Raw genomic sequence first — 72,089 nt, 5'->3', positions numbered from 1 at the left:
ACACTGGAATTTCTGGCTCAAGTGATCCTACAGCCTCCACCTCCCAAATAGCTGGGACGACAGTCATGCACCACCCTGCTGGCTCTCAGTGGTGTCTTTTGAAGACAACACATTTCAAATTTTGGTTAAGTCTGGAAAAAAATTTATTCCTCTATTTGTGTATCCCAAATATATCTCAGACGTGTCCATTTCTTTGTATTTTTTGTTATTACCAGTTTTGTCCTACCATCTCTCATTTCTTCTCTCTGCTGCTTCGATAACCCAAGTCTGTGCTTCCAACTCTCACCCCTTTCCATGAACACAATTCTTTATCTAGCAACTTAAAAATGTAACACATACATTGAAATTTTCTGCTTAAATTTTCGATGGTTTCCCATTGGATTTGTAAAAACACCAACTCATTTTATGTACCCTATAATGAATGTTTGTCATGGTCTGGCACCTGCCTTTCACATATAATTTTGTACCACTTTCTCTCTTGATTGTTATATTTCACCTATGTCATCCTGCTTTCTATCTTTGTTACCAGTTGAATTTCTACTTTAGGACTATTGTTCTTATGTTATTATTTGCCTGGGTTGTTTGTTTGACTATTTGATTTATCTGTTATCCCTGACTGCAGAATGAAAGCTTCCTGGTAGCCTGCTTCTTTATTTCTGAACTTCCTAAACTCAGAAGTAGAATAAAGTGAGTATTCTTAAACAGTACCTGAAAAACTGTACAGTGAGCAAATAAATTTTGACAATTCTATAGGTCATTAAGCCAGAGTTTAGTTTAACCTAATAATTTAATTTTCTATTATTTATTATCAATATTCGCTTTATGGGATGAAGGCATCATTCTCAGCAACAACAAATACATATTGAATAAATGAGATTGGGAGCAATATCATAGTTTAAACTAGCAAATTGATGAAAAACATAAATATCAAGACATAAAGATGAGCAATGATACAGCTAAAATATGAATCAGATACTGAGCCAAATCATGTCTTCACTCTAGGTTACTGAAAGACATTCTAAGAGTAAACACTGACCTTATCAAAAGATAAGCAGTCTGGTTAGTGTTCATGGAGTGAGTAGAAACACGAATGGGTTAAATTAGAACTCAGAAATAGTTGCTGAACAAATGTCCTAACATCTAGTTTAGTCCTAACATCTAGTTTATTCCAGAATGCTATATGAAAGGAAAATGGGTGTGAAGTTTGTAACCTTGTGCTTAAACTTTCTTATAGCTTTGTGTCATTTTCTGCCTTTGATTATCCAGTGACTCACACCCATAGGCTGAGGTGGGAAGATCCCTTGACCCCAGGAGTTCAAGACCAGCCTGGGCAATATAGTGAAACCTTGTCTCAGAAAATAAACACACAAACAAACCAAAACAACAACAACAACAACAAACTAGAATTCCTATTATAAGCTACAGAAAAAAAGTTTTGAGATATGAAAGACCTCCTCCATACCCCTTCAATGTGCCTTCATTATATTCTTGATATTTAAATAGGTCTATCACTAGCTGAAAACAACTAAAGAAACATCCTATTGCTATGTGGTAGAGATTCTCAGGATGGTTTTTTGTTGGTTTGTTTGTTGGTTTGTTTTTTGCTAAAAAAATTTTTTTTAGAAAGTTTACTAAAAGTAAATTTTCTTCAAACACATGTCCTTGCTAAGTTTGTGTCACACATCCTTAATTTTGTTAGGCAGGCTTTCTAACATCCTTAGTTGTCTAGATACTGCTATTGCAGAACAAAGTAAGGAGCTGATCAAGCCCCATGTGACCTTTGCTCTATTCTTGTAAAATGTCTCCATAATAGTGACAATTTACTTCCAGTTATTTTGGAGCCCTGCTTTGAATTCCTATTCTGACAAAATTATTTAAAGTAACAGTACATATTCTAGTAGTATTAAATTTTTTCATTAAAATGATGTAGGAGATTTTAGGAAATTCAGAAGCTGCTTGTATTCTATAAGGCAAAGAATATTTCCTTGGTTAATATGAGAACCTCTAGATACTTCTGATTGTAGCAATGTCATATTCTATGTTGATATGGAAGTTTATCAGTAAAGAAAGGAGAGAAGAAAGTATTAGTATTGCTTATTTTATTATCATTTTCTTGGTCACAGTGATAATGAGAAATTAATAACTATTTATGAATATCACTCCTTATTCTGTATTTCTGGGTCTAAATAATAGTTGTTTTTCTTGATTTAAATATACATATGCTAATGTGCAAAGCATACATATAATTTCTCAGTGTAAATACAAAACTAATAATTACATGTTTTGGATTTTTTTTTTTTTTTTTTTTTTTGGTACAGGTTGAGTATCTCTCACCTGAAATACTTGGGACCAGGGACAAGAACTATTTCAGGTTTCAGAATTTTTGGATTTTTTAATTTTGGATGTAGATATATTTGCATATATACATAATATAATATCTTGGGGAGAGGACCAAGGTATAAATATGAATTCATTAATATTTTATATACAGCTTATATACACAGCCTGAAGGTAATTTTATACAATTTTTAAGTAATTTTGTGCATGAAACAAAGTTGTTTATGTGATGTCAGGTGTAGAATTTTCCACTTGTGCCATGATGTGATGCTCAAAATGTTTTAGATTTTTAAGCATTTTGGATTACAGATTTTCAAATTAGGGATGTTTAACCTGTAATTAAATTGTTTTTAGTGTACAGTTGCTCCCTATAGTATTGTCCTCTTTCTATTTGTAATTTAACAAATACACTAGTCAGATATTGCAAAATGATCCAGGTGCTTTTCTGGAATTACCATTATGTTATTTTTAATTTATAAGTTAATTTTGTATATTCAAAAATTATGTTATAATATGTGCTATTTGCAACAATTCTAAACAATGCAGATGTGAATGAAGAAAAATATTTTTAGCCAAACATAAAAATTGAACGGTGCTATAAAGAATATGATTTTGCTCTTCATTCTTTAATATTTGTATAAACATGCAAACAATTCAGTTTATTTTCTTTCTTTTATATATTTTTAAATTGAGTTGCATGAGTTGAGTTTTATATATTTTAAAATTGAGTTGCATGATGCATATTACTCTCCTACTTTTTTTTCACTGCTTCCTCATGGATAACTTTTCAAGTCAGCACACACAAATCTCACTTTTCTTTATTTAACATAGTTTAGAAATTATTATTTATTCAACCATTCCTCTATTTATGAACTTTCAGGATGTTTTAGTATTTTACTTTTGCAATTAACATTACAGTAAACTGATTCGTAAAGATGTTAAAGAAAAACTTCAATGGCACTTGTTAAAACTTATTAAGGAAGATTTATTCAAGACTATTTTTATAGGTTTAAGGATCACTGCAATGGGGCTTGCAGTCAGGGAGAGAAATTGAGCTCAACCCTGAATATAGTGTGAGCAAGTGGGAATTTAGTGCCAAGCAACAGGATGGAGGTCATTGGATGGAAAAGTACTAAAAGGAAACATTAGGAGTAAGGGAGAATCTGTCTAACCCACCTACAGAATTATTTCCAAGGAGAAGCCAGGGTGATCAGACATCACCTTCAGGATGATGGAGGCCTGGGAACCTGATCAAATGTTGAGGATAATCAGATATTGAGTGTGGAAGGCTCTTGCTAACTTGACTTAGCAAGATTCTGTGTTAAAACTAACTTTAATGAAGAAGTGTGCATATGGGCCTAGAAAATTCAGCATCCTGACTAAAGTTTGGCCAGGAAAATAATCTTTTTCAAAGAAAATTGTTTAATTAAAATATCACAAAAATGTATTATGTTCTTTTGAATTACACTTTTGATATCGTCCTCAGGCAAACAGATTTGCAGAATTTAATAAACAAATAAAAGCAACTCTAACACTGAGTAGTTTTTTGAAATAAATTATAATTGCAAAGAACTAAAATAACTTCATCAAGAACACACACTACAATTTGAAAAGATTTTTCTCTTTTTCATGGCTCCTACAGAGAAAACAAAAGTGAAAGTGTGGGAAAGAGACAGGTTTTAGTCACAAATATTAGAAATATAAAATAGCTTAAAACTTATATGATAGTTCCTCTTCTACTATAGAAATTTATCCTCCAGGATAAATAAATTTGCTTCATGCAGGACAGTTTTAAACATCACTAGTAAATGAAATTATACCCCCTTAGAATGTAATTTTACAGTTGAATTGTTTGTCTTGTTAGAGACTGTTACCTTATGTATCCGTCATCTGAGCTTATTTTGGATTACTTTTGGTATAAGACTTTAGTTAATATTGTAATAATTCTATAAAGAAACAATCTTTATTATGTAGGTAGTAGAGGCGGTAAATTATCTTGTTAGTAGATGAGAGAAATTTGTTCTTAATGAGATGAAATGAGTGTACATGTATTAAGATAAACTTCAAACCAGGGTTTTGGGTTCTTAGTTCTTCTTTCTGTGAGGTCATATTGCTTACCATACACTTGACTATGCAGTAAAGGTTTGCTTAAATGTATTTTCTTTAATATGTGACATGCACATGTAGGTTAAATCACCTAACAGCCTAAGAAATTTTCTAGTCACTTAGATGCAGAAACTGTGCAAATGAGAGAGGTAAATATGCTGTTTGAAACCAAAAGTTCATAGAAGTCTACACCTACTGAAAAATGTACGCTAAGATTATGTAGGTGACCACCAACCATACTCGTTTCAAGTTTTGGAGTATTCTTATTTCATCCTAACATTGACTCACTGAATTAGGCAGTTTAGAAAATGGATTGGGTAATATATATTCCAATTGTTTCTTCAAATCTCCAACCTACATTTGTGACAATGCTCTTTGCTCCAAGAAGCTATAGCATGCGTTGGTTAGGTTTCTTTGCCTTCTGACTGTCAAATAAGTTTTGCAGGAAAATGGAGACTTGGAAGAAAGAGTTGTCTGGGTCCTTTTTGTACCTTTAGCTCTATTTCTCCCTGTATGCAGCTTACTGCTCTAACTTCAAACCCCTCAGGCCTAGAATTGGTAAAGGCCTGCCATTTCTGGCTCCACAACGTGTTGGTTTCTCTTAATCCTGCCTACAAGTATAAATGGTTCATCCATTGAACCCTCTTGGATGCTCTTTTTGAATGCGTCATCTATTTTCTCCATACCTCGTCTGTCATGAAGTTTTTCATTTGTTACAGATACAGCGACTCTTCATTTTAGTTCCAGGTATGTGAAAAGCTAATTTTATGCTATTCAATCAACAGAGAGTAGGGATTGTTAAAAGGTATGTTAAGTATTTCTACAATTGTTTAAATCATACTTATCACATTTCTTATACTATTGGGCTTTTATTTTGTATACTATTCTAAATGAACGATAGACTTGTGGACTGCAGGAAAGTAGAGAGATGCATTTCACGAGGCACTTATGTTAAAAAGTGGGTCTCTTGTACACATTCTATTTAAAACTGATGTGTCAAGTGTTCTTGTTGATATAAGAGAGTGACATAAGAGAGTGGGTAAGGATGGTATGTAAGTGTGTGTCTAATTACCTATCTAGGACATCTCATTATCTGAAATCAGGAAAGCTAAAATCTGAAGCAAGCTGATAAAAGGGCAACTGAATCTGTGAGGAAGTGTTCTAAAATAGCATAGCTAAGCAGTCACATCCAACACTTAATAGGTTTATAGGTCATCTTTTCGTAATAACTCCTACAAATCAAAAACAACAGATCAAAATGGAATGATGTGCACTAAAAAATGACTGATAAGCAACAATGACCCAAACAGTCTGCATAGGTGGTATCCATCCTCCCCAACACCTAAACATAACCACAAAATAAAAGGAAGAGACAGTTGAAGAATATACATCAGAAGATATACCCCCACAACAAATACATTTCAATATATGTGTATATTCTCAAATGAATAACATCTACTATGGATTCTAAAAGAAAACTACAGCTGAAGATGATCATAGGAAATCAAGAGATGAAGTGAAAGAGTTTAGGAGTTAAACTGAACACTCTAAGTGACCCTGTATGTAAATAGGAATTCTACTGTAAATAAAGGAATATAAAATAGATACTGTTGAAAATGAAATTAGTGGAAAAGAAGATCAGCTTGAGGAACAGAATTCAGCAAATCAGGTATAAAGGAGCAAATATAAAAAGGTAATTATCTTTTTGGATTTTATGTATCTATTAATTTTTAATTTTTGGGTACATAGTAAGTATATGTATTTATGGGGTACATGAGATACTTTGATACAGGCATGCAATAAGTAATAATCACATCATGTAAATGGGGTATCCATGACCTCAAGCATTTATCCTTTGTGCTACAAACAATCCACTTTTACTCTTTTAGTTATATTAAAATGTATAAATTATTATTGAATACCGTCAGTCCGTTGTGCTATCAAATACTGTCTTATTTATTCTTTCTAACTTCTTTTGGTACCCATTAACTATCTCCACTTCTCTCCCAGCCTCCACCACCCTCCCCAACCTCTGGTAACTGTCCTTCTAATCTCTATCTCCATGAGTTCAACTGTTTAAATTTTTAGATCCCACAAATAAGTGAAAACAGGTGAAGTTTGTCTACTGTGACTGACAAATTTTACTTAACATAATGACCTCCAGTTCCATCCATGTTGTTGCAAATGCAGGATCTCATTCTTTTTTATTGCTGAGAAGTATTCCCTTGTATATATGAACCCTGTTTTCTTTATTCATTCACGTGTTAATAGACACTTGACTGCTTCCAAATCTTGGCTATTGTGAACAGTGCTGCAAGAAACAGGGAAGCGCAGATATCTCTTTAATATATTGATTTCCCTTCTTTTGGGAATACATCCAGAAGTGGAATTGCTGGAATATAGGGTAGCTCTAGTTTTAGTTTTTGAGGAACCTCCAAGCTGTTCTCGATAGCAGTTGTACTAATTTACATTCCCACCAACAGTGTACAAGGGTTTCCTTTTCTACATATCCTCACCAGCATTTGTTCCTGCATGTCTTTTGGGTAAAAGCCATTTAAACTAGGGTGAGATGATATCACCTTGTAGTTTTGATTTGAATTTCTCTGGTGATGATCAAGGATGTTGAGCACTATTTTATATGCTTTTTTTTGCCATTTGTATATCTTCTTTTGGGAAATGTCTTTTAAAATATTTTGCCTATTCATTAATTGGGTTATTAGATCATTTCCTATAGAGTTGTTTGAGCTCCTTATATATTCTGGTTATTAATCCCTTATCAGATGGTTAGTTTGCAAATGTTTTCTCCCATTCTGTGGGGTGTCTCTTCACTTTTTTGATTGCTTCTTTCTCTGTGCAGAAGCTTTTTAATTTGATGTGATTTAATTTGTCCATTTTTGCTTAGGTTGCCTGTGTTAGTGAGGTATTACTCAAGAAATTTTTCCCAGATCAATTTCCTGTAGAGTTTTCCCAAAGTTTTCTTCATTTCATAGTTTAATGTCTTAGATTTAAGTCTTTAAACCATTTTGATTTGATTTTTGTGTGTGGTGAGAGATTGGGGTCTAGTTTCATTCTGCATATGAATATCCGGTTTGCTCAGCACCATTTATTTAGGAGACTATCCTTTACCCCAATGTATGTTTTTGGTATGATTTGAAAAATGACTTCACTGTATTTTGTTCCTGCGTTTTCTATTCTGTTCCATTGATCTATGTGTCTGTTTTTATGCCAGTTACCAGGCTGTTTGTGTTACTATAGCTCTTTACTATAATTTGAAGTCTGTTAATGTGATTTTTCCAGTTTTATTCTTTTTCCTCAGAATAACTTTGTGTTATTCTAGGTCTTTTGTGGTTCCATAGAAATTTTAGGATTTATTTTTTCTGTTTCTGTGAAGGATGTCATTGATATTTTGATAGAGATTGCATTGTATCTATACATTGCATTGGGTAGTATGGACATTTTAACGATACTGATTCTTCCAACCTATGAACATGGATTTCTATTTTTTGTGTCCTCTTCAATATTTTTCATCAGCGTTTTATGTTTTTTATTATAGAGATCCTTCACTTCTTTGATTACTAGATATTTAATTTCATTTATGGCCTCTGCTAATGGGATTACATTTTTATTTCTTTTTCAAATTGCTCACTGTTGGCATACAGAAATGCTATGGATTTTTGTACGTTAATTTTGTATCATGCAATTTTACTGAATTTATCAATTCTACTAGTTTTTTGGTAGAGTCTTTAGGTTTTCCACAAAAAGGTAATTTTTAAGAATATAATCATTAATATAAAATATAAGAAAATAATCAGTGTTCTATGGGAAGAAAATAAAATATAGAAAGCAAATGTAAAATTGTCTGAGATGCAATAGAAGAGATTTTCTAAACTACTTACAGATAGCAAAAATGAAAACATTTCCTGATAAAGACTTAAATCTATAGAATGTGAGAGCTTTTATGGCATTAATCTACATTTATAATTAATCTAGTTCCATATATAGATAGAAATAAATTTTAGATAGAAAGATGTTGCGGGAAGTCAGGGACCAGTTGGAGCCGTGATAGAGGAACATAAATTGTGAAGATTTCATATTAACATGGACATTTATCATTTTCCAAATAATACTTTTATAATTTCTTATGCCTCTCTTTACTTTAATCTCTTAATCCTGTTACCTTTGTAAGCTGAGGATATACGTCACCTCAGGACCACTGTGATTATTGTGTTAACTGTACAAATTGATTGTAAAATGTGTGTTGGAACAATATGAAATCAGTGCACCTTGAAAAAGAACAGAATAACGCGATTTTAGGGAACAAGGGAAGACAACCATAAGGTCTGACTGCCCGTGGGGTCAGGCAAAAAGAGCCGTATTTGTCTTCTTGCAGAGAGCCTATAAACAATGTGCAAGTAGGGAAGATATCACTGAATTCTTTTCCTAGCAAGGAATATTAATATTAATACCCTGGGAAAGGAATGCATTCCAGAGGGGAGGACTATAAACGGCCACTGTGGGAATGTCTGTCTTGTGCAGTTGAGATAAGGACTGAGATATGCCCTTGTCTCCTGCAGTACCCTCAGGCTTACTAGGGTGGGAAAAAACTCTGCCCTGGTAAATTTGTGGTCAGACCAGTTCTCTGCTCTTGAACCCTGTTTTCTGTTGTTTAAGATGTTTATCAAGACAATATGTTTTATCAAGACAAAACATGGACCCTTATCAGTGGTTCTGCTTTTTCCCTTTGTCCTGTTTCCTCAGAAGCATGTGATCTTTGTTAGACTCTTATTAGTAGTTCTGCTTTTTGCCCTTTGAAGCATGAGATCTTTGTACCTACTCCCTGTTCTTACACCCCCTCCCCTTTTGAAACCCTTAATAAAAACTTCCTGGTCTGAGACTCAGGTGGGCATCAGGGTCTTACTGATACATGATGTCACCCCCAGCGGCCCAGCTATAAAATTCCTCTCTTTGTACTGTCTGTCTTTATTTTTCAGCCGGCCAACACTTATGGAAAATAGAACCTACATTCAAATATTGGGGATGGGTTCCCCCAATAGATAGATATTGCTAAATGTATTCAGTAAGAGAAGAAAAATAGCAAATAAAAATTAAACATAAGAAACAATGCTAGACAATAAATATATATTGAAATTTAAAAAACTTAAGTTTTAAGAACAAAAGCTAGACTCTTCCTAAATTCTTTACTGCAGCAGTCATCATCAGAGTATGTGATAGTAATAGTACAATCATTAGAAGAAAAATAAAAGTCTAGGTCCAAGAACATTTAAAACAAATAAAGTTGTTATTAATGAGTAATGGCTTTTAAATTAATAAAATAACAGTTGTGAAAGCCATACAGACAAAAACATTTCAAGCTTTTTGTACCTAAAGTAGATTCATGTACTAAACCATTTATTTCTCTTCCTTGAAAATGTATTTGATAATAAAAATCCAGCTGTGGCAGGCTGATAAAGATTAGTAAAGATTTGTCTATTTCCTAATCCCTGGAGACTGCAAATGTTACCTTTTTGGGAAGAAAACGAAAAAAAGCACCTGTGAAGATGTGATTAAATTAAGGATCTTGAATTGAGATCATTATGGATTATCTGGGTAGGGCCTAAATGTAATCACAAGTATACTTATAAGAAAGAGGCAGAGAGGCCGGGTGCAGTGGCTCATGCCTGTAATCCCAGCACTTTGGGAGGCTGAGGCGGTGGGTCACGAGATCAGGAGATCGAGACCATCCTGGCTAACATGGTAAAACACTGTCTCTACTAAAAATACAAAAAATTAGGTGGGCGTTGTGGCGGGCGCCTGTAATCCCAGCTACTCAGAAGGCTGAGGCAGGAGAATGGCATGAACCTGGGAGGTGGAGCTGGCAGTGAGCTGAGATTGCGCCACTGCACTCCAGCCTGGGTGACAGAGCGAGACTCCGTCTCAAAAAAAAAAGAAAGAAAGAAGGAGGCAGAGAAAGATCATACCCCTCCCAACACACACACACATGCTTGTACACACATATGCATGCAAGAAAACAATGTAAAGATGGAGCAGAGAGAAATGCAGACATAAACCAAGGAGTGGCAATAGCCACTAGAAGATGGAGAGGCAAGGGTATGATTCTCTCCTAGAGCTCAGGAGGAAGCACAGCTATGCCTACGTTTTGATCATGAGCTTCTGTTAAAATAAATTTCAGTGTTGTAAGTCATTACAGTGATTAATTTAGTGTGTCAACTTAGCTGGGCCATGGTACCCAGCTTCTTGGTTAAACATGTCTGATAATTCTGTGACAGTATTTCTTAAAGACAGTCTTAACATTTAAATCAGTAGACTTTGAGTAAAGCAGATTGCTATCCACAGTGTAGCTGGGCTACTTTCAATCAGCTCAAGGCCTTAAGATAAAACAGACTAAGGTCTCCCAGGGAAGAGGGAATTCTTTCTCCAGACTGTCTTTGGACTTGAACTGCAACATTAACTCTTCCCTGGTTCTACAGTTTGCCTTTCTACCCTGAAGATTTAGATTCAACAGCCTGCACAATCACTTGAGCCATTCTTTAAAATAAACTTCTAAGACACACACACACACACACACACACACACACATTTTCCACATTCTATCAGTTCTGTTCCTCTAGAGGAGTCTGATTAATATAACTACCAAGTGTGTAGTAATTTGCTGCAGCAGCCACAGGAAACTAATATACCCGCCAACACAATTATTTTAACATACCAATTTAACACAAATTAAAGATTCAGAAATTAAGGAATGTTGATATGGAATAATTTTTAATATATGTCAAATATGTTTAAATATAGATTATAATGCTATAGAATTCTGGACATGTTATTCATGATATGCAACATAAGCATTACAAGTATACTTTCTCAAAAGCTTTTGTCATAATAAAATTTTATCCAATGCCATGAATGAGCAAAACATATTATCCAAAGCCTTAAGAATGAGATAACTAAAAATATACTGTAACACTATTAAATTATATACATTAATTGCATACAGAAATAAATTATATACAAGGAAGCATGTAAACTAACACACACATGTTCATATTCAAGGGAACATAAAGAACAAAACACATACATAAAAAACAAACAGTCACATATGTAATACACATAAAAAGAAGAATAGACAAAAGATAGCAGAAAAAGAGAATTGTAGAAAACTCCTAACATGAAAGTCAAAAATTACCTCAAAACCAATATTTCTGTCTTAGTAATATAGTTACTTTATAACTGTGTTGCTAATTAAAGCTTTAAAGAATTTTGATATACATTTCACATATAACATTCTGTGGTTTAAATATTTTATAATAAGCATATGTGACTTTATTACGTTAAAAAATTGACTTTCCACTTATGGCCATGACAAAGAAAATGATACTGGATTTGCCCTTCCATTGTATATAGCTAAAAAAATGAACAAATTATATGAGGCAATTTTTCCTTTGGCATCAGACGACAGCAAAGGACTATGACACTTGACATAAGGGAAATTATTAAGAAGGACTCTAGATTTACTACAATTTTGGCTTTGTGGTACATTCAGAAATGTCCAAGAAATGGACCACTAATAGAGCAAGTTGGTTTTATAGAGCTCAGGAGTTAGAGATGAGTTACAGACTGCTGAAATAGCTGGTAGGGTAGAAAAGAACAGAAAACTACTCAAATGAAGAGGCTAGGTATTTATGTGAAGACTGTCCACAGTTCCTACATATGCACATGGTGAAAATATTCAAGACTTTGCAGAAACCACTACTGAGGGGCTGAGATCTGAAAATAGGGAATAGAGGTTGTGCAGTCCGGAGTGATATCAGAGTTTTGGCCAAATCAGAATTGAGAGACCTCCCTCAGTGCATTGAAACATCAAAGATCCTGGGTATTAGCCTCTAGTCTAAGAATTTTGCCCTAGTACCAATGAAAAAACTAAACACACAGACACGCAAATGCACCAACAATACTCACAAGAACAAAAAAATTCCCTTCTGTAATTTGAACTTATACAAAGGCATAATTCAATTGTTTTTAAAGAAAAGCAACATAATCTAGACTTCCTTATTGTATCATCTACAATGTCCAGCTTTTATGTAAAGGTTATAAGGAAGCGAAAAAAACAAGGAGTTGCATTCATAATAATAATAATAAAACACTGAATCAAGAGAAGACCACTTAAAATGGAGAAAAAATTGTGACATTTTGATTTACCCTCGTGCTAGCTCTATTCTCCACATGGTACTATTGAAAACAGCAGCCCACATACCCAGTACAGGAACCTTCGTTCCAGAGGAAACAGAGCAGTTCTCTGCCTTTTCTTACCAGTCTAGGTGCTCCCTGAAGGACTGATGCAAAGTGCTTTTCTATATTTTGCCTGACTTGGAAGTCAGTCAGAACAGAAAAGTGTTGAGCATTTCTCAAAAACAGCGTAAGGCAAACAAACAGTCTGAGCCACTTGGGGCACAAGCTTACAATGGAAGCAAACCACAGTGTACAAAAACCTGGGAAGAAGATCTTGTGAGAGTGGTTCTTTGGGAAATTAGGGCATTCAATTGTGCCTGAGTATACAAGGGAATTTAGAAAGCCACATGCATGCTCGAGGGAGGATACATACTCAGAAAGGAACTGAGACAGTATTAAGGTTTTGCCTTTTGCTAACCTCTGGGCTCAATGAAAGCTGAAAGTGAACGCTAAGGCAGAGGTAAGTTGCCTAAGCATTCAGGAAGTGCCCCAGCAGACAGACATTCTGTAAAAACTGGTAGAAGAGAGGTTCTTTTTTCTTTACTTGTTTATTTCTTTTCCTTCCTTCCTTCCTCCCTTCCTTGCTTCTTTCCACCAATGGTGTTCAAGGAAATAACTTTCAAAACACTAGTCTAACACAAGTTAAAAAAAGTAGAGACTTCAGACAACAAGGAATTCAGAATTTTTAAAAAATTAGAAGAATCGCTAAGCAAACAGCTATAGCAAAAAAAAAAAAAGTCTTGAGAAAGAGAAAGTATCTGATTTCCCAACTTAGGTCATTATTGTAATTTTTAAAATGCCAAGTATTCAATAAAAATTGCAAAACATCTAAGGAAAACAGAATTATGTGCAAAAAAGAAAATATTAATAAAGAGAAAAATTATATAACAAAATCAAATAGAAACTCTGGTTAAAAAGAACTGTACATTGCTTAACAAAATAAAAAAAGTCTTAAATAATTGGAAATACATTACCTATTCATGAATTGAAAAACTTTATATTGATACAGTGGTAATATCCATAGTGATCTCCAGATTCGATTGAATTCCTATCAAAATTCCAATGCCCTTTTTTTTCAGAAAAGGAAAATTCAATCATCAAATTAATATGGCATTGCAAAGGGCTCCAAATATCCAAAACAATATTAAAAGAGAAAATTGAGTTTAATAACTCACACTTCTAGATTTCACAATTTACTGCAAATCACAATAGTCAAATCAGTGTAGACTGGCATAAGCTTAGACAAACATAGGTCAATGGAATAAAATTGAGAGTTCAAAAATAAACTCATACATCTATGGCAAATTGATTTTCAGCAAGTTTGCCATATCTGTTCATGGGAAAATAATAGTTTCTTCCAAAAAAATGGTGCTTTAACAACTGGATAACCACATGCAAAAGAATAAAATTTACCACCACTTCCACTATGCAAAAATTAACCACACAACATATGCAAAAATTAACTCAAAATGGATCAATGCCTAAATTTAAGAGCTAAAATCATAAAACCCAGCAGAAAACATGGGTTTTATGGGTAAGTCTTCATTACCTTGGATTTGATACGAAATTTTTTGATATGACATGACACTAAAACATAAGCGATAAGATTTCTTTTCTTTCTGAGACCTCATGGGATTTACTTTTCAATGCATTATTTCTATTATTCGTCTTTTCAAAGAAATCTAGGCTTCTTCTATCATGTGCTTCAAAACCCTTCCAGCTACCAGCCATTACCCAATTCCAAAGCTACTTCTATATTTTTATGTACTTGTTATAACAACATTCTACTTCCCAGTACCAAAATTTTTATTAGTTTCCTAGGGCTGCTGTAACAAAGTACTATAAGTTAGGTGGTCTAATACAATAGAAATTTATTCTCTAACCATCCTAGAAGCTAGAAGTTTAATATTAGGTGTTGTCAGGGTCATGCTTTCTTGAGATCTCTAGAGGAAGCCTCTGTTCCACGCCTTTCTCTTAGTTTCTGGTGTTGCTAACAATCCTTGCTCCTCCTTAGCTTGCAATTGTATAACTTCAATTTCTGCCTCTGTTGTCACATGGCATTCTCTCCTTACAGTTCCACATTGTCTTCTTAAAAAGACAGTAGTCATATTGGATTAAGAATCTACCCCACCCCAGTATAATGCCATCTTAACAAACAGTTACATCTACTATAACTGTATTTTCAAATAATGCCACATTTAAGTGTACTGGAATCAAAGACTTCAACATATCTTTTTGAGTCACACAATTTAATTCATACAAATTACTGATACTTGCTGCAGCATAGACAAACTTTAAAAATGTGGTAAGTGAAAGAAGTCAGGCATAAAATATCACATACGATACTTTATATTTTATGAAATATTCAGAATAGGAAAATCTGTAGAGAAAGTGGATTGGTGGTTGCCAGGGACTTGGTGGGGGGAAGAGGGAGTAGGGAGTAACGGTTGAATATGTTAAGGGACTAATTATGAAAGTAACCCATTTTGGGGTGATGAAAACGTTTGGAATTTGTATTAGTCTTATAGGGTTGTAATACAAAATACCACAGACTGGGTTGCTTAAACAGCAGAAATTTATTTTATCACAGCTCGGGAGGCTGGATGTTCAAGATCAAGATTCCAGCAGGGTTGATGTCTTCTGATGCCACTCTCTTTGGCAGGCAAACAGCTGTCTTCTCACTATTTCCTCCCATGGGCATTTCTCTATGCACACAGGCTTGTGGTGTCTTTCCTTTTCTTATAAGCACATCCATCCTTTTGAATGAGGTCCCTACACTTATGACTTTATTTAAACTTAATTACCTACTTAAAGACACTATTTCCAAACACAGTGACATTGGGGGTTAGGTCTTCAAAATATGAATTTGAGGAGAACACAATTGAGTCTATAACAGAAGCAGATAGAAGTGGTGGTTGCATAATTGTAAATGTAATAATTGCCACTGAATTATTCACTTTAAAATGGTAAATTTTATGTTACATGATTTTCAAGTCAATAAAAACAAATTAAAAAGGACGTTTAAGTAATATCCTCTTCTATATGCTATACATAACTGTATTTGCAATTGGATGAAGTTTAAGTACAACAAAGACTCATTTGTATGCTTTCAACTTTGTTAAAATAAATATAATGAATTTATTTATTAAAATAATTTAACAATGGCATGTAGATCGAATTTTAAAATACCATCTGTGATTCCATTTTGGAGACTATGAAGAAAACTCAACCTCAAACTGAAATACTGATCTATGATTGCTGAATGTTAATATATTCTTTTGTTTTAAAAACAGCTATTTGAAAATAATTATTTAAAAGTAATTATATCCTAATTATTTATGTGGCAAGCCACAATTATTGCCTTTCATTAAATATACGCATTTATGTTAAATGGGATCAATTATAAAATTTCACACAAAGTTGATAAGCCTTTCTTAATATTTGGCAAATTTCAGAGACAGTATTGGAAAATGAGTCCTATCTTAAATAGCAATGATTATGTACGCAGCTTTTAGCTATTATTAAATAAAAGTGAAAAATTTAAGTGATAGCATAATAGGTAAGTAACAATCTCTATTATTCCATAATTTTCCTCCTAACTTCTCCCATTTCCCACAACCTTGTATCACGTATAGGTGTGGCCGATCATTATCCTGCTATTTTGTACTACTTATCTGTATAACTCAGAGAAGGTTTGTATTCTCTCTGTTGTACAATTTTTTAAAACAATGTACAGTATACTTTTGTGGTAATAAACTATTTCCAAAAGTGATAATTCAAACTTAAGTATTGAATTGACCAGTAGCACTAATTAAATTAGCTATCATTTTCTCATTCTTAGAAATATATGACGTGCAGATTTTTGTCTCTTTACTCGCAACAGTAACTCAAAGTTATGAGAAGGTGAATAGTTAACAGAGATCAACATTTATAGAAAACCTAAGGTTTCTGGGTCATTCCTGGACACTGGACATCCTCACAGGATAGTAAAATCTGTAAAGACAATTCTAATTCATCCAAAAAGTCAAGGATAAAATGAGGAGACACAGTCCACACATCCACACCAGAGGCCTCTCTGTATATGCCAAATCCCAGATGAGTTGTGTAGCAGGTGGCCTGCCTTGCATGTGCCATATCTAATACTTTCTTAAATACCTGCAAGACACAATCTCACAGCCAATTCTCAAAATCAATCTGGCATACAGGAAATATCTAGTCCTAACTAATGTATAAAAGAAAATGATAGACAAGGAGAAGGGAAAGAAGGAAGAAAGAATGGAGAGAACAAGCAAGGATGAAGGAAGGAAAGAAGTGAAAGGGAGAAAAGAAGGAATGATGAAAAAGGAAACCAATTAACTAGATTATCCTCCAGCATACATGACAGGTTTTTTATCACCTTTCAATCTGTCTGCTCTTATATCTCAGCTGCTGAACTATGAAAAATATTTCCATAATTAGGGTAACACTTTCTGTGACAGTGAACGAATTAATTCCGGAACATTTATGTGATTTTTAAGGAAGTTTAGTTGGAGGTGAGAAAAGTGGATAATAATAAAATCAAATCCATTAACCTAACTACACATTTTGACTTAATAAGTGATTTTTACCTATTTAGTTTCTCTGCTGTCTATAATATTATTATTTTATATTTCATTATGCTGTCAGACATGACATATATTTCAGTCAGCATTCCCAAGATTCTCAGTCTCTCGTGTGAGTCATAAACAAGAATTAAAGCATAAAGCCAAGCATTCAGCTTCCATACTGAAGACCTCTAGTCACAAAAACCATACATAACAGAGGAGACTCTGGCTACCCATGTCCATCTTTTTAATTTACCAATCCCCTCTCAAGCCCAGAGGAAATTGCCTATTGAGATGAGCAGAATGTCTTCGACAAAAGAAGGCTGAGCAGTTGTCTGAGCTGCTTCTTTGGGATACTTAAACTGTACAGTACAGTATGTTTTAGGTTAACCTCCCTACTGATTTCCTTCATTTTTTATTTTATACTAAAAAATTCTGTCACTGTGTTTGTGAACAGAAGATAAGCCTGGGTTTGTAGTTTAGGAAAAATAAGTACATATTGAACTTACAGAGTATGCCATAATTTCCAGTTCAAGGAACCTCAAGCTTTATGGACTTTAGTGTTTTAAGGGATCTTAGGAATTATCTACTATATTGTTTCATGAACTGTGAACTGTGAAAAACTTTCTTATCTGAGATTGTTAAATTGCAGGGGTAGCAAACACAATTGCCAGGCAGGTAACATAAATGAGTGTGTCTGGGTAGATACTATATAATTAGGAGTGCTGGGAACTGTGGTGGCCATGAAAGTTTATTCTCCTTATTCTCTTTCTGAAATAAGTGGCTAATATGCAGCCCAATAGAATTGTTATCATGCTGGATTCAGATCCAATATTGCTAATCAATCATTTTCTAGGAAAGAAAAAGAATATTCTAAATACATGTGAAATCTCCCAATTTTCAAATATTAGCAAGTATATTACAAAAATGCACATATCCAAGGAAGATCTAAACAACTGGCTATCACTTTGTGAGTTCTATTAATTAAGCCTTTCCCCCATTTGCCCCAAGAAACTCACCAGTGGTGCTTGTGGCTGCAATGTTTACCCAGAGAAAACTTTGCCATGAAATATCTTGCTTTTACTATTATTTTCCCATCACTCTAGTATATCAACTTCGAAAACAAAAGACATCATTCTATTTATAGCATTCTGTTTTTAGTAGTGATTATTTCTATTTACAAAATATAGTAATTCTCAATCGCTGAAAATGTAAAATCCTGGAAAACATGGCATTTTTACACGTGATGTTAACATCGTTCTGGAAGTTTTTGGCCGAAAATTCATTTGATGAATCCGATTTTTTTCAAAATAGACAGTTCTGATGACTCAGATGATTCTGAGATTAGTCCTGTTTAGAAATAACTCCAAGAACAGTTTTTATATTTTATTTTCACATTAAAAATCAGTCATATTTGCTTCAGCCTCAAAGAGTGTGTTTATGTGAAATGAAATGAGCTCTGGTAGAGAGCTGCACTTTTTTTTTTCATAAACGGGAAAAGGGTTAAATGTGTGACCGAAAAGTACTTCCGTGATTAAATTTGCTTTGGAAATTGGGGCATAAAAAATGTAAAAATCTCTTTGCTTTGGGATTTCAGAGTCTATAATGTTAAATAAAATGGTGAATCACAAAAGACAATATGATGGGCAAAAGAATTCAGGGGGCTAACATTTGTGATCCCATGTTAGAACCATCAAGCATAGTTCAATATTTATTGATTAGCAACTACAATAAAATTACCGATATTTTTCAGTTTTGTAAAGACGAGTTTCAAAAGGTGTCTAAGGAACTTACAGGCAAATGGCAGGACACGTATCTAATGAGAAACTCAGTGTAATCTAATAAAGGTTAAAAAGAGTTAGATACTCACCTAAGAAAGCAGCACATTTCTCCTTGGAGGCTGGATTACCTCCCTGAAATTATTCATCCGAGAGTACAATGGGCTAGTGTTGTTGAACATTTAACTCATACAAAGAATTCTCCATATTCTGTTTTCAAGAACACCAAGTTTTATTTTCATAAAGTCCCTTTGTCAAGAGAGATAAACAACTACATTAACCAGTTTACTTAGCACTTCTGATTCTCAATGTCAATTAATAAGTGAAAATACCATTTTTAAAGGTCAGTTTTGTGACTCCATTACCATATGTTAACATACTCAATTCTGATCAGAACTTTAATGATCACAAGATTAAATTTATGAGGTAATGCTGGGAACCAAAGCCTAAATAATGATGACTTGACCAAATTAAAACCCCTTCATGGGAACTACCTGCTTGTCTAGATAGCCAGATATACCTAGGTTTTTATGGACTCTGTGTTAGCTGCTTTTGAAATACATATTAAAGCAATGTACTAGGAAAAGTATAAGTAGACATTTAGGATGTTCTGAACATATAATCGTTGTTTATTGCATCAGGGTGTGTGATACTTTATAAATTGTTGAAAGATCAGTAATATTAACATAAGTTGGAATTTCCAAATAATAAATTTAACATGATTGTGAAGTGAAAAAAAATAAATTTTATTTTATTGAACATGTATGCAATTGATGTTACATGAGAGTAAGACATTCTCAATGTTAATAAAAAAGAAAAATATTATATGGAAACGTTATTTTGGTATTCCAGTTTGCCTGTGTAAAAATTAAAATAAATTTTGTGTAATTAAAATTATCTATATAGAGTTAATGGATAAATGTACAATTCCTTAATATCTTTTCTAGTGAAAATTTCAGAAGTATTACAAATGAGTTTAAGATTATGACAATGTATTGTTTCATAAAGAGGTACATTCTGATTTATAAAGAGTAATACAAAATATTTCTATAGAAATTTGACCTTTTGGCATCTTTTAATTAATTGCAAGATAAATATTACAGCCAAAATTATGTGTTTTGTATGAATTGATTATATTATATAAACTTCTAAGATTTGTTATTTCTATAAAATATGTGACTAAAATTCATTTATTTACAAAAGAGCCATTAAATGATCATTATATGTTAGGGCAGATATTAGGAATTAAAAACAAAAAGAAAAAAAGCAAATGTAAGAATAGAAAACCAAACAAATAAAAGAATAAAAGCAAAAGCAAAAAAAAAAAAAAAAAAAGCAGATGCTGCCACAATAAAGACAAATAGAGGCATAAATGTCTTGTGGAAAAGAAATATTCCCACTATTATTCTAGAGCAGATTAAAAAATAAAAATGGCAACAGGTTAAGTTGAAGGTAAGTAGTGCCACCTAATTAAAGACTCTGTGAGCTCTATTCAGTATTCGCTAAATTGGGGGTCTATAGAAGGCCTTTAAACAAGGAAGCACTAATAAGATCATTACCTCCAGCACAGTAAATGAAACAAAAAGGACTAACTTGAGTCAAACTGATCACTTTATTGTATTGTCTAGAGCTGCTTTCTTACTACAACAGCAGAGTTGAATAGTTGAGAGAGACAACATATGTCTCAAAAACTTAAAATACTTACAATCTGACCCTCTGCAGAAAATATATGCCAACTTTTGCTATTGTTGTTATCTACAGCCATATATACGATTGATAAGATTCTATAGAGAGAATGTATAGTATCTGAAAAGCACTTAGAATTGACCTCAATCGTGTCCCTAAATTAAAATGGCAAATAAAAAAGACCAGAGGATAGAATTTAGATGGGAGTCAAATATCCAATGAGAAAAGTAGAGAATGTGTTGTTATAGAAGACAGAGATCCGTAGTGAGTTATGAAAGAATAGTGGTCAGAAGTGCTACTCTTCAAACTGTCAAAATTCAAATGGGGTATAAACTGAAAACTAGTAAGAAGTCACTGGTGTCTTTGATGAGAGTAGTTTCTATAGACTGGGAAAATAAGAAGTGAGTAATAAACGAGGAATAAAAGGAAGATTGGAAAATAGAAAGAGAAAACATGTAAAAATATCTTTATTTTTTAAGGAGTATGTAAGATGACAGGAAGTTTTTGTAAAATTTATTTTAGTGCCAGAACTAATGACAAAGAACTATGAGAGAGTTGAAGATATAGAAGAGTTTGATAATCTTTCAAATATGTGACAGAATGGTATCCAGGGAAAGTGAAAAAACATTACTTCTAGGATAACGAAGAGGAGGAAATTTGGCTGAAAATGTAGGTATGTTTTAGTTTTTCTTAAGACATTTGACAGTATCTCCCCTGAACTGACTTTCCCCATGTTAAAAGGGAGATCATCTTGCAGTCTAAGGGATGAGGCAGAAGAACTGAAATCTAGAGGCATGAGAAGAAGCTTTGCTATATTGATGAGTAGAATGTGAGCAAGAATAAACTATGAAATGAAAACTAATTAGCAACACTGATGACTCAAATGAAGTTAGAGACCTTGGATTCATACAGACATTGGTATGCTTTCTTCTGTGATTCTTTTATTAGTGTTCTGGAGCCTGTTATGGGTATGGGTACGACATAGAGTTGGGTTAATTATCATGCAGCCACAACTAGGGTAAATTCTGCAATGTGACACAGTCTGGTATAAAAACATATATTTGGGGGAACCATCAAAATTACAAGTCAAGAGTCAATAAAGGAAAGAGGGTATGTCCTCCCAATCTTTCCATTAACCCACAGAAAAGTGTTCTAGGACCCAATGGCTAAACAGAGTGGACTTGTGTGCCAAAGAGGGAACCTAAGTCAACTCTGCATTTTTCCTGTTTTACTAATGTTACTATAAGCAATCCTGACCCTAATATTTTTTGGGTATCAAGGCTTATATATGTCAGATGTTTAAAAGTCACTAATTAATCTAACAATTGTTAAATGTATATTATTCTTTTACCTTGCCTTTGTAATAGCAAGTTGAAAAAAATGTGCAAAGTTATAGTGTTTATGATTTAAGTGAGCAAAATGTCAGATGCCTGATCAAAACAATGAATATGAGCAGAAAAATTTATTTGATTAAATCCACAACTCAAGAAGGCTGGATTTAATTCTGTCTTTATCGGTAATTATTCTTGTCATAAATTATTTTATGTATCTTATTCACAAATTTTATTAGAGAAATCTGTTACAGATATCTGTGATTACTTCCACTTTTTAAAGTTAAGCAGACTACTTTTATAAATAATTATTTACTTTTTTTAGTGTCTTAAAAAGCTTCATCTTTGCATATTTTATTTCTGTCATAATCTCAATGTGTAACTACTTTTCACTAATCAAAGGATTAAATATAAAATGTTACTGAATTAATGTGTACAATCTTTGACTATATTTGTAATGATAATACATATTATGTAAATGTAAAAATAAAAATAAAATTACTATGCTGGTAAGCGGCTACTTTTCCTCTAAAATATTCCAAATTATCTAGTTTGTTAAAAGACAAAACATGCCTTTATTAACTATTATCAAAAATATTAAATAAGGATAAACTATTGTATAGTTTTGAAAATTTAATTACATTTTATTAAATATTTGTATTAAAATAAAACTACTCAAGATATACAATTTCCTTATCCATGTAGTGACAATCTAAAGAATCAGTATCATGATTCATACATGTTTTGACTAGATCTACATATGGTCAAACTTTAGAAAAATATGAATTGCTTAATATTGCAAAATGTTTATCAAAGGTTATATATATAAATGTGTTATACACTGTTCAAATGCTATGTAATTCTAGAATCAAGAGAAGTAAACAAACGAATATTCAGATCTACTTGGAAAAAATATTTTATCATGCAAAAAATGTATTGTCTTCAGGCTATCTGACAAAAAAAAATGACAATGTAATTAATTTATCTTCTATCTCAGCTGGGAATTTCTGCTTCTCAAATCTTCTTTACATTCTGAAATAATGAATCTCCCACATTAGCAGCAACCCAAACACATTTAGACACAGTCACTGTTGATGTAAAGATAGAAGAAAGAAGAGAGGGAGAAGTGTTTTCTTGGGCCATGATGGTGATAGAAAGGTATGATTTTCTTTCAGGCCTAAACAGTGGATCCAAGATCCAGAGCAGCAGAAAAATAAGCATGTTCTTTAATAAAATGTGTGTGTGTTTGTGTGTGTGTGTGTGAGAGAGAGAGAGAGACAGAGAGAGAGTGTTAGAAAGACAGATAGAAAGCAGAGACAGGAAACTTTGTGATTCCATGCTCCCCAGGACTCATGGCTCAGGAAAATAATCCTGTCTTTCCTGTGACTGAAGACCATGCTGACCATAAGAACGATTTTGTTGCAGGGCATAAGCAACTAGAGTTTAAGAGCCAGGCAGTCTATACTTTGTACCAGCTGATGACAGAAAAGTAGCTGCCCAGCATTTGTGATCTTGAGCCCAGTGAGAAGTTATTGTCATTTCACTCAAAGGAAGGCAGTCATACATGTGTGAGGAACTAAATGTGGACTTAGCCCTTCATGTTAAGAGGAGAATCGCTAATACAAGCCATCTTATTGTCCAGGCAAGAAAAGGCAAATTGCCACTTTCAGACAATTCTGCTCTTCCCACCACAGCCAAGATCAGGCTTTATCCTTTAAGAGACACAAAGGACAAAGAGAAAATATGTTAAAGGCCGGGGGTTATGGGGGGCGAGGGGCGGGAATATGAGGAAAGTGGAAAGTGATTGAAAACACTATAGGGAGGAAGGAGATGGTAAGGTGAATAGAGGCAGAGAAAAAGCTTCAATGAGGTAGGTGAAGAAATGCATTTGCGGTTCCCGTGAGAGAGCTCAAGGGATTGAAAAACATATGCAGAGAGTGAAACATCTTTAATATGACAGAGGAATCAGAGCTCCTGAAAACTGCATGGCTAGTTTAGGTCCATGGAAGTTGTCGAATAAAATAGAAGTAGAAAAAAAGCAAAACTCCCTTGAAAATTGAGAGTTTATATTACAAAACGAGTTATTAATACAGAAATGGAATCAACCAGGATGATGACAACCCTTGCGAGGATTGAAAGTATGATACAGAATGATAAACAGTGACTAAGATTCTAATTGGTAACTATGAAAGTGTGGGAAATATGGAGAACGAACAGCTTTCTTTTAACAAGGCCGTCGGAGAATTATGTTATAATTCTTTATTTTCTTAATTTCTGTTAGTCCCTTTACAACTCCAATTTTTCCTTGACCCAAGTTATAGATAAGGCAAAGAGATAATGAGAGAAATATGTCAAGATGTTGAGGGCATGGAGCAATAAATTGTAACAGAGCCAGAGGAAGTATACACAGCATGTGATGCTGATAGGGTATGGGAGTGATACTAGAGGAGTTTTGAGTTCAACTGACCAAGAATTTTTGATAGTTTATTTCCCAGTAAAACTTGCCTCCCAAGGGTCTCAGGCTAGCAAAAGCAGAGGATTCAATGACACAATAAATACCTAGATTGGTTGCTGAATAGATTGCACCAGAATCTTCAGTTCACTTATAAAAAGGCTGAATTATAGGCTACATCCCCAGGTGATTGAGGCAGAATAATTCATGTTGAAACAGGAAATGAACATTAAACATTTTTTTAAATGACATTCTTACAGGAAACAAGAGGAATGCAGTTCTGATATGTAGTATTATGGTGGTATGATGATTCAGGAGAATAGCTTAGAGAATCAAGAAAAAAATGTCCCAATGGACAAAACACACCTGATAGCAAAGTACCCTTTTATACATCAACATTTGAGAACTCCTGATTTATATATTCTGTTGCATAGGCAGAGATTATCAGACCGATTTTAGACATTAAGGCTAGAGCATATGTCCTGGGGAGATTGACCTACTTAAATTTAGTTTCTTATGTGCATGTATTTTAATTTAATAACACTCAAATGTAACTAGGATTTTTTGTTGTTCTTATTGGGAGTCTGTATGATGTTTTGAGGCAAAGTGAAGCATTAAAAAAAAAAAAAAGTTTAAAGGACATTGTTTTTCAGCCTAGTTGCTTTAATACATACTTGGCATGCAGCCTTGCTATTTATAGGCTTTAGATATATGAGGTCTTTAACAAAATGATATGTCTGCACTATTAATTTTAGCCTGATTTGCTCTCTCAAATTATAGTTTTAATGAAATGAACAAAGGGGTCAGACTGTTTAGAGTTTGCCATAATCAGTGGTCATAGGGTCTGTAGTTATTTTTATAATTGGTCATCAGCAACAAAGTAAAATTTAGAGAATATATTTAGAACCCAAGAGAAGAAAGAAGTAAAATATGCAAAAAGGAGAATGGTCTATCAAAATTCTCAAACATTTGTTTTAGATTTCTTTATTTATCTATTTATATTTTTCCATAGGTTATTGGGGTACAGTGGTATTTGGTTACATGAGTGAGCTCTTCCGTGGAGATTTGTGAGATCCTGGTGCACCCATCACCCGAGAAGTATACACTGCACCCTATTGGGGGTCTTTTATCCCTTGGCCTCCTTCCACCCTTCCCCCCAAGTCCCCAAAGTCCATTGTATCATTCTTATGCCTTTGCACCCACATAGCTTGGCTCCCACATATCAGTGAGAACATATGGTGTTTGGTTTTCCATTCTTGAGTTACTTCACTTAGAATAATAGCCTCCAATCTCATCCAGGTCACTGCAAATGCCATTAATTCTTTCCTTTTAATGGCTGAGTAGTACTCTATTGTTTGTTTATCCATTCATTGTTTGGTGGGCATTTGAGTTAGTTCCACCATTTTGCAATTGTGAATTGTGCTGCTATAAACATGCACGTGCAAGTATTGTTTTTGTATAATGACTTCATTTACTTTGGGTAGATACTGAATGTTCTGGGAAGCAGGGACCCTGAACGGAAGGACCAGCTGGAGCCACGGCAGAGGAACATGAGTTGTGAAAATTTCATGGACATTTATCAGTTCCCAAATAATACTTTTACAATTTCTTATGCCTCTCTTTACTTTAATCTCCAAATCCTGTTATCTTCATAAGCTGAGAATGTACGTCACCTCAGGACCACTATGATAATTGTGTTAACTGTACAAATTGACTGTAAAACATGTGTGTTTGAACAATATGAAATCAGTGTACCTTAAAAAAGAACAGAATAACAGTGATTTTTAGGGAACAAGGGAAGACAACCATAAGGTCTGATGGCCTGTGGGGTCGGGCAAAAAGAGCCATATTTTTCTTCTTGCAGAGAACCTATAAATGGACGTGCAAGTAGGAGAGATACAGCTAAATGCTTTTCCTAGCAAGGGGTATTAATATTAATACCACGGGAAAGGAATGCATTCTTGGGGGGAGGTCTATAAATGGCTGCTCTGGGAGTGTCTGTCTTATACGGTTGAGATAAGGACTGAAATATACCCTAGTCTCCTGCAGTACCCTCAGGCTTACTAGGGTGGGGAAAACTCCTCCCTGGTAAATTTGTGGTCAGACTGGTTCTCTGCTCTCAACCCTTGTTTTCTGTTGTTTAAGATGTTTATCAAGACAATACGTGCACAGCTGAACATAGACCCTTATCAGTAGTTCTGCTTTGCTTTTGTCCTGTTCCCTCAGAAGCATGCGATCTTTGTTCTGCTTTTTGCCCTTTGAAGCATGTGATCTTTGTACCTACTCCCTGTTTTACACCCCCTCCCCTTTCGAAACCCTTAATAAAAAACTTGCCAGTTTGAGCCTCAGGTGGGCATCATGGTCCTACCAATATGTGATGTCACCCCCAGCGGCCCAGCTGTAAAATTCCTCTCTTTGTACTCTTTCTCTTTATTTCTCAGCCAGCCGACAGTTATGGAAAATAGAAAGAACCTATGTTGAAATATTGGGGGCGGGTTTCTCTGATAACCTAATATTAGGATTGCTGAATCAAATGGTTGTTCTACTTTTAGTTCTTTAAGAAATCTCCACACAGTTTTACATAGTGACTGTACTAGTTTACATGCCCACAGCAGTGTAGAAGTGTTCCCTGATCACCACATTCAAACCAACATCTACTGTTTTTTAGTTTTTTGATTATGGACATTCTTGCAGGAGTAAGGTGGTATCCTATTATGGTTGTGCATTTCCCTGATCATTAGTGATGTTGAGCATTTTTTGATATGTTTGTTGACCTTTTGCATATTTTATTTTGATAATTGTCTATTCATGTCCTTGGCCTACGTTTTGTTGGGGCTGTTTATTTTTTTTCTTACTGATTGGTTTAAGTTTTCTTGTAGATTCTGAGTATTAGTCCTTTGTCAGATGTACAGATTGTGAAGATTTTCTCCCAATCTGTGGGTTGTCTGTTTATTCAGCTGACTGTTCCTTTTGCTGTGTAAAACCTCTTTAGTTTAATTAAGTTCCAACTATTTATCTTTGTTTTTATTGCATTTGGTATTGGGTCCTTGGTCGTAAAATCCTTGCTTAAGCCAATGTCTAGAAGGGTTTTTCCAATGTTATCTTATAGAATTTTTATATTTTCAGGTCTTAGATTTCAGACCTTAATCCATCTTGAGTTGATTTTTGTATAAGGTGAGAGATGAAGATCCAGTTTCATTCTCCTATATGTGGCTAGCCAATTATCCCAGCACCATTTGTTGAAAAGGGTGTTCTTTCCCTACTTTATATTTTTGTTTGTTTTGTGGAAGATCAGTTGGCTGTAAGTTTTTGGGCTTATATCTGGTTCTCTATTCTGTTCCATTGATTTTTTTGCCTATTTTTATTCAAGTACCATGCTGTTTTGGTGACTATGGCATTATAGTTTGAAATCAGGTAGTGTGATGTCTCCATGTTTGTTCTTTTTGCTTAGTCTTGTTTTGGCTATGTGGGCTCTTTTTTGGTTACATATGGATTTTAGATTTTTTTTTCTAATTTTGTGAAGAATGATGATGGTATTTTGATGGGGATTGCATTGAATTTGTAGATTGCTTTTGGCACTGTAGTCATTTTCGCAATGTTGATTCTACCCATCCATGAGCTGAGATGTGTTTCCATTTGCTTGTGTTGTCTATGATTTAATTCTGCAGTGTTTTGTAGTTTTTCTTGTAGTGGTCTTTCACCTTCTTGATTAGGTATATTTCTAAGTATTTTATTTAAATTTTTTTGCAGGTGTCATAAAAGAGGTTGAGTTCTTGATCTGATTTTCCACTTGGATGCTGTTGTTGTATAGAAGAGCTACTGATTTGTGAACACTAATCTTGTATCCAGAAACTTTGCTGAATTCTTTTATCAGTTTTAAGAGCTTTCTGGAGGAGTCTTTAGGGTTTTCAAGGTAAATGATCATATTGTCAGAAAACAGTGACAGTTTGACTTCCTCTTTACTAATTTGGATGCCCTTTATTTCTTTTTCTTGTCTGATTGCTCTGACTAGGACTTCCAGTACTATGTTGAAGAGGAGTGGTGAGAGTGGGCATCCTTGTCTTGTTCCAGTTCTCAGAGGGAATGCTTTCAACTTTTCCCCACTGAGTATTATGTTGGATGTGGGTTTGTCTTTGATGGATTTTATTACATTGAGGTATGTCCCTTGTATGCCGATTTTGCTGAGAGTTTAAATCCTGCAGGGATGCTGAGATATCATGTGACTTTTGTTTTTAAATCTGTTTATGTGGTGTATCACATTTATTTATTTGCGTATGTTAAACCAACCCTGCATCCTTGGTATGAAACCTACTTGATCATGGTGGATTATCATTTTGATATGTTGTTAAATTCAGTTAGATAGTATTTTGATAAGGATTTTAGCATCTATTTTCGTCAGGTATATTGGTCTGTTGTTTTCTTTTTTGGTTATGTCCTTTCCTGGTTTTGCTATTAGGGTGACGCTGGCTGCCTAGAATGAATTAGTGAGGGTTCTCTCTTTTTCTGTATTGTGGAAGAGTGTCAAAAGGATTGCTACCAATTCTTCTGTGAATTTCTTGTGGAATTCTGTGAATCCATCTGGTCCTGGACTTTTATTTGTTAGCAATTTTTAAATTACCATTTCAGTCTTGCTGCTTGTTATTAGTTTGTTCAGGGTATCTTATTCTTCCTGATTTAAGCTAGGAGGGTTGTATTTTTCTAGGAATTTATCCATCTCCTCTAGGTTTCCTAGTTTATATGTGTAAAGGTGTTCATAGTAGCCTTGAATGATCTGCTGTATTTCGGTGGTGTCAGTTGTAATATATCCTGTTATGTTTCTTAGTGAGGTTATTTGGATTTTCTCCCTTCTTTTCTTGGTTAATCTTGCTAATGGTTTATCAATTTTATCAATCTTTTCAAATAACTAGCTTTTTGTTTCATTTATCTTTTGTATGTTTTTGTTCTTGTTGTTCAGTTTCATTTAGTTCTGCTCTGATCTTTGTTATTTCTTTTCTTCTGCTGGGTTTGGGTTTGGTTTGTTCTTATTTCTCTAGCTCTTTGAGGTGTGACCTTAGAATGTCAATTTGTGCCCTTTCAGTCTTTTTGATGTAGGCGTTTAGGATGACGAACTTTCCTCTTAGCACCATCTTTGATGTATCCAGAGGTTTTGATAGTTTGTGTCAATATTGTCATTCAGTTCTAAAAGTTTTTTAATTTCCATCTTGATGTCATTTTTGACCCAATGCTCATTCAGGAGCAGGTTGTTTAATTTCCATGTATTTTCATGGTTTTGAAGGTTCCTTTTGGAGTTGATTTCCAGTGTTTTTCTACTGTGGTCTGAGAGAGAGTGCTTGATATAATTTCAATTTTCTTAAGTTTATAGAGGATCATTTTATGGCCTATAATATGGTCTGTCTTGGAGAATGTTCCATGCACTGTGGAATAGAATGTGTATTCTGTGGTTATTGGATGAAATGTTCTGTGTAATCTTTTAAATCCATTTGTTCCAAGATATAGTTTAAATCCATTGTTTCTTTTTCGAATTTTTTTCTTGATGATCAGTCTAGTGCTATCAGTGGATTATTGAAGTTCATCACTATTATTGTGTTGCTGCCTATCTAATTTCTTAGGAGTGTTAGTAATTGTTTTATAAATCTGGGAGTGCCAGTGTTTTTGTTTTATAGGTCCTTGTGATTTATTCTTTAAAGAGGTTCTATTTTGATGTTTCCATGAATTATTTCAAGATTTAGAGCTCCTTCAGCAGTTCTTGTAGTGGTGGCTTGGTAGTAGTGAATTAGCATTTGTCTGCAGAAGAATGTATCTTTCCTTCATATATGATGCTTAGTTTCCCTGGATACAGAATTCTTGGCCGGAAATTGTTTCATTTGAGGAGGCTGAAGATAGGGCCCCAATCCCCTCTAGGTGTAGGGTTTCTGTTGAGAAACCTGCTGTTAATCCTACAGATTTTCCTTTATAGGTTGCCTGTGCTTTTGTCTCACAGCTCTTAAGATTCTTTCCTTCACCTTAACCTTAGATAACCTGATAACAATGTGCCTAGGCAGTGATCTTTTTGTAATGAATTTCCCAGGTGTTCTTTGTGCTTCTTATATTTGGATGTCTAGGTCTCTAGAAAGGCTAGGGAAGTTTTCCTCAATTATTTCCCAAAATATATTTTCCACTTTTAGATTCCTCTTCATCCTCGGGAGCACAGATTATTCTAACATTTGGTCATTTAACACGATCCCAGACTTCTTGAAGGCTTTGTTCATGTTTTCTTTTTTTTTTTTTTTTTTTTTTTTTTTGAGACAGTTTTTCTCTTGTTGCCCAGGCTGGAGTGCAACGGTATGATCTCAGCTCACTGCAATCTCTGCCTCCCAGTTCAAGTGATTCTCCTGCCTCAGCCTCCCAAGTAGCTGGAACTACAGGCACTACAGGCACCTGCCAATATGCCTGGCTAATTTTTGTATTTCTAGTAATGACAGAGTTTCGCCATGTTGGTCAGGCTGGTCTCGAATTCCTGACTTCAAGTGATCCACCTGCCTCGGCCTCCCAGAGTTCTGGGAATAAAAGCATGAGCCACAACACCTGGCGTCTTATTCTTTTTTCTTTGCCTTTGTTGGATTGATTTAATTTGAAGACCTTGTCTTAGAGCTCTGAATTTCCTTCTTCTACTTATTCAATTCTATTGCTGTGACTTTCCAGAGCATTTTGAATTTCTATGAGTGTGTCCAATGTTTCCTGAAGTTTTGATTGTTTTTTCTTTATACTATTTCTTTGAATATTTCTCCCTTCACTTCTTGTAACATTTTTTTTGGATTTCCTTGCTTTGGGCTTCACCTTTCTCTGGTGCCTCCCTGATTAGCTTAATAACTAACCTCCTAAATTTTTTCAGGTAAATCAGGGATTTCTTCTTGGTTTGGATCCATTGCTGGTGAGCTAGTGTGATTTTTGGAGGGTGTTAAAGAACCTTGTTTTGTCATATTACCAGAGTTGGTTTTCTGCTTCCTTCTCATTTGGGTAGGCTCTGTCAGAGGGAAGGTCTAGGGCTGAAGGCTATTGTTCAGATTATTTGGTCCCACAGAGTGTTCCCTTGATGTAGTACTCTCCCCCTTTTCCCATGGACGTGGCTGCTTGTGAGCCAAGCTGCAGTGATTGTTATCTCTCTTCTGAGTCTGGCCACCTAGCAAGACTTCCTGGCTCCAGAATGGTCTGGGAGTTTTCTGCACAGAGTCCTGTGATGTGAACTGTCCATGGGTCTCTCAGCCATGGATAACAGCACCTGTTCCAGTGGAGGTGGCAGGGGGCAAAATTGACTCTGTGAGGGTTCTTAGCTTTGGTGGTTCAGCATTCTATTTTTGTGCTGGTTGGTCTCCTGCTGGAAGGTGGTGCTTTCCAGAGAACATCAGCTGTGGTAGTATGGAAGCAACCAGCAATGGGAGGGGCCCTAGAACACCCAGGAGTATATGCCTTTTGTCTTCAGCTACCAGGGTGGATAGGGAAGGTCCACCAGGTGGGGGCAGGGCTAGGTGTGTCTCAGCTCAGACTCTCCTTGGGCCGGTCTTGCTGTGGCTGCTGTGGGGAATGGGAGTGAGGTTCCCAGGCCAATGGAGTTGTGTATCTAGGAGGATTATGACTGCCTCTGCTGAGTCATGCAGGTTGTCAGGGAAGTAGGGGAAAGCCAGCAGTCACAGGCATCACCCAGCTCCCACGCAATCCGAAGGTCTGGTCTCACTCCCAGTGTGCCCCCACCAACAGCCCTGAATCTGTTCCAGGCAGTGAGCTAGCAGGGATTGAGAATTTGCCCCAGGCTATCCACCTCCCAGCTGCAAAAGAAAAGGTCTTGGTTCTTCCTCCACCTGTGGAGACTGCACACCGGATTCGCAGTGCACACCTCCTCTGTGTTCTGGCCAGGAGGCTTGGTTCAAATTGTTGCCAAGTTCACCGGGAAACTTCTTTCTCCCTGTGGCATTTTCCTCTGGGCCTCTGGTCACCCTCCTGATGGATCCCTGTTGTGCCAGGCAGGAATGGCCTTCTTGGGACCCAGCAAGCTCCCAGGGCCTTTCCTGCTGCTTCCTCTACTCTTGTATTTCACTCAGCTCTCTAAATTCACTTAGCTCCAGGTAAGGTCAGAAACTTCTCCTGCAAGCAGACCTTCCATTTCCCCAGTGGAGGTGTGTGTTCAGGAGCGGAGGATCTCCATTTCTGACTTCTGCAGTTGGGGCACTCACAGTATTTGGGGTGTCTCCCAGGTCTTGTAGGAACAGTCTGCTTCCTTCATAGGGTCTGTCTTATTTTAGATTTAAACACGTAGTCTGTGCTTACTGCAAACTGTCTGTGTTCTTCCCAAATTCTTATGCTGAAACCTAACACCCAATGTAATGGTATTAGGAGGTGGGGTCTTTGAAAGGTCATTAGGTTATGAGGCCAGAGCTTCATGAATGGAATCAGTGCCCTTATAAAAGAGGTCACAGAGATCTCTCTCACCACTTCTGCCATGTAAGGTGATAGTAAGAAGAGCACAGTCTATGAACTAGGAAGCAGGCCCTCACCAGACCCCAGCCTATCAGTGCCTTGATCTTGGATTTCTCAACCTCCAGAAATATAAAAAATAGATTTCTGTTGTTTATAAGCCACCTAGCTTATGATATTTTGTTTCAGCAGCTTGAACAGACCAAAGACAATGCTTTTTCCAACTTTAAACTATGATGTTAATGGCGAATTTATAATTATTCTAAGATAATTTTTTCTATAATGTTCTGATATGAAATGTATTATAAAATTTATTAGTATAGCTAGATAATATTCAATCTTGTATTATTTATTACACAAGTGATGAAACTAAGGAAGACTGAAGTTAAGTTGATAGCCCGTCATCAACAGAAAAACTGTTAATAAAATTCACTTTTCTTGATTCTATTCCAGAATCCTGTATCACACCTCATTCTATATATATTCTCTGTGGATATATATATATAAAATCATTTGAAATTATTCTATTTTGAAGTTAAATAATTCTGAAGTACCAACAGATATTTTCATAATTCATCAAGGAACATGAACACTGAGGAGATAGACAAATACACCGTGCCTTCATTCATTTAATAAATACATATTAGGTAGTTTTTTATGCATAATAATTTTCTTTCCATTCATGAATTCAAATAATGGTGGAGATTTAGAATGCCAAAATGTCCAACTTAGAAATTATGGTATTGTGCGGTTCACACATAGACACATATACATGTATATTTGAGTTATTTTGAAAATGAGCCTATAACACGTTTCTATCATTAGTAAGTCAGATATACACAGGTAAAAAGAAAAAATTATTAACTGGAGTTCAGGAAATCCATTTCCAGTCTTTCTACCCAATAGCTGTAATCCAGATTTCTCACTAGCCACTCAGAAGCTGTAACCTCTATGCAGTTATTGCTTAATCTTTGAGGGGCTCAATTTTTTATTTATAATATAAAAACTTCAGATTAAGAAATCTCCAAGTTGTATGAATTTTAAAATACTTTTTGTCTGTTAAATCATTTGGAGTCAGAGTTGGTAGGAATCACTGTGTATTTCTTATTCTCTTTTATATTCGTAGGTAGTGCATTTGATCAGGCAAAAGGCACATTTTCTAATTTCGGAGATGGAACCAGATCAATGTCTTGTTATCTATATCCTGTGATTTTTTTTGTGTGTGTCTTTAAACATTCTGCAGATGTTTAAAGACACACAAAGAAAAACACAAAACAAGATAAAACATGATTCTCCTCCTGCACTCTCAAGCAGAAGAGAAGAAAATGGAGAAAAACAGATTTTTGGAGAGGGAAGAGTAGAGGCTTTGTTGCCATTTTAAGTTGATTTCTTTCTTTTCTGATTCAGAAAAATTGTCTCAACAATGGGCCTTGTGACGTGTTGTTATGTATTGGTTCACTTTTTCAGTAGTATAAACACAATTTTATAGAGTACCTTTAAAAATTACTACTCAACTTTTCTTCCTTTTATGTTAGGCTGAGATCAAGAAGACAGTGAGTTAACTGTGAATGCTTACAAAACAAATCATGTGTTTTTCTAGCAGAGCTTATTAGACAAGCCACTTGAGTATTTGGACTTCTTGGTTGACACTTTCAAGAATCAGGAAAGTGAAAAGAAAAAGAATTAGAAAATTGAGATGAGAAAAGTAAATTGACTTGGACAATGCCACAGAAATAATACATGTTAGAGCTTCATTCATACTGGAGTCCTCGAAACTTAAGAATCTATAGTCTTACACTGCAATACATTGGGTTTACTAATAGGCATCCATAGTAATAGTATTTATATGTATAACTATTTTCATGATCATGATGATTATTAGATGTGTCAGAAACGCCTGAAGCTGTAGCTGGATTTCCAAGTTTACTGTAATTTCTAATTCCTAGACTCCTTTCCTGACTTATTTTCATGTATTCTAGGATTTGCACTGATTGGGGGTTTTTCTTGTCTTTTAACTTATTCCTGGGAATTTCTGTTTTTATTTATTCTTATTTTTAACATGACAAATGCATTGCATGCCTAACCAGTGACATATCAAAAGCTTTCTTCAGCTGTACCTTCAAAACCAGTGAACACAAAAATATTTACTAAAGAAATATCAGCTGCACACTGTGGCTCACGCCTGTAATCCCAGCACTTTGGGAGGCTGAGGCGGACGGATCACCTGAGGTCGGGGATTGGAGACCAGCGGGACCAACATGGATAAACCCCATCTCTACTAACAATACAAAATTAGCTGGGTGTGGTGGCATGTGCCTGTAATCCCAGCTACTTGGGAGGCTGAGGCAGGAGAACCTCTTAAACCCAAAAGGCTGAGGTTATGGTGAGCCAAGATTGCTCCATTGCACTCCAGCCTGGCCAATAAGAGCAAAACTGTGTCAAAAAAAAAAAAAAAAAAAAAAAAAAAAAAGAAAAGAGAGAAAGAAAAAAAGAAATATCTATAAAATTTATTTCCTTGCTTTGTATTGAAAAATGAAATTTTATGTATTTTCAATCTTGTTATTCTATTTAGTGAATTCCTGTTACACCTAGTAACAATTTGGCTTTTATTTTAGACAAACCATATCTTCTCTTTAAAAAAACCTCTTTATTTGATAATTTCTAATGCTATTTTCTGGCTCCCAAATTTGTTGTTCATCATAATTTAAGTATTTGACTGACAGATAAAATCATCTCCATCAAAGACTCAGACTGTTCAAGTTCAAATTTCACTCTAGTACACATTAAAAAGCCTAAATTTTATTCTTAGTGTGTTTATACCCTAGTTTCTTGATCTACAAATTGATGACAATAATGAAATCTTCCTTAGAGTCATAGAAATATAATAATATAAAAGTATTTATAAATATAATTATATAAATATAAATATAAAAGTGTTCATAAATATAATAATAAAAAGTGTTTTGTGGTTTTTGACAGATAAACAATTCTTAATAAATATTGGCTCATTATTATTAATAATAAATATCATGATAAAGACATTTAAAATTTATTTGAGAATTTATTGATATTGCCAAATGTGAGGGCAATTGCATAAAGTATTATGTAGTCCTTGTAAAATAAGAAAATATCTTTGTCCACTTATATATAGTGTTATTCTAGAAAGATAGCTTTATAAGTGGTTTCTTTTTTTACTGGTATCAGTTTTGGTGAAGTTTTTCTTGATTCTAATTTACTCTGAAAGTTTCATGTGGTTTTTTAAAGTTCCTGCGAAGAACTTTGCAACTGAAATTGAAAATTTGGCTTACCATATGTCATTTCAGATTTAGTTCCAGAGAAAGGATAACATAATCAGAATGAGTAAGGAGTTAACTATTGATATATATGACAATAAATAAAGGTGAAAATGTAACAAAAGGAAAGAAAGCTTATGAAAGTGTTTAGGCTTTGCAGCAGAATTTGAGGCTCACCTGGAATGAACATTAATTTAATTAGTTCATTTAATTAATTTGAAGACATTTTTAGAGGTTAAAATTTCAGCTTCCAAATTGACTGAAGCATTTGTTGGAAAACAACAACAACAACAAAAACTCTGGCTCAAAGCAAGATTGTACCTTTAGTCTCGCCAGCTTTTTTTGTATAGGATGCCATTGGTCTCAAGTAGGATATAGAAAAAAAAAAAAACAGTGATGAGAACTGAGTCTAATATATTCTGCCTTGTATTAAAGTTATTTTTCTATATGCATTATTTCTCCAATTACCTAGCATGGTGCTTTAAATATTTTATTTGTTATAAATAACTTGGTATTATTCTGATGTGTCTAATAAGAAAGATCCAAACTGGTTATCTAAAAAATGACACAAATGACTAAAAATGATAAAAGACTCTTATTTATTTGATAGAGGACCCATAACTCCAGTTTCATATATAAAACATTATTTTGTTCATTTGCATTTGCATTTACATTGATCCTCTTACAATAAGTTTTATTTTATTTTACATACATGTCTTAAGAGTTTTTTTCTACTTTCTTTGAACTAAATCAATTTTATATCACTTCCCTGTTTTCCTTTTTGTTTAGTGGTTACCCTTGAGATTATATGTGAATCCTTACATTATGAAAGTAATACAAATTATGAGAGTAATAAAAATGTAATGCAAGTATTACTCTTTCCCCTTTCCAACAACGCTACAAACTTAAAATACTTTATCCCCATGGGCTGTACTCACTTCTTTTCTTTCAATATTGCCGTGTATTTTGATTTACATATATTTGAGGCCATGCAAAATATATCTATCGCTATTTTATATAGTTACCATTCATTTATATTTATCCATATATTTAAGCATCTCATTGTTCTTTAGTCCTTCATACATTTTCATATTTTTATCTGAAATCGTTTTACTTCTGAAGAATATGCTTTACTTTTTCTTTAGACACCTTAAAGACACCTATCCATTTTTCTGTTTTCTTCCATATTATTTCTACGATGAAGGTTTCCTCTGACTGTTTTTAAGGTTCTTTCTTTGTCTTTTGTTTTTAGCAGTTATTCCAAAGTGACCAAAGATTGATATTACAAGATGATTCATGCATATAAGGTCCATTCAAAGAACAAGTCGGGTCAAAAAATGTTAATGTAATAGAGTACAAAAAGTTTGGTGATATTCTTTCACATTCCACATTACAACTATCTTTTGAAAACTACTACGTTTTACCAAATTGATGTTGGTCTATATCAAATAAAAATATCCCCAGTTATCTGAAAAAAATGTCATAATCCAAATACCCCTCCATTTTCTAACTACATAAATATTGGAGCCCAGATTTTCTTTATATACTTCTACCGAAAAAATATATCATAGGAGATTAAATTCAGAAGCAGATATGATAATGCAACTATCGTCTAGCAAACCAGATATAAAATATATTTGCTAAAATATGAAGCAATGTCACTCTTCTCACTATATTTCATTTCAGAAAATATAGTTGTTTTGAAAATATAGTTGTGTCAATATATGTACGTTAAAATAATAGAGGCATTATAATACCAATAGAGGCATTTTTGTTATTTATTAAATGAATTTAGTACATGTTTTGTATATTTCATAGTTTTGATTTCTAATACCTTGAATATGGATATAAATTATTTAATTAGGTTAATAATTATTTATCTTTATATTAGCACATATGTAGTTTTACATAAACACTTTGGGGCCTTCAATACTTTTAAGAGAGTAAAGTTTGAAAAATACTCTTGTAAGATGTGCCTACTTGTGTTCTTCTTTGTATTTATCTGATTGGGATCCATAAAACTTCTTGAATGCTTGAGTTGGGATTGTTCAACCATTGTGGAAACTTCTTCATCACTCTCTAATTTTGCTATGTTTAATTCTCTCATCTTTTCTGTAATTGCAACTAAACATGTGAGATCTTTTACTATGTTGTACATGTCTCATGTGCTGTTTTTCATGTCAGTTTGGATTTTTTTTTTCTATTGACTTGTCTTTTATTTCAGTAGCCCTATCATGTGTTGCCTATTCTATTTCTGTACTCACCTATTGAGTTTATAATTTTATGTATTAGATTGTTCACTTTTAGAATTTCCATTTGACTCCTTTTTATATGCAAACAGTGCATGTTAGTCTAGTTAACTGAAATTCTTGCATATCAGAACTGTCTTTGTTCTGCACAGCTCTTCAGTCATTGAAATCTTGCAAAGCAAGGACATGGTTTTGATTTACGCAAGTTGCAGTTACCACAGTGGCATGCAAAATAAGGACTGCTGTTATTCCAATTATCTACTGACATTTTGCATATTTTTCTTTACTTCCTAGAACATTTCAATGATATTTATTTAAAATTTATTCTCTTAATTAGTACACTGATATTCAAAATGCTAGCATGTGAAGAGATAATGAATTTGATTCATAATATAAGTTGACTACATCACTTACTTAATTCAGTAGACTTTTTATTAATATCAACAATTTCAGTGATGAAGGCAATGCATTAGTCTATGCTTTGGCAGAAGCTCCTTAACTTCTTGACGTTAGCACATTCTAGTTACAAGTGATATGCCATTATTGCATAAAAACCTTACTGTATATACTCCTATTTTTGTAATTCTGGCTTCTGTGCTAAAGTTATCACACAATTTACTTTTACATATTTTATAAACCTCATAATGCATAGATATTTTTTTAAAAACAAATTAGCTTTTAAATTTATATAAATTACGAAAATTTACAAAATTTGCATTTTTTCAAATAGTTACAAAATCTAGTATCATTTTTCTTTTGCCTAAAGAGCTCTATTCAACATTTCTTACAATGCAGATCTTCTGGGAATTAATTATTTTAGTTTTTGTACGTCTGAAAGCTTTTAATTAATCTTCAGTTAGAAAGATATTTTCACTTGTTCTAGAATGTTAGATTGATAGTTTCTTTTTTTTTCTGCTTTTTCATGATTTTAAAGATGTTTCTCCAGTATGTTCTGGTTTGTTTCCAAGAACTTTGTTGTCATCCTTACCTTTGTTCTTCAGAATATAATATCTCCTTTCTCTGGTGGTTTTTAAGATTCCACTCTATCATTGGTTTTAAATACTTTATAATGCACCTTGTAGTTATTATTTATATTGAATACACTGTGTTTCATTGAACTTCTTGAATCTGTACATTTATAGGTCACCTATGATAAGTAAAATAAGTCAGGCACAGAAAGAAAAATACTGCATGAATTCATTTGTATGTGGAATCTAAAAAAAAAAAATCAAATATATAGAAATAGAGAACAAAATAGTGGCTATCAGCTGTGGAGGGTTCCTTGGGGGAGAAATGGTGTGATATAATCAGAAGGTACAACCAGTTATGTAAGATGAACAAGTCTGGAGACCTAATGTAAAGCATGAGGATGATAGATAATAAAATTATAATGTATTTCAGATTAATGCTATATGAGTAGGTTTTAGCTACTCTTGCCACAAAAATAACAACCAAAAAAGGGAAAGTTGATAGATATATTAATTTACTTCACCATAGTAACTTTATTACTATTGGTATGTATCCCATAACATAAATGTTGTATATCTTAAATACACAAAATAAACTTTATTTAAAAATAAACAAAAACCCACACATTTTTGAAGAATAAAATACTTTTTAAATTTTAATTTTTTTCCAGAATTTTTCACTGCCCTTCTCTTTTCTTCAGGAACTTAGATCACATGTATATTGTGCCATTAAAAGTTATCTTTCAAGTTATTGGTGCTCTTACTTTTAAATTCCTTTTTTATTTTGTGAGCTTCATTTGGATAATTTCTATTGCTATGTCTTCAAACTTACTAATTTTATCTATCTACCCTTAATCTTTATTTTTAACTATTTTTAACCTTCCGTGTTGTCATCTTCATCTCTGAGTGATTTGGATCTTGAATTATGAGATTTGTCATCGTGTGAATTATGAGGTTTTCAACTATGTTGTTTAAGAAGATGAAATATTTCTAATCTTGTGTGAGATCTTCTGTAATTGTGCCAATTATTCTTGTGGTTCTTTATTTAGTAATGGGTAGTTTCCTGCTATTCATACACTACTCATTATTTAGCTGATGCCTTGAAGGAGACCCTCTTGAGATATCTGCAGTTATCTTTTTATACAGGCCTTTTCTCTTTGGAACATTGCTTTCTGAACTTGTTTCACCTGGGCCACCCTGGATTCTCAGTTGTTCTTATCTCTTGAACTTATAAGCTTCACTTGGGTTCCCCTACCATAGACTGGGGCCTGGAAACTCTTTTTTAGGTGATAAGTTGAAACAATTTTAGGATTAATCCTATTAGCTTGAGGTCACTATCCTTTGTTACTTGATGATCTATGTGATAAAAACCATTGCTTCATATATTTGGTCTGTTTTTTCTCCTTTTTTTCAGGTAGTAGGCAAAATATGAATTGCTGTTATTCTATCTTGACCCAACCCAGAAGTACAAAAACTTTTGTGCTTTTCTGGAGTTTTGAAGTTTATGCTGTATCTATTTTAAATATGAATGAGCAATGCTACTATTTAAGATAAAAAAAAAACTATAGAATGGATTCTCAGGATATCAGTGTACCATTTTTCATGAATTATAATTTCTTGAATGATATCTCTTTTTGTAAGATCCAATGACTTTGATAATAGATTAAACTATCTTCATTTGAGTAAAATTTCACTGAAGTTGCATGTACCATTATATTTTAGAATTTTTCTTATAGTAATTTCATGTAAATAAATGATCAAAACGGATAAAAAAATCCACGCTAGTAGTTATTTACTGGATATATTGCCTAAGGAAATTTATAATTCTAGTCTTATCTTACAGACACAAAGCATTTGTAATGATTATGATTACCTATTAAAAACAAACCCATGAGTAACAACCAGCAATTATTTCTTCACTGATTCATAGCAGCTATGACATAAAAACTGAAACAATAACAACAAAAAAGCTAAGGCTATTAAAAAGAGACTGGATGTATAAAGATGCTTTATTCATCAGAAATTGATAGGTGAAAATAGTCACCTAACAGGACGATTTATATGGTATCCTTAAGGTCAAACACAGTATAAGTTATAGAGAAGATTCTATTGGCTCTTCATACTGCTATGAGTAACAAATTAAAGGAAAAGATGAAAACAAACAAAAAAATTTACGTTCACTTCTAGACTGTTATGTCTTATTCATCCATTGAAATGTAAAAATAGAAAGGTTTCTAGATCGGCATACATTTTTTGGATTTGTGGTTAATAAATATATGAAAATCAAGTGACTTTCATCATCCACAGGAAATAGTGAGTAAATATTTTCCTTTCATATAAATTGCAATATTTACATTTTAAGCATTTTATAAAAGGTAAATGGATATAAGGTCATTACAAAGTGGGTTTTACATACATACCCGTTTTCAAAAAGTTGTCTATTCTTCTAGTTTTATACATTTATAAGAACTTCATTGTCAAAATGATAGCTAATTAAACATGTGGGACTGAATATAAATAGCAGTTTTGACAAGTTTATAGAAAAATGTAGATCCTAATAACAGGAAAATATAATTCTTTTAGGACATTCTTTAAGCAATTAGCTTTATACTTCAAATTTGTCCCCCCAAATCCCTGGTGGTTACAAATTTACACAAAAAATACATTCTACTTATGTCTGACTATAAGAATAACTGTTTAAAATAGAAGATATAAAACATGTAAAAGAAAAAGACTACTATGGTTGTTATCCTAAGATTCTCTCCTCATACCCCTTTTCCTTGGTTTTTCGTAATCGGAGGGAATTAGAGCCTAACCTAGTTGAATAAGCTAGTAAAAATAACAATTCAAGCCCAGTATGAAGCACAAGACAGATAGGGTGGGCATACCCAGTGATGACACATGGTGTCATCAATTCCATTTCCCTGGCAAAACTTTCTCCAAAGGACAGAGTCCAGATGATTGTTTCCTCCTTCTCTATCCATTGCCAAGAACCTTTTCTAGAAACCATGTGTTGTTGTTGCTGTTTTTAATTATTTGAAGTACCTCTCAAACTTCTCCTGTTCTTTACCTGTAAATCTTGGTAGCATATAATGTTGTTATTACTTTTATTTTCACTGTGCCTACTTATGTTCATTTCAGTCAGTCTAGGCAATGATGCTTGATAACTTCACTAACAGTATTTCTATGATATTTCTTTTTCAAAATCTATCATACTTATTTTCTAGTGCATTGAATTTTGTCTTGTGTATGTAAATTTCAATTTTAAAAAACATTATTACTAGTTTTAGTCATTTGAGTCCTCTCCCATGACTCATCATACCTTAATTCTCTCCGTTCAAAATACTCCATCTGCTCATTTGAAAAATGAAGATTTACCTTCACAAACTCTCACTTCTGCCATGTAGCTTATGATGTTTCTTCTATTTGGAATGCCCTCCTCTTTCAATATAATATCTTAAATAAACCCAGTAGATATCCTTAAAAATCTCCTTTATTATTTATTAAATCTCAAGAATTCAACAAAATAGGCCATGAAAAAGAAAAGAAGTGTGAACTCTGTCATGACGGTAATATATAGAGGAAAAGGGATGGGCATCTAGACCAAAAGCAGATTTCATGGAGAATGTAATCTCTGATTTGAGACATGATACATGATTGAATAATCAATAATATTTGATACCTACTCAAGAATACATGTAGAAGTATCAAGTATTCTTCCTTTAGACTTTTTTTTAGAAAGAAAAATAATCTATGTTCACTACAAAAGAAGGTCATATGTACTACTAACCCATGGTTCAAATGCCCTGATGTGAAAATATAAGTATGTTCAGGTGACATACACATAAGGAACTGCAGGTAGTTCATTATTGTTGGAACCTAGAGCACAAGGCAAGAATAGTGTCAGATGACAGTAAGCAGGGAAGAGGGGACAGATCAAGGAAGATTCTTGTGGCATGCTGAGGAATTCATTTTACAGGCACAATATAATACCAAATCTGTATAATATTTGTCGACAAAGAAGCAAGAAACAGAATTATATTTTCTTTGGTCAAAGAAACTACTGTCTCAGCCTGATTTTGGGTACATATTGAGCCATTTTCCAATGATTATATTTGATTCACAGCAAAAGGCATAATTGTTTTTTAAAGAGTTCCTTTTGAAGGAAACTAAAATTATTTATTGGTTTTTATGTATCAGAAGCATTAAGCTGCAAGCTTTACTGATGTACTAAAATATATAGACATTAGTTGTTTATGGATGATAGTTTAGGACTTCTTGCAATTACTTAAGAGCATGTATAAACTAGGTATAGAAGGTTAAGATAATAGTTAATGAAGTCTAATTTGTCTTAAACATTACACATGAATTAGAATGTGAAGCTGTCTCTCCTAGAAGTTGTCCTCTCCTGACCCTGAATATCTATGATTATGTTATTTTTAACATTTTTAAAAAATTAGCCCACTGGGTTAAATGAGGCAGAGTCTTAGTCTAAGGCCCATGGCAGAGGACAACTGGATTTAAAGTATGGAAATATGGAAAGTTTATCTTGGCTGCATTATGAAGACTAAATTCAAAGCAAGTCTTAAAAGTAGTAATATCTGTTAGAATTTGTCACAGTAGATGATGACAGGTGATCAATTAATTATTATAGGTGGCAAGAGTATCACTCAATTTATATGAGATATGTGAAATACTAAGGTCTTATGAATATTAGACTCATGAATACATTGTGATGAACTGAATATTATAGGGTGGTGGCAATAGAAGAAATATTGGCATATCAGGGAAGAGTGTTAGGTTTTAGTCATGAGCAGCTGAATGAAGCCTTGTGAATGATTAGAGAATAAAGAGGAATCATACAGGACAGTAATGGGTTGAGAAATATTTAAATATTGAAATTGAGTAACCTATAGGATATCCAAGGGCATAAGGTCAACAAGTGGGCGATAAATATGTTTGCCAGACATCACTAACTTGAAATATAAATTTGAAATAAAGCTACAGTGAGAAGTCAAGTAGTTACCAAGAATAATGTAATTCATAGTACCAAGAAAAAATAACAAATTCCAAATTTTAGATTATGTGATTAAAGGATGTTAAAGAATAATCCCATTTAAATAAAATAATCCTATTTAAATAAAACCAGAATCCAAGCCGAAATTATCTGTGTTCATATTAACATATAGATGTTTAAATAAGGAAAACAGAATTGTGAGCTATCATTTTCTCTGGGATAATTTTTTTTTTCAAATGGAAAGGCCAAAGAAACCCTTCACTTTTAATTCAATTACTTATTTTTTACTTTAAAAGATACGAGTATGTAATTTCTTCAGCAAAAATAAATTATTTATTTTAAAGGAGAAGATGTACCATTAAGTATAATACAAAGTTTGAGAGATGTATAAATATGTTAATAAAGGAAATAAGAAACTTTGGAGAAAGTTTCTTAATAATAAGTTATTTCTTATTATTTATTTCAAATACATTTTGGAATGGTCATTAAATTATACCTAAAAAGACAAAACTTTTAGACTCTGTATCACTTTTCTTTCAGTTTTGATCTTCTACTTCTTCGTTTTCTTTTCCATCTTTTACTACTTCTCAATCGTGTCCTCCAAAGCCATGTTCTGAGTGAAGATGGAAAAGAAATAGTAATACTCAGACCATACAATGTTAGAACCACTGAGTGATCATTCCAGAATAAGCCACTGTTACTTTTTATCCCAATGAACTAATCTATTCTATCTTTTAATAAATAGAGTTCAGTTACAATCACATCTCTTTTTTCCTGAAAATAACAATGCATTTAATACTACTTTTCTGAAAGTGGGTCTTGTTTGAGATCACTATCTTATCAAATTTAGTCTGCTTAATCTGACTATGTTAGAAGCAACAAGCTAAATGTGTGTAAACATAGACTGAGGTTCAGACAGTTATACTTAATTCTCAACCTATTATCTTTATCATTGAGCAAAATAGTGATAAATAGGTAATAGAAAGACAGATGTGCACTGATGAAGACAAGGAAAGCAAATTTTGTATTACTTTATTCTTTTAACAGTTTTAAGTTGAGTCAATTATAAGTTTGTAAGAAGTTTCTAGGAAGTATGTCTCATGGCTTAGAGTCAGCACTCCAAAGAAATTCTTTCCTTTTAAAAAATGTCTACCATTAAGACAGCAATTTCATATGATTGCTATCAACTTGGTTTTTCCCCAAATCTACAAAGCAGCTACTGTCAACCTTTCAACATTTACTGAAAATAACCCTTCATCAGAGCACCTAGATTCATACACAATACTATTTCACCATTAAGTTTGAAGACTTGATTCATGTACCTGTGAACCTCTGAAATTTCCTACCATTTTCCAACCTTTTAGTGATTTAGGAGAGAGTGAAGAAAGTATGTAGAAACTAAAAAGTTACAATCAAAATGAACACATTTTTTGCTTTTTCTTTTAAGAGGTGATGAAAATTTCTCTACATTCAAAAAAGTGAGAAGCTTTTCTCCTTAACTTCGTGAGGATAGTGGAGAACCCACCGAATCTCTGATAAATGTGTATTACAGAATCATTTGGAAACTTATTGCTAGGATTATTTTTAAATTGTCTTAAAAATAAAACTATGAATTAAGCATGAGCTGATTTGCCCTCATCTAGCTATGTCTAGAATATTGCTCTTTGCATATGTAAAAATGTCCTTAAACATGGGCTTATCTTTACTTCGTGATGTATGCTTTGCAATTTTCTAACAAAGCTTAAATCAGGGTTGGTATTATTAACATTTGACAGAAGGGCGGCAAATATGTTAGACTGTGTGGAAAGTGGACTGAAAAAATTTCATTTAAAAATGATATTTGAAATAGGAAAGGAAAATTATATGTAGCAAACATGTCTTAAGATCTCTGTTTTAAATTACACAGGAAAATCAGAGGATCTTTAAACATAAAACATTTATACAAGAAAAACAGGATCTTGATTCAAGTCTTTCAATCATTATTTACTAGACAGTCTTATTAAAGAAAAAGATACTCTAAATTTATTTTCTAGAATTGGAAATTAATGTAGCATATTTTTTTCTAGAAAACTTTAAAAGAGCTACTTAATGATAAAAGTGCATGAGAAATCATTGATTTATCTTTGAATTTACCAAGTTAAAAATCAAGATCTTTTCTTTGTTTCTTATAACTTAATTTTGTATATTACACGGAGAAAAATATAGAATTATCAGACAATATCCCAGTTATATTCTCTATTTTGAGAGATAAAACAAATATGATAGTTTCACAGGAGGCCCAAGTTTTGTTCCTAATCATTCCACTGACTCTATTATAAAAAAAAAAAGTGGTTTCCTCTTTGTGATCTCTCTTACTTCTTTACTATGTTTTGTTTCTAGTTATCTGATGCAACTTACCAATATTATAGGACCAAATAGTTACAGAGGTTGAAAGATACTTAAAAAAAATTACGCAGTGAAAATTATGTAAATATTAGTAAATTTAAGGCAAATAATGTTAAACCCTAGAGTCATTCTTTAAGACTAGCCTACCTCCTTCCTGAGAAGTGAGGATTTTTTTTACCAACTTATATTTCTGTCTGTCTAGAACTTTCTCTTTGTCTTTTTTCACTTTCTCTTTCATGATGCAGGACATTTGTATTTATTTTGTTTCCTTGGAAGAATCTATTGTGTTTGCAGTTGAGCACGATATTGAGTAAATTACCACACCTAGTGTCTGACTCTCCCTAGACCTTATTTATTTTTCTCATCTAAATGATTAAGTCTCGTCATGATTCTTCAGACATTTTCTTCCTGTCCTTAATCATCTTCAGTTTTAGTTCTTTTGATTAAATATCTCTCCCTCCTAAAGTGTCTGAAACCAAGTCTTCTACTTATTTGATAGCTGTCTCATGATATTTCTTAGATTCATCCCACATCACTGTATCACACATCACTGAATGTATGCAAGATAACTCGTTGGCATTATAAATGCAGAAAATATAATTTCTATGTGATTATGAAATGTGATATTCATTGCATCTTATTACAGTAAGAACAAAACATAATTTTCATTCTTGAAATGTATATATTTAGGAATACATTTAAGATTGTTAAACTGATTCAAACAATCACATTTAAAACAGTATGCAGAAAAGGCACTTATTTTGTTAATGCTCATATTTCACTACCAAAACTTTGTCATGTGCATTTAAAACACACACCCAGAGCTTTATACTCCAATAAATTTGCACAAGAAAATAAAAATACGTGATGCTAATTAACTATGTAAAGAGGATTAAACAGTGCTAAGAAATAACCTTTGCCTTAATCAGTAGTAAATGTATTTAAAATGTTAAGAAAATGGAAATAAAATGATAAAAATCATTTTTGCTAAAAGGGGTATTAAGAAAAATGTTTTGATTATTTAAATTCTATGGGTAATATGGTTGCTGGTGGTCATTTAATTATTGGAGAGGAAGCTGTGAAAATGGCCCCCAGCAGGAGTGCGGATTTATCATTATGCATATAGAATAGAAACTTAGCTTGGGTTTTTAAGATGTTATTTCTGCATGAAAAGACCTAGCAAAAGCTATGTAAGAAAGGCTGAGACTGCACTAGTACTTGCTCAAATGCTAACCAAGAATATTATACACTGCACACAATGACAACACGTGTTATTGAGGGGAGGAGGAGAAAGCATCTACAGCTGCCACTTGAAAGGAAATGTCTCAGGGTTTTTATGAGTGATCAAAATCACATTGGATAATTATCCACATTTATTTTTGAGGAGTCCATAAGATTCATCAGTAAATACTCTTCACTTTGAGAGAAACAATACATTGCCACAGTGCATGTCACACTGACATATTGTTTCTGCAGAAGTTAGCAGCAAGGATTGAGGTAACTACAAAACTGCAAGTATTGTAATATAACCTTAGTCCATCGGGATGCACGAGATAGTTTTAAGTTTCATTAAGCTTTTATTAGAATCATGACAACTGTCCCAGTCTATTTTCAGGGGCTTGTCTGTCCAGTTCCTCATTAATTTTATCAGAGGAAAAGTGCTGATAGTGTTCAAAGTGACCAAAGGCTATTATTTTGTAGAAGATTATAGATACCAAAAGTAACAACTTTCCACTGTGTCCATGAAGCTAAACTATCATCTTCCGATGGAATGCACTGTGATCCTTACTGCATTGGACTTCATTTCCACATATTTATATATTTTTTCAAATTATTCTTATTGTTTTTAGGAAAGCTTCACCCAATGAAAACCAAGACCCCAACTACTTAACTTTATATAACTAACCTATAATTAATAATAATATTTTTTACCATAATTTAATCAATACTAAAATCTTTAGACCTGATAATATTTCACAATCTAAGCATCATAGAAATATTTCTGTTATCACCAAAAAAGATAAAGTTTATTTTAGCATAGTGGCTAAGCAATAGTTTAGAACTTCTTTAATACAAGTTCAATAACAGCTTGCTTTTTAAAAACATTATTTAATGTTAATCATTCAGTTTCTTCACATTTAAAATCAGAAAAAAATTGTTATTGTAGTTAAACAACTATAACTGTTGATACTTCTTGTTTATCCATCATTGGTGTTAAACTGTCTTCATCTCCATATATTAGTATCCTGTATATACTAATCTTGTGGTACTTTTGTTCTAGGAAAATGGGCCCACTTTCCATCTTATCTTTCCTAATACACTATAAACATATTAAGGAAAGAAAATAGTTTGAATCATCTTTGAATATCACATTGTTTCTTGCATATTAGCACTTTGAAAGTTGAATGAATAAATCAATGAATGAAGAAAAAAATGTAGTAAGTCACAAAACATAAATTAAAAAGACGAAAGCCGAGCTTGATGATGTGTCTAGCATGGTGAACTGTAGCTAGTTAGTTGAGAGCTAAAATGAACAATATCTGGAAATGCCTAAAAAGTATTTACCAGTGCACCTGCCATTAGAAGTGGATGTACTAATTTTAGGCACTGGTATATTATAAACCACAGTGAAAACCCTGCTTCCTTTAGATTCAGGTTAGGAAGGAGTATGATGGAAGAAGAAGCACTGGATGAATAATAAAGAAAAGTTTTCTAATAAGTGAGATGGTAAATATACTTTGTTTTCAGACAGAACATTTTCACGGCATGTAAAGCAATACCTTTGTTTAAACATTCATTTTGCTCTACTTAAATTTTTAACAGTAAAAACGAAATTGCTGCTTTGAGTCTTGACATATTTTTATACAATTTAACAAAATTTACTATGATTTAATACTTTGCACTCAGATATTATAAATGCAAGGTTAACAAAATATTTACAGTTTGAAAATCATGCAGTTGTATCCAGCCATTTCCTGAATAGAAAGAAACTTTATTTTACTATGGTGACTGCAATGCTATGATTTGGGACAAAACTTAGATTGGGTTGGATAAGAAACATGATTAAGTTAGTAATATTATTTACTGGAAAAACAGTCTAACAGGAGCAAACTATACAATGTTATAGCATTCTACAAGTATGATATAAAATCCGGTACTCATTTGTGATATTTCAGTAGACATTCTAATATTCTGTTAGTGAACTGCTTTAATAGCATCACAGTCTGTGTCCTATTATTGACTTCCAAGAACAGCATGAGACAATTGGTTTTTTGTAATGCAGTTGTACATCAAAGCAGTTTATCATATAAATGGCTATCCATAGGAGTAGATAATTCTGATGAGATTTACCTAATTTATTTTTAGGAAATATAAAAGTATCACTAGATTTCAGAAAGCATAATTAAAATACTATTTGAAAATACTGTGCTACATGTGTATCAACTGTCATCTCACTTTTTTAGAGTTCTGTCAGTGTTTTAAACACTTCTGGCCAGAACACAATAATGGCAAGACAATGCCATTGTTATCTTTATATCCAATGTTGTAGAATGAAAGTTTGAAAATTCCTCTTTTTACACTATAAAAATAATTAATGATAAGTTAATGTACAATTAGTTTATTATGAAAATTGATAAAGGTATTAGCAAAAAAAGACAGAGGCATTAGAGTACATAATTAAGCTTCTTTAGATAATTTTATACATAGAATTAACACTATTCTTTTTTTTCTGATACTATTCACTATGTTAATCTTACAGTACATGCACTAGATTATGATTTTCTGAATCAAGGCAATTTAACATGAACCACAGATTAACTTAAAGAGTGAAATGATCTCATTTTTGTTTATAGACTTTAGGGTTTCCTTAAAAAATTAATGAAAGTAAGTCAAAGATATAACGTTTATATTTTTAAAAATTGAAATTAGTCACAATTAGAAAACTGTTTTAAGTATATAAAATTAATTTACAATTCATCATAAAACATGATGCTATTTCCTTCTATAGTTGTATTCAGTAATGTGACTTTAGACTCTCCTTACTATCATTAAAGAGCATTGTAACTTCCTATTAGCATTATAAATCAAAGAGAAATATTCTGCTTATAGCTTCCAGAGAACACTGTCAACCTTATATGTGACATTTCACTATGTCATCAAATTAAGAAACAAAGTTACCAATCCCATAACTAGGGTGTTTTATTCCTACGTAAAATTAAACATTTATCAGGACATTACATACTTTGCAAAATGTCAATTTTCAGGTGCATGATGAGAAACAGACAAAAACCATACAAAGAATATGTGAGCAGATTATGGACAAAATACTTCTTAATGCCATTTTCCATGTCATATCTTTGTTGGTTTATTGGTTTTCTTTTGTTTCATAGTATGCTGTAAAATGGTAAAACAATTGTCTTCTCTTACTTGATACCAGCACATATCTTTTCCCCTTTTATGTTTTCCTGCAGATAAATAATATGTTTTGCATGTATTTTATTTATTTATTTATTTATTTATTTATTTACAGATAGAGTCTCGCTCTGTCACCAAGATGGAAGCTTAGTGGTAGGATCATAGCTCACTACACCCAGTAAGTCCTGGAGTCACACGATCCTCTGGCCCCAGCTTCCCCAGTAGCTAGGACTACAGGTGCGCAGCACCACATCTGACTTATTTATTTTTATATTTTCAGAGACAATGCCTATTTTTTCCAGGCTGGTCTCCAACTGCTGGCTTCAAGCAATCCTCTTGCCTTTGCCTCCTAAGTAGCTTGGGATACAGGTGTGAGCCACTGTGCACAGCTATCTCTTCATTAAAACATCTGATTGTGGACTTATAGTATTATAAAGAATTACATAAATTTTAATGTGCATATATTTTTCTTCGGAATCCATGGGGAAAAATATTTTCAAGAAATGATAATGAAACAGTTGGCTAGCCATCACTAAAAAAAGTAAAACTTTTCTATTACCTTATACCTTGTACAAGAATTAAAATGTAAAATTAAGAGCTAAAATTATAAATCTAGAAGGAAAAATGGTACAAAATTAGTGTAATCTTCAGTTGTCAATAATTCTCTTAATAGAGTTACAACTTCTTGAACTATAAAACATTAAATAAATTCTTCATCAAAATTATAAACTCCCTTTCTCCAGATCAATGTGCAGAAAATGAAAAGGGAAGTCACAGCATGGGAGAAAATATTTTCAAATATACTTCTAACTAAAGACCTGTGTTCATAACATATAAAAAGCCTTACAATTCAAAAATGATAATTAGAACAACCCAATAAAAATGAATAATATATTTGAACAGATGCTTCACTAAATAAAACATATAGATGAAAATCAGTATGTAAAAATATACTCAACATCTTTACTTGACAGGGAAATACAGATTAAGTCATTGATATACCATTTCATACACTGTGGAATGGCGGTAATAAAAAGAATCTCCAGGCCAAGTGTTGTGGGCATGGGGAGCAATTCCACCATATTTCTGGTGGGAATGAATACTGGTAAATTCTCTTGGGAAAAATGTTTGGAACTTCTTGAATATTTAAATTTTCTCTTCCATAGAACCACTCCATTTCATTAGCTGGTGTCTATGCTAGGAAACAAAATCATATGTCCACACAATAATCTGTACATGAATGTTCGTAGCAACTTTGTGAGAGACAAAAATCAGCAGCAAATCAACAACCCATTAACAACAAAATGGATAAAATCATGATATGCCCATAGAGTGGACTGCTATTCCGCAATAAATACAAAAAACATGTTTTTGATATATATCAATGTGGCTGAATCTTGAAATAAGTATGTTGAATAAAAAAGCCAGATAAAATGATCACATACTGTATAAATTAGCTTTATCACAATTCTAGAAAATACATAATATTGACAAAGTAATCGGTGGTTCCCTGCATATGTAGTTGGAGGAAGGGATGTTTTATAATAGTGATAGCGGCAGGAGGCAGACAAATTCCTAGGCAGATCAGGGTGGGTCCCTGGTGAAACCCAACTTTCAAGCCAAAGCCTGAAAAGCCTGAAAACCGGGCTGCCAGTTCCAGGTAGAATCCACAACCGGAAGTGAGAACTTCCTGATGCCTTTCAGCCAATCAAATGGTTCTTCTTTCAGAGCCCACCCATGGACCAATCAGCATGCACGGCCTTCATTCTGAGCGTATAAAAACCCCCGGACTCGGCCACAGCTATCGACTACCAGTCTGCGTTAGGAGCTATGGATTTAGCATTTTCTCGCTGCTGAGAGCTGTTCTGTTACTCAGTAAAACTCTTCTCCACCGTGCTCACCTTTCAGTTGACCGTGCAACTTCATTCTTCCTGAACATAAACCCGGGACCCACAGAACAGCGGGTGCAAAAAGGGCTGTAACACTTTCCTGGCCGGATCGCCAAGCTGCAGGTAGGAGCTAAAGGAGCTATAACATGTTCCTGACGAGCGCGCTGAGCTGCAGGTGGTGACCTGCTCGCATTTGCCAAACTGGAGGAGTAAAGAGCAGCAATCCTTCTAGGGGCCCAGACCTCGGGAATCCCCGAGCCAGAATTGCAATACTATATATAGCCCTCCTACCCTCCGCCAATGTCAGGTAGCTGCTCCACACGACAGGAAGTACTGGCGGGACCAGGCCAGCCTGGGAGCCCTCGGCTGGAGCGAGGCTGCAGGGCTCAACAAGCTGAAAATACATCTCCCCTACCCCCACCATTCGGTGATATATGGGCGGCAGGAATGAGAGAGCTGTAGTATGCCCTCTCCAGCCCTGGGGGCTTCACGGTTGCTGGTGTCACTGTTTTTAAACACCACCGCATTCCCTTTGTCTAGATGCTGGCACCCGCAGCATAATCCACTTGGGGTATGCCTAGTCCAGCCACAGTCTCGCACACAGCCGGCACCTGTGCTGGCACCTGGAGGTGTCTGGCCCTCTACAGCTGCCAACATGTCTGGCTGTGAGCTCTGGCCAAACAGCGCACTCACCCGCTCATACACCGCTTTGTTCGCTCATACACCCCTTGCTGCTCCATGCCTGGTACGCCTTTGAAGGGCAAGGGATCCGGGCCAGTAGTACAAACTGAGGCAACCTGGTGGGCCAAGTGGGCGGAACGAGCCCAGCGGGTGCAAGTAAACTTAAGCAGAGGCACTGCCAGCCACAGAGGTTTCCAGCTGGTGAAGTGACATGTGAAAGATCCTGTGACAATAAGAAGTAGGAAGCTTTTGGTGTTGACAGGTTAATTCTGATTATGGTGTTGGATTCATGGGTGTATATACATCAAATGCATGTAATCACAATCAAAATATTATATAAAATTGACATATTACACCTATTGATTTTTCCAGTCAAAGAACATGGTATATCTCTGCATTGATTTTTGTCTTTAAATTCTCTTAGAAATGTTCTATAGATTTCAGGGGATAGGTCATTCATAGTGTCACTCAAATTTACTTTTAAATTCCTGATGTCTACTGATGCTATTTAAAATTCTATAATTTTTAAAATTTTCAATTTCTGCATATTTAAAATAGAACTAATTTTTCTCTATTGACTTTATCCTCTAACATTGCTAAACTCAATTGTTGGTTTTAATAGTTTTTGTTTTGTTTTTTTCGCTTTTAGAGTTACATTAGAATTATCTACATGGACAATTATGTGTTTTCTGAAAATAAAGATAGTATCAGTTTGTACTTATTTTTCTCATCTTACTGCACTAACTAAGGCTTTTGGTTAAATGTCGAGAAGACAGTATGAGAGTCAACAGCTTTGCCTTCTTATTGATTTTAGGATGAGAATAATCACAGTTTTACCATTGTTTTGACATCAGCTGTAGAATTTTCATCCATGTCTTTTGTTAGGTTGAAGAAATTATCTTTATTCCTGTTTTACCCAACTCTTTTTATTATTATTAGAGTTGAATTGTGCCAAAAAATGTCTCTATAGAGGCGATCAAATGCTTCTTTCCTTTATTTTTAATTTGTTAATATGCTGAATTAAATTAATTGATATCAAAATGTTACATCAAATTCGTATTTCCAGGATAAAATCCATTGCGTGACAATATATTATATATTTATGTATTTTCAGATTTGACTTACAAACATTTTGCTTGAAATTTTTGCATATATTCATGAAAGATGTTGGTCTGCAGTTTTTTCGTTTGTTCTGTTTTGTTTTACTTGTAATAACTTTGTCTGGTTTTGGTATCACAATAATTCTAGCCTCACCCATTGTGTTTGCTTCTTCTCTATTTTCTAAAAGAGCTTGTTTTGAATTGGTATCATTTCTCATTAAATGTTTCAGAAAATTTCCCCATTAAACCATCTGGGCCTTGGGTATCTTTTATGGAAATTTTTTCACTATGAATTCAACTTGTTATAGATTTATGACTATTCAAGTTATCTCTTGTTCAGCAAACTTCAGTAGTCTGTGCCTTCAAAAAATGTGTTCATTTCGTTAAATTGTGATATATATTACCAAAGAATTCTTTATAATATTTCCTTATTATACTTTAAATGCTCTTAGGATCTCTAGTAATATCTTCCTTTATCATTCTTGATAATATTACCTTGTTATTTCTCTGTTTTTCTTTTCCTGATAATTCAGGTAGGAAATTTATCAAATATATTAATCTTTTCAAACAATGACCTTTTGGTTTTATTAATCCTATTGTGATTCTTTTTCTATTTTATTAATTTTTGCATTTTAAAAATTATTTTCTTTCTTCTGCTAGTGTAAAATTTCTTTATTTTTTTAGCTTATTACTGTGGGAAGCTTAGTTCATAAATTGGGAAATGCTCTTTTTTTCCTAGCTGCAACCCACAATTTTGAACACATCGTAATTTCAGTTTTTTTCAAAGTATTTAAAAATGTTTCTTGTGATTTCTTCTTCAGTCCATAGTTGATTCAGAAAAGTGTTTTTTAATTTTAAAATATTTTGGTACTTTTGATATCTTTCATTTACTAATTACTAATTTATTTTTGTTATCAGTGGACAAGCTCTGTGTTATTTTACTAATTGCAAATTCACTATGACTTATTTTGTGGGACTAGATGTGGTCTACCTTGGAAAATGTTCCAGGTGCACTTGGAACATTAGTACCCTTTGTTTTGGTGTAGGATAGAGTGTTCCATAATTACCATTAGGTCAGTGGTTGATGATGTTACTCATCTTCCAGATTTTTACGGGTTTTCTGCCTTATTCTATCAGTTATCAAAAAGTGGTATTGGAATCTTCAACTGTCTTTGTAAATGTGTCTATTTCTACTTTATTTGTATCATTTTTGTTTTATAATGCTTCATGATAGGTTCATTTGCATTTACATATTTAGTTTTATTGGACTCCTGTATTATTTGAAATGACCTGCTTTATCTCTGGTAACATTTATTCTCTCAAATTTATTTTGTTTTGTTTTATTATATGATTTCAGATTTCTCTTAAGTAGTGTTAACATGGCATAGTTTTTCTATTCTCTTATATTTATCTTGAGTTCATATATTTAAGGTGTCTTTCTTGTAGACTTAACTTTTTCAGGAATTCTAGACACCTTGGGCTCCCTAACTTCATCTTCTGGAATCAGGGAGACAGCCAGGCTCTATGAGCCAGGCTCATGCACTCTACTCTAGCCTGAAACACTCTCCAGGCAAGGTGCTGACTTAATCATTGGGCTCTACTCATTGTTCCCTTTTGCTGATGGAGTGCTGCCTCATGCTTCCTGCCAACCAATGTCTGAGAGCTATTTTTTAAAAATATAATTTGTTTGAGTTTTTGTTTGTTTAAGGTGTGAAACTAATTCTGTTTTCTGCTATTTTACTCCTCATGAGAAGAATATAATTATTTATTATATTTTGCCTGTATGATATTCCAGACATTCAAATTGTCAATCAGACTCACACAAACCAGAGAGTTTCCCCTGTATCAAGCCTTCCTAATTGTTGCCAGGATTTAAGTGATTGCAATGCACAGTAGAGGAGGTCTGGGTTCACCAACACAGCTTAAAGTTTCATTTTGGGCTGCAGTAACAGGTATTCTTGCCCAGGTTAACATGGAGTTCCTATGTAATATATACAAATGCATAATTTTCATATAAGAGTCATTTTGGACATGACACATCTTCAATTTTTTTTAATAATTTGTATAAGGGTTGACAGGTTATGACCAATGGTCAAATTCAGCTTACCATGATTTTGTATAGCTGGTAAGCTAAGAATGGCTTTTAAAATTATTGTCAAAAAGAAGAGAGATAAAAGAATATGTAAAAGAGATTTGATGTGACCTGCAAAGCCTGAACTGTTTACTATGTAGCTACCTTACAGAAAAAAGCTTGCTGAGTCCTGATTTATGTGACTCTGTCTATCAAATCTATGTCACCTATAGATTTTATAAGTATCTGTGGACAGGCTAGGTTTATACTGCCACAGTTGTTCTGCTATAAGAAAACACTATTTGTTTGATTGCCAGGAGGTCTGTCAATATTTTTACAAGGATATTTGACTTGGTTATCTTCCTTATTTATTTACTGGAAGCGTAGTCTCTGCACCATGAGCACAGGCAATAGGTTGCAAACTTTCAGGGTAACTATACCTTTCTTGTAAACATGACTATACTCTTACTAATTTGAATGCATGATCTGTGAGTTATTTTATATTGTTTTACATATAACATCACGTCAGTCATGAATATTTATTTATTTCTCATCATCATATTTTGTTTTTATTTCTCACTTTACTGTACTGGTTAGGACCTCCAGAAGAGTTTTAAATAGAAGGAATAGAAATTTTTTTTTTAAACTTTTTTTCTGATTACATTGATTTAACAAATTTTTCAGAAGTTATTCAAAGAAACAAAATTTGTTTCGCTCGTCTCCATAAGAAATGTAGAGAACGACATCAATTTTTTTAATTCTTTTCATCATAACTATATAACTATAGGGATTGATTATTTAAGAAATAAATACAGTGTGTAACCAACAATCACAATCAAGGTATAGAACATTTCCATCATTCCAGTATGTTCCACTCTGCCCCTTTGCACTGAAAGCCCTCCCCCTACACCAAGATTCTGGCAGTAATTGATGTTTCTGTCACAAAAGTCATTCCCTTTATCAAAATTTTATATAAAATAATATCTTTTACTTTTTCGATTAGCATAATGCTTTTGAAATTCATCCATAGGGTTTCATGTATTAATAATTTATTTTAATTAGTTGACTAGTATTCCTTTGTGTGGCTACACTACAACTGGTTTATTCAATCATCGGTTCATGGACATTTGGGCTTTCTCTGCATTTTAGCTATTACAAATAAAGTAGCTATGAATATTCAAGATTTTGAATTTTTTTTGGTTCAGGTCCCAGGAGTGCAGTACTTTATTGTATGGCAAGTATATGTTTAATTTTACAAAAAAATACAATACTCTTTTCAACATAGCTATATCTTTTCTATTTCACACAGCAATATATGTAAGTTCCAGTTTTCTACATTCTCTCCAAGACCTGGTATTGTCAGTGTTTTAATTATTCATTTTACTGCATGTGTAGTAATGATGCTGTGTGGTTTTAATTTGCATTTTTAAATAATCAAATAAAATTGCACATTTTATGTGTTTATTTGCATCCATATATCTTCTTTGGTGAAGTGTTTGTTCTAATATTTGCCTATTTTTTCTGGGATAATTTGTCTTTTCATTATTGAACCATAAGAATTATTCATATGTAGTCGATATAAGTCCTTGATCAAATATGTGATATGTACATAATTTCCACAAGTTTGTGGTTTTCCATTTCATTTTCTTGATATTAAATTTTCAAATAAAATTTTGGTTTTGCTTAGAGTCCCAGTTTTTATTTTTTTCTTTTATATGTATTTTTTTCTGTCCTTGAATGAGTGAAAATATAATTTACTTTTACATATAAGTCTGAGATTCGTTTTGAATTAGCGTTTACCTACAATATCAGGTAATAGTTCAAATTTATTTCATTTTTTTAGTACTTTCTGACTGCTGAAACACAACTTTTTGAAGAAATTATTCTTTCCTCAGTAATTATCTTTGTGCCTTTGTCAAAAATCAAATGTATAAGTACACATATACATATGTGTAAGTCTACTTCTGGCCTTGTTTTTCTGTTCCATTAATTTACATGTCTATCCCTAAACCAATGCCTCAGTCACTGTCTTGATTACTGAAGCATTAGCATAAATCCTGAAATCAGGATGGTTAGTCCTTCAACTTTGTTGTTCCTTTTTACAAAACCGTTTTGGTTCTTTTAAGTTCTTTTTATTTCCATATAGACTTTAAAACTCGTTTTTCAATTTCAACAGAAAGCCTACTGGGATTTATCTTGGGAATTAAATGAAATAAATGAATTTATTCAGGTCTTCTAAGATTCATCTGAATAATATTTTGCTCTTTTCGCTATGCAATCTTGTACATATTTTATTGTTTGTCCCAAGTATTTTATATTTTTGATGCTACTGTACATGATGTTTTTAAAATTTCAGTTTTCAATGGGATATTACTATTATATGGTAATACATGTAAATTTTATACTAACATTGTATCATAAATACTTTGCTAAACTCACTTATAGGTACTGATTCCTTTTTAAAAAATTTATTACAATTTTATACATAGCCTATCATGTTGTCTGAACAAAAACCTGACTGAATTTAACTATTCTCAAATTTATTTCCTTTTGATCTCTTTTTTCCTTCCTCTCTTTCTTCTTTCTTCTCTTTTTTAAGTTTTTCTTTCTTGAATTCTTTAGAAAGATATTGAATAGAAATTATTAGAGCTGAAAACTTTGCTCTGTTCCTAATATTCAACAGTAAGAAAAATAGCATTTAAATATTAAGATGTGGACTTTAGTCCTTTATTATTAATGTTGATAATTTATAATAAATTATTTTATGTTAATCTTTTATTTTAATAGCTTATCAATCTTAATTATATTTTTAAAGGGCCAACTTTTATTTGATTATTGCTATTCTTTAACCATATTCTATTTCATTGATTTTTATGTTTTTAATTCTGCTTAATTTCTCTCTCTCTCTAATGAGGTATACGTTTAGATATTTTTAAAAATTTTTTCTGACTTACACCTTTTAATATAAGCTTTTACTACTATGCCTATCCCTGCAAAGTGCTGCATTAACTGTGTGCCACAAATCTTGATATACTCCTTTCATCTTCATTCATTTCAATTTTTTTTCTTATTTTCCTTGTGATTTATCCTTTGATCAATGGGTATTTATTTAGTGATGTACTATTGAATATTCTAGTATTTGGGAATTTAGCCATGATCAGAAAATTTACTTTGCATAAATTGAATTGTTTTGAATTTATTAATATTTTTTTTTAAAAAAACTAACAAAAAAGAAGATCCAGAAAATTATATCAATGAATGTTTCTTTTGTACTTGTAATGATACACATTATGATGTTATTGAGGAAAGCATTCTACAAAGGTCTGATAGGGTCTTAATTGATAATGTCAAGCAAGATTTGTATATATTTACAAATATTTTGGTTCACATTATATTTTAGAGAGTTTTTTGAAATCATAAATATATTTATAGATATTTCTATTTATCTAATCAGTCATAATAGATGTTACCTATAAAATGTGGTGTTCTTTGCATACATATTTGAGCTTGTTACAGATTCTTAATTATTTTACCAGTTTATCATATAAAATTTGCTCTTTATCACTGTAATATTTATTCTGAAGTCTAAATTATGCAATCTTAACATAGCTACTCACTTTCTTTTGATTAATGGTGGCATGGTGTATGCTTTATTTGTTCTGTTACTTTTCAAATATCTATGCATTTATAGTTAATGTGACTTTATTATATGCAGCGAATATTAGGTAACACTTTGCATTCACGTTTAGGTGCTCTTAACTTTAAAGGGAATAATCAAGCCATTTAGTTTTCATGCAATTTTTAAGGTGATTATGGTTAACCATATCATGAGCTATTTGTTTTCTGTTTGTCCCGTTTGGTTTTGGTTTCCTTTTTTCTCATGTCAATTATTTTATAATTTATTTTTATCATCCCTAACGGATTATGAAATATACCTTTTCATGTGTATCCGTGTGCATGCACGCGTGGTTGCCCTAGGGTTTTCATCATGCATCTTTAACCAACAAAATTCTACCTTAAAGTAATGTTGTATCACTTAATATACACTTTAGTATCTTACAAATATATAATTTATAAATTAATTTCTTCATATTCTTTGCAATTATGTTTTTACTTCATGTTACACCACAGTTTATCATTACAGTCTTAATTGTAGCCTTAGTTTTATACTCAGTGATGTTTAAATGAGATCTTATAAATTTGAAATGTTCTATGTTTACTCACACATTTATTTTTACCAGTACTATTCATTTATTTTTGTAGGTAGAGATTTTTAAATGAGCTATATAATGATTAATTTTACATGTCAGTGTGGCTAGGGCTATTGTGCTTGGCTGTTTGTTTAAACACTATATGCTGCTGTGAACGTATTTTTTATATCTGATTAACTTTTAAAATCGGTAGACTTTAAGTAAAATTGATTACTTCCATAATCGTGTGGGCCTCACTCAATCCATTGAAGGCCTTAGGAACAAAGACTGAGGTTTTACAAAGAAACAGAAATTCTGCTTCAAGACTGCAGTATGGGAACCTTGCCTGAGTTTACAGCCTGCTGTCCTGCCCTGTGGGTTTTAGATTTAATTATAGACTCAAGGCTGTAACTTTTTTTTTTTGAGACGGAGTCTCGCTCTGCCGCCCAGGCTGAAGTGCGGTGGCGTGATCTCAGCTCACTGCAAGCTCCGCCTCCCGGGTTCATGCCATTCTCCTGCCTCAGCCTCCCAAGTAGCTGGGACAACAGGCGCCCGCCACTACGCCCAGCTAATTTTTTGTATTTTTAGTAGAGACGGGGATTCGCCGTGTTAGCCAGGATGGTCTGGATCTCCTGACCTCGTGATCCGCTCATCTCGGCCGCCCAAAGTGCTGGGATTACAGGTGTGAGCCACCGCGCCCGGCCTGTAACTCTTAACTCTAGATTTTGAGCCTACCAAATTTCAGGACTTCAGACTTACCAACCTCCGCAATCATACGAGCCAATTATTTAAAATCTCTTTCCTGCCCCCCGCCCCCGTGTGTGTATGTGTGTTTGTGTGTGTGTGTGTATGTGTATGTGTGTGTCTGTGTCTGTATTTTATTGTCTCTCTTTCTCTGAAAAACCCTAATTGAGTATCATTTCCTTTTTGCATAGAAGACCAACAGTTCATCTCTGTTGCCAGTGATTTTCTCATCTTTTGCATGAATGGAAAAGACTTTATTTCACATTCAATTTATGAGATATTTTCACTTTGCCAAAACTCTGGGTTGATAGTTTTTCTTTTTTTTTAGTATTTTAAGGCTGACTTTTAATTATCTTCTAGATTGCATAGCTTTTGATAACAAATTTCTTATAATTATGATTTATATTCTGTGTGCAGTTTCTTTTTTTCTGCCTACAATTAAGATTTTTTTCTTTATCATTGCTTCTCAGCAATTCATTTATTGTTTGCTTTAGTATGTCTTTTCTTATTATTTTATTTAACATTTGATTCTGCTTAAAATTTTATTTCTAGAATATGTGCTTTTATAGTTTTTATAACATTTCTGGTACTATTTCTTCAAGTAATGTTTTTGTATATGACCCCCATCACTCTCACTTGTCTTACCCATTGGAGACTCTAATCAAATACATATTATACTGCTTAATTTCTTGATATTTTCTCTCAGGCTACTGATGCTGTATTCATTTACTTTTTAGGTTTCTTTTTTCCCTATATTTTATTTTGGATTTTTATTGCTATTATACCAAAGTTCACTAATCATTTCTTCTTTCAGGTCTCATCTGCTGTAATTCCATCCAGCCTTTTTTGCTCTTTGTTTTGCATTGTTAGAAGTTTAATTTCCATCTTGTATTTAGCTTAGTGTTTTTCTTTTCATCATATTTATATATTTTTCATCTTTTCACGTAGGAACATATCTACAATTGCTTTTATTTTTTTCTGAATTTATTACCTCTCCCATTTGTTTTTTGTTTTATTGACATTTTCCTCCTATATTTTGTTCACTCTTTCTTTATACACGTAGTGATTATTAATGCATTTTAAACATTGAGTACTATCTGTTTTATATCATTAAGCAGTGTTCAACTTCTTGAAGTCAGTTTGCTTGATAACCAGTTTGATCATGTCAAGGTTTGTTTCTAAGCTCTTTTTGTGGAGGCTTATAGTTGCCTTTATCTTAGGGCTAATTGAGTTCTACTTTAAAGGTAGAAAGCTTTGAGTTTTCTGTTACATGTCATCATTATTCGTTAATATCTCTCCATTCTGACTGATAAAAGCTGAAACTATCATTAGCCCTAAGTGAGTTCTGGGAATTTTTATTCTTATGACTATTAAGTAATTGTTTCCTTCGCTACCCTTTCTGCTTTCTACCCTTGGTTGATTTCCCCCTATGCGTGCACAGATTGGTATTCAGCCAAAACTTATTAGGATTCCTATGCAGATTTCTAAAAATCTTCCTTTCTGTGTAGCTCCCTCAATTTGACTTATCTGCCCTACAAATTCTAGCTATCTCATATTCCTTGAACTCTATTATCTGTGTTCTCTTTCAAGAGAGATTTCTGTGTTGATTTTAGCTTTTCCCTCCTGTGACATTGAGAATTATATCATCTTCCAAAAGTCTACATAATGGTAGGACTCACAGAATTTGTTTCCCGTTTCTCAGAGATGACAGTATTTCATTGTCTATTGCCTATGACTGAAAATTGTTTCTTACAATTTCTCCAGTTTCTATTTGTTTATGGTGAGAGGATAATTTTCGATCATTTTGTTTTTTCATGACTGAAAATGTAAATCTCATGGGTTATTTAAAAATGCATTCCTTATTTTCTAAACTGGTTTTAGTCTTCTTGGGATGCCATAAAAATGTATCACAGACTTGGTGGCTTGAACACCAGACTTTTGTTTTATCACAGCTCTGAGCCTGGAGGTCCAAGATTAAGATGTAGCAATTGTTCATGTCTGGTGAGGCCTCTCTCCTTAACTTGAAAACAGTTGCCTTCTCACCATGTCCCTCATGGCCTTTTCTTTATGTGCACACACTCCTGGCGTGTCTTCTTATAAGAACGCCGATGTTATAGAATTAGGGCTCTAGCTTTCTAACTTCATGTAACCTTAACAACCTCCTTAAAAGCTGTATCTTCAAATACAGTCAAATTGGGTATTATGGCTTTAACATGTGAATATGTGTGGTGGGGAGCAATTCAGGCTGTAGCACAAACATATGCAATTTTTCTAGTTAACATTTTAATATAACTAAATACCAACTTAATTCATATAATCTGTATATCAGTTTTTGAAATTTGCCAGAAATTGCCTCATGACTTTTGATATGGTTTGGCTATGTCCCCAACCATATCCCATCTTGAATTGTAATCCCCATAATCCTCATGTATTTTGGAGAGACCCAGTGGGAGGTAATTGAATCATTTGGGTGGTTTCCCCCATGCTGTTCTCCTGATAGTGAGTGAATTCTCAGGAGATCCGATGGTTATCTAAGTGTCTGACCTTTCCCCTGCTGTCATTCATTCTCTCTTCTGCCACCCTGTGAAGAGGTGCCTTCCACCATGATTGTAAGTTTCCTGAGGACTTCCCAGCCACGTGGAACTGTGAGTCAATTCCTCTTTCATTTATAAATTACCCAGTCTCAGGTATTTCTTCATAGCAGCATGAGAATGGGCTAACAGAATTTTGTATATGGTCCTTTATAAATCTCAAAAATTTCTACACATAAAATTATGTTTATTATGTAGTTTTTATGTGTGCTGCTCATGCTTACTTCGTTCTTACGGAGTTTGCAAAAGCCTACAAAGCACAAATGGCCACAGAAGATGGGATCAATATCCCAGATTTATCTCTTCTCCCTGATCCTGGCCTGGCCATTCTTCACAGTATTGTTAGTTTTCTGACTGCTTTAAGTGGCAGCGCCCTAACTTTTCTAATTGTCTTTAGTGGAAGAATTGGTCTGAATTACCTGGTCAACTGTTACTAAAGCATTAAAAAGGAACTCCTTACTGGTTCTCCTTTCTTGGTTGGGAATACTGATTGTATTAGCCCATTCCTACACTGCTATGAAGAAATACCTGAGACTTGGTAATAAATAAAGAAAGAGGTTTAATTGACTCATGGTTCTGCATTGCTGAGAAGGCCTCAGGAAACTTAAAATCATGGCAGAAGGCAAATGGGAGGAGCAGGCACTTTCTTCACAGGGTGGCAGGATGGAGTGACTGCCAGCAGGAGAGATGCCTGATGCTTATGAAACCATCAGATTTCATGAGACTCACTCACTAGCAAAAGAACAGCATAGGGGAAACCACTCCCATGATCCAGTTACCTCCACCTGGTCCCACCCTTGACACGTGGGGATTATGGGGATTATAATTCAAGATGAGATTTGGGTAAGGACACAGACAAACCATATTACTGATGAAAAAGTCCAATTGAAGTCAACCGTCTTGTCTCAATACCCATAAGAGGAGTCAGAAATGCATACTTTTCTCTAAGTTTTATTCTAGGATATGTGTGTCTAATTGCTTGGATAAGACTACATTGAAAGAAGAGAAATGCTAAAAATATCCAAGGGCTCTAGTGGCTGTGTGTAACACTAATTTCTAACAATGCATAATATCACAGTCATTTTAATCTGTCATCCAGTGTGAAGACATGTGAGACAGGCAGTTAATTAAGTCCTGCCTCCTGTTTGCGCCTGGTTTTTTCAATGCAGCTATCAATTTATCCCTTGCTTTTTCCCTCATTCTTGCAATATTTGTGTTCCATATACTATTGCTAAGTAACAACTTATTCAAAAACTTGGCATTATAAAATGTTTTATTACTACACTCATGGCATTTTTAAGTCAGGAGTTTGTATATAGTACACAGAGATGTTTTTTTTTTCAGCTCTGCAATGTCTGGAGCATCAACTGGAAATCATGGCCAGCTTATTTTACTCATTGTAAGCTACTAAAACCCACACTTTATGAAATCTGGGCTTCCATTTTTCCCAGTAGAGTTTGGGCAAATATGTATTAAAGAGTTATAGCCACGTCAAATAGCCTTTATGATGGGACAATGATTTTCAGAGGGCTAATCCAGTGACTAATTTTACCACACGCTTTCTTTAAGTGGTACAATATTGATATATTTTCAAGTTAACTGTCTTCCTCTTTAGAGGAAAGAGCCACATTGTCCCATAGGCTCTACTACATAGTGTTGTGAACAGTAAGTATCACTGATGGGCCACTGGTTCTGTCATCTCACTTTTGCAAGGGGGACTTTTAACCAACTATTCTGAAAGCAATTCAAATATAAAGTAGTCCTGAAGACTGTTATGTTCTGACTGTGTACCCCCCAAATGCATACTTTCAAACTTAATCACTGAGGGTTATGTTCAAGATGACTGATTAGAAGAAGCTACTATATGCCATTCTAATGGAGAGGAAATAAAGTGGTGAATAAATACCAGTTCTTCAAGTGTATCATCTAAGAGACCATGTAAGGTATTCCCTCAGGCTCCCACCACCTAAGCATTTTGCCTGCCCCTGCCTGAGAGTTTGGCCAGCAACTTGCAGACCAGCCTGCTCTCCTCATCACAGCCAGCATCTGACTCTGGGCTAGGGTGACTCTAGTCCAGTCCCTTCATACACACTGTCCAGAAGGCCATCTAGGGGCCTTGGAACTGGAGGAGCAACCAACCCCACATTCTAATTCTGCTGGAACCTAATCACATCTCCCATGGCTAGAGGTCAGGCTGACCAAAGCAGCCAACACCACCGCAACTAACATCCACTCACACAGGCCCAAAGGTAGAGCCCTCTCTTTAGAAGAGCAGTGCTGCCACATTGGAGAACAGTCAAGCCTTAACGCTTTCTGTATCAAGTTGTATGATGAGGTTATGCCCTGAAACCACTCCCACAAAGACTAGCAAAACAGGCATTCCCTGTGGCTTCCAACCACATTGCAGTCCAGAGATAGACAACACTATGCATCTGAACTAGGAGTCACAAGTGGTAGAACAGGAATGTGATAGGGAAACAGATTGCATTCATGTCTATCTAGGATGGGGAGCCAATGCAACCCTCTCACAACCCCGCAGAGACCTCAGTGCACTTCACCATGAGCTCCCTCCAGACACCCTGGTTAGGGCTGGTGACTGTGCCCACCATTGGGATATCCATGGGAAAGTCAGCGGCTCCATCTGCGCAGATGTGTTCCAGCACCCACAGGGAATAGGAAGTTCAGGGCACTGGGCACTCCACTGTTCAGCCCTTCAACTGAAACAACAGAGGGCACTTTATAGTAAACAAAGATCAGGTCCATACACTTGCTTGTGTGACAGCTGTCTCCTACCAGCCAATGCCATCCACTGGCCCTTGGGTCAAACCTACAGCCAAATACAAAACCTGCTGAAAGAAGTGTGTGACACTATAGAAGCAAAGTTAAAAGACCCTATCAAACACAACCATCTCCAGATGAGAAGAAACGAGCATAAGATTTCTGCCACCATGAAAAATAAAATGTGACACCACCAAAGGCTTGCTTTAGCTCTCCAGCAGTTGTCCCTAGCCAAAACAGAGCAGAGAGATGAAAGATAAAGACTTCAAATTATGTATTCCAGGAAAACTCAATGAGATCCAAGATGAGATTGAAAATCAACACAAAGAAACACCTAAAACAATGCAGGAAAAAAGGAAGAAGTAAACATCTTAAAAAGAACCTAATCAGAGCTACTGCAACTGAAAAACTCACATAATGAATTTCAAATGCAACAGAAACTTGTATCAATAGACTAGACCAAACAGAAAAAAGAATTTCAGAGCATGAAGACTGGTCTTTCAAGCTAACTGAGTGAGATAAAAATAAAGGAAGAAGAGTTTTGTTTTAAATCAACTAAGTCTTTGAGGAATATGAGATTGCGTAAAGCTACCAAACCTATAAATTAATGGCATTTCTGGGGGATAAGGATAAAATGCAGTCAACATGGAAAACGTATTTGAGGGAATAATTCAAGAAAATTTCCCTAATCTTGCTAGAATTAGACATCCAGATATAAGACATACAGAGAATACCTAAGAGATGTTATACAAAACAAGCATCACCATGGCATATAGTCACCAGACATCTAAGGTCAATGCTAAAGAAAAAAATCTTAAAGGCAGCTAGAGAAGAAGGTCGATCATGTACAAATATAACCCCTTCAGGTTAGCAGCAGACTTCTCAGCAGAAGCCCTACAAGCCAGAAGAGACTAGGGGCCAATTTTCAGCATTGTCAAATAAAAGAAACTCCAGCGAAGAATTTCATTCCCTGCCCAACTAAACTTCATAAGCAAAGGAGAAATAAAATCTTTTTCAGATAAGTGATTGCTAAGAGAACTCATTATCACTAGACCAGCCTTACAAGAGATTTTTAAGGGAGTTCTAGGCATGGAGATGAAAGAATGATATCTGCTACTACAAAACCATACCTAAGTACATTGGCCACAGACCCATTAAAGACATGGCATAATAGAAACTACAAAACAATCAGGTAACAATTTCACACTAGGATCAAAACCTCACACATTAGCATTAACCTTGAATGTAAATGCCCAACTTAAAAGGCACAAAGTATTGAGTTGGATAAGAAAATAAGACTTATATGTCTGCTGTCTTCAAGAGACCCATCTTTCATGTAACAACACTCCTGCACTCAAGGTAAAGGATTGGAGGAAGATCTATCATGCAAATAGAAAATAGACTTTAAACCAACAAAAATAGAAAAGAACAAAGATGGGCACTACATAATAATAAGGTTTTAACTACATAATAATAAAGGCTTCAATCCAACAAGATGACTTAACTATCTTAAATATGAGGCACCCAACATTGGAGCATCCAGATTCATAAAACAAGTACTTCTATATCTACAAAAAGACTTAGACATTCACACAATAGTAGTGGGGGAATGTAATGCCCCACTGACAAGGCCAGACATATAATTGAGCCAGAAAACTAACAAATTTTGGACATAAATTTGACATTTGATCAATTGAATCTAATAGAGATAGAACACTCCACCCCATTAACCACTGAATATATATTCTTTTCATCTGCACATGGAATATAGTCTAAGATCAACCACATGCTCAGCCGTAAAGCAATTCTCAATAAAGTCAGAAAAATAAAAATCATACCAAGCATACTTTTAGACCACAGTGGAATACAAATCAATACCAAGAAGCTCTCTCAAAATCACACAAATACATGACAATTAAACAACTTTCTCCTGAATCACTTCTGGGTAAACAATGAAATTAAGTCAGAAATTTAAAAACTCTTTAAAAAAACGAAAACAGATACACAACATACAAGTCTCTGGAATGCAGCAAAAGCAGTGTTAAGAGGAAAGTTTAGAGCACTAAAAGCCTGCATCAAGAAGTTAGAAAAATCTTAAATTAATGATGTAACATCATGTCTGGAGGAATTAGAAAAGCAAAGAACAAACAAACCTCAAAGCTAGCAGAAGAAAAGTCATAACTAAAATCAGAGCAAAACTGAATGGAATTGAGACCCCACAATCCATACAAAGGATCAATGAAACCAAAAGCTGGTTCTTCAAAAGGATTAACAAGATTGATAGACCAACAGCTAGCTTAACAAAGAAAAAAAGAGAGAAATCCCAAATAAGCACAATCAGAAACAGCAAAGATGACATTACAACCTATCCCACAAAATATGTCCTCAGAGACTATTATGAACACAGCTATGCATAAAAACTAGAAAATCTAGAGGAAATAGATAAATTCCTGGAAAATTACAGGCTCTCAAGACTGAATGAGGGAGAAATTGAAACTATAAACTAACCAATAATGAGTTCTAAAATTGAATCAGTAATACTAACCCAAAAGAGCCCTGGACCAGGTGGGTTCTCAGGCAAATTCTACCAGATGTACAAAGAGTAGATACCAATCCTACTGAAACCATTTCAAAAAAAAAAAAAATGGAGAAGGAGGGACTCTTCTCTAACTCATTCTGTGAAGCCAGCATCACTCTAGTACCAAAATCTGACAATGACACAATGAAAAAAGAAAACAAGAGACCCAAATCCCTGATGAACATAGATGTAAAAATCCTGAACAAAACACTAGCAAATCCAGCAGTAAATCAAAAAGTTAGTTAATTATAATAAAGTAGGTTTTATTCCTGTCATACAGGGCTGGTTTAACATATGCACAACAAATGTAATTCACAGCATAAACAGAATTTTTTAAAAATCCATATTATCATCTCATAGTCACAGAAAAAGATTTTGAAAAAAATCCAATATCCCTTCTTTATAAAAACTCTCAGCAAACTAGATTTCAAAAGAACATACCTCAAAATAATAGCAGTCATCCAAGACAAACCTAAAGTTTCACTGAATGGGCACAAGCTGGAAGCATTCCATTTAAGAAGTGGAACAAGATAGGGATGCCCACTCTCACCACTCCTATTCAAAATGGTACTGGAAGTCCTAGCCAGAACAATCAGGCAGGAGAAAAAAATAAAAGACATCCATATAGGAAAATAAGTCAAATTAGCCTTCTTTGCCTAAAGACTGCCAAAAGGTTCCTAGGCCTGATAAACGACTTCAGTAAAATCTCAGGATACACAATCGATGCACAAAAATAAGTAGTATTTCTATATACCAATAACATTAAAATTGAGAGGCAAATCAAGAATGTAATCTTATGTACAATAGCCACAAAAAATTAAAATACCTAGAAATAACATCTAACCAAGAAGGTGAAAAATATCTACAAGGAAATTACAAAACACTGATGAAAGAAGTTATCTTACAAACAAATGGAACACCATCCCATGTTCATAGGTCAGAAGAATCAATATTATTAAAATGGTCATATGGCCCAAAGCATCTACAGATTCAGTGTTATTTCAGAAAGCCCAATTCTCCATTTTTACCCATCTGACATATTCATAATGTCGACTGGTTCCAAGATATGAGCTATATTTTCAAAATAGGGTAGAAAATACCTACTGCAGTAAGCTATTAACCTATAAAAATGTGGTTGACACATTGGCCCTATGGAAGATATCCATTTCATTACTTAGCTCATTGATGAAATAACTAATGTTCTTGCTTCCTAAAAATCACCAAAAAATGGAGCTATGTCCATTTTTCAGCCCTGCATTTCAACAAGAAATGTTGGTAGGAGTTAAAATCTTTTAGAATATACAGTAAAAAAATTCATTTTCAGACATGATGTAGCCCTCAAATTCTTCACACCTTTTGCCAAGTTGTTTCTAGCATTTAGGACACAAGGTTAGCAGAAATAAAGATAGCAGCCTAATGTGCATTTATACATTGTGAGATGACAGTTCAACATAGTGCAACTTTCCACCTTTCTCAGGTAAAATTAGGTATTCTCGCATCTAAAATTATATCTGAGGAACTAGTACAAAAAGAAGATATAGTTTGCAAATACTTTTTACCAATCTATGCTTGCCCTTTCATTTTGTTGATTGTTTTCATTGCTGTTAAAACCATGCATTTAATAAAGGGCTACTATGCAAGGTATATAAGGAACCCGTACAATTCAGTAGCAAATAAACAAGTATCTTGATCAAAAAATGGGGAAAGCAACCAAATAGACATTTTTCCAAAGAAGAATAAAGAAATGGCCAACAGATACATGAAATGGTGTCCAACATCACTAATCATTAGGGAAATGCAAATCAAAACCACAGTGAGATTATTACCTCACATCTGTTAAGATGACTGTTATCAAAAGAGAAGGATTGGTGAGGGTGCGAAGAAAATAGAAGCCTAATGCACTGTTGATGGTAATGTAAATTGGTACAGCCAATATGAAAAACAGTATGAAGGTTCCTGAAAATATTAAAAATAGAATCACTGTATAATCAGCAATCCCTCTTCAGCAATACCCAAAGGAAATAGAAATCACTACTTCAAAGATATATATTCATTCTAGTGTTCATTGCAACTTTGTTCACAATTAACAAAAATGTGGAAACAACCTTTGTTCACAGATGGACTAAAAAATTCTGGTATATATTTATATACAATGTAATTCAACCTTAAAATCA

Source organism: Gorilla gorilla, chromosome 4 (genome assembly GCF_029281585.2).
Source record: "Gorilla gorilla gorilla isolate KB3781 chromosome 4, NHGRI_mGorGor1-v2.1_pri, whole genome shotgun sequence".
Lineage (NCBI taxonomy): Eukaryota > Metazoa > Chordata > Mammalia > Primates > Hominidae > Gorilla > Gorilla gorilla.
Note: the sequence above shows the minus strand (reverse complement) of the source record.